At 39.9% G+C, this 72,089-nt stretch overlaps 3 protein-coding genes across 7 annotated transcripts in view; 1 reads left to right on the top strand and 2 right to left on the bottom strand.

Annotated features, from left to right (window-relative positions):
* The window catches only part of prmt9 (protein arginine methyltransferase 9), a 16,063-nt gene extending 4,304 nt beyond the window's left edge, over positions 1-11,759 (top strand). Inside the window, exons 4-14 of the mRNA XM_061770936.1 lie at positions 761-997; positions 1,090-1,257; positions 1,627-1,729; positions 2,097-2,206; positions 3,161-3,353; positions 5,526-5,709; positions 8,341-8,696; positions 9,651-9,973; positions 10,339-10,492; positions 10,610-10,732; positions 11,397-11,759. Coding sequence (XP_061626920.1) covers positions 761-997; positions 1,090-1,257; positions 1,627-1,729; positions 2,097-2,206; positions 3,161-3,353; positions 5,526-5,709; positions 8,341-8,696; positions 9,651-9,973; positions 10,339-10,492; positions 10,610-10,732; positions 11,397-11,618 — 2,173 coding nt within the window. The 3' untranslated portion in view covers positions 11,619-11,759. The remainder of the gene's footprint in view (positions 1-760; positions 998-1,089; positions 1,258-1,626; positions 1,730-2,096; positions 2,207-3,160; positions 3,354-5,525; positions 5,710-8,340; positions 8,697-9,650; positions 9,974-10,338; positions 10,493-10,609; positions 10,733-11,396) is intronic.
* A 3-nt stretch (positions 11,760-11,762) lies between these two features.
* Positions 11,763-19,683, bottom strand: tmem184c (transmembrane protein 184C). Of its 3 annotated transcripts, none has more exons than XM_061770937.1 (10): positions 19,229-19,683; positions 18,401-18,531; positions 17,908-17,944; positions 16,561-16,766; positions 14,930-15,004; positions 14,769-14,862; positions 14,581-14,693; positions 14,392-14,491; positions 13,791-13,962; positions 11,763-13,126 (listed from the first exon to the last, which is right to left on the bottom strand). In XM_061770937.1, the coding sequence occupies exons 1-10, from the start codon at positions 19,343-19,345 to the stop codon at positions 12,849-12,851; spliced, it is 1,323 nt and encodes a 440-aa protein (XP_061626921.1). In that variant the 5' UTR covers positions 19,346-19,683; the 3' UTR covers positions 11,763-12,848. The 3 variants fall into 3 exon arrangements, with proteins under 3 accessions (XP_061626921.1, XP_061626922.1, XP_061626923.1); XM_061770938.1 differs by lacking the exon at positions 19,229-19,683 and adding an exon at positions 18,054-18,151 and having other exon boundaries at positions 18,401-18,533; XM_061770939.1 differs by lacking the exons at positions 18,401-18,531; positions 19,229-19,683 and adding an exon at positions 18,033-18,157.
* Positions 19,684-22,517: 2,834 nt separating this feature from the next.
* Positions 22,518-46,313, bottom strand: ednraa (endothelin receptor type Aa). 3 transcript variants are annotated; one of them, XM_061770933.1, is made up of 8 exons: positions 46,054-46,297; positions 37,994-38,461; positions 32,418-32,545; positions 27,704-27,902; positions 25,576-25,728; positions 24,982-25,115; positions 24,758-24,866; positions 22,518-23,941 (listed from the first exon to the last, which is right to left on the bottom strand). In XM_061770933.1, exons 1-8 carry the CDS (start codon positions 46,090-46,092, stop codon positions 23,804-23,806), a joined length of 1,368 nt encoding a protein of 455 aa, XP_061626917.1. In that variant the 5' UTR covers positions 46,093-46,297; the 3' UTR covers positions 22,518-23,803. The 3 variants fall into 3 exon arrangements, with proteins under 3 accessions (XP_061626917.1, XP_061626918.1, XP_061626919.1); XM_061770934.1 differs by lacking the exon at positions 46,054-46,297 and adding an exon at positions 40,798-41,055; XM_061770935.1 differs by lacking the exon at positions 22,518-23,941 and having other exon boundaries at positions 24,982-25,146; positions 46,054-46,313.
* Positions 46,314-72,089: the final 25,776 nt, after the last annotated feature.

The raw sequence follows: 72,089 nt of genomic DNA, 5'->3' as shown, positions 1-72,089 counted from the left end.
TGCAGACAGACATGATAATATTATAATTTTCAATATTATATATTTTTCTCATTAAAAAAAAAGCACATTACACAAATTTTTGTTGTTTTTTTTGAGGAGGATGGAACGGATTAATGCTACTTCCTGTCATTTCAATGGCGAAAAGTGATTTTAGATGAGTGTTCTGTGTTAGGCGCGTGGTCAAAACTCTCAAATCTCAAGGCACAACTGTAATATTTGTGGGAGTTTTGGAGTTCCTACTGTATTTTTATTTTAAATTTGTAATCTTCTTTGTTTAGAATTTTAATTATTTATTATTAAATAATTGAATGATTGTTTTATCCATCCATTTTCTGAGCCGCTTCTCCTCACTAGGGTCGCGGGCGTGCTGGGGCCTATCCCAGCTATCATCGGGCAGGAGGCGGGGTACACCCTGAACTGGTTGCCAGCCAATCGCAGGGCACATACAAACAAACAACCATCCACACTCATATTCACAGCTATGGCCAATTTAGAGTCTTCAATCAGCCTACCATGCATGTTTTTGGGATGTGGGAGGAAACCGGAGTGCCCGGAGAAAACCCACGCAGGCACGGGGAGAACATGCAAGCTCCACACAGGCGGGGCCGTGGATTGAACCCCGGTCCTCAGAACTGTGAGGCAGACGCTCTAACCAGTTGACCACCGTGCCGCTGATTGTTTTATTGTCGATAAAAATCTTAGTAAGCTAAACAACTCTGTTACCGTTTAATTATTATGATTATCTTTTTAAACAATTCAGAATGGGTTTCCGTGATGAAGCGGCAGGACATTTCTTCAAAGCCCTGAAGCTGAAGCCGGACTACCCAGAAGCCAGGGAGAACTTCTACCGGGTGGCCAACTGGCTGGTGGAGCGCTGGCACTTCCTCATGCTCAACGACCACGGGCGCAACCGCAAGTACCAGCAGGCCATCCAGAAGGCGGTGCGTGGCGGCTGCACTACCGTACTGGACATAGGTACTGGGACTGGGATCCTAGGGTGAGATACGGTCGCTAGTGTGCGCTTTGTGATCGGGTGTGACGTCTTGGCTTATTGTTAATGTCACGTCGGAAAATTCTCCCCGCTATCAGCATGTGCGCTAAGAAGGCGGGGGCCGCCGAGGTGTACGCCTGCGAGCTTTCCAAGACCATGTACGAGCTGGCCTGCGAGGTGGTGGCGGCCAACGGGATGGACGGAGGCATCAAGATCCTCCACATGAAGTCTCTGGAAATGGAAGTGCCAAAGGACATCCCGCACAGGTACACACAGGCTTCTCAGGCAAGGATGGAAAATTATGCTATTTGATTTGATGAATTTCCATGTCTGGAAACAGATAGAAAATGGAAAGATTAGCTATCTAGCTATTTCTATCTCTCTACCTCTCTTTCTCTTTCTCTAGGTCTCGCTGCCTTTCTCTCTTCTCTCTCCCTTTCTCTTTTTCTTTCTTTCATTCTATCTTTCTTTCTCTATCTCTTTCTCTGTCTCTCTAGCTCTCTTTATACCTTTCTATCTCTCTATCACTCATTTTCTGTATATGTCCATTCACCCATCCCTCCCTCTTGGTATCTCTCGTACGTGCCATCCTAGCACGCCATCCTCTATTTACTTTGCGTTTGTTGATATATCAGGGTGTCGCTGGTGGTGACGGAGACGGTAGACGCTGGCTTGTTTGGAGAAGGCATCATCGAGAGCCTCATCCATGCCTGGCACCACCTCTTACTGCCTCCACAGGTAACGACAAAAGCAGTCATGGCAGGAACAGCAGTGTAGAGTAGGTGGCAGTAAAAATACAGTGGCGTAGCATGCCATTGCCTAAATCATCAAAAACGAGGCTGAGGTTTTATTCCTAAAAATTACATTTATTACTATTGTAAGGCACTGTCACAACCTAATACAAGAAAAAAAAACTGTGCTTAATGATTCAATTAAAAAGTATCGCAGAAAATCTTAAATGGGGGGGGGGAGAACCTTTCATGACCAAAAGAGTCTGCACAGTGAGTAATGGTGTAAGGTTTTGCGTTCCAAATAATGAAGCAAAAAGCTGACATGTTGTATTGCTGCATGAATCCTAGAAACTGTTGTTTTATTTTTCAAACAGAGTGCGGAGAGTGCATCCAGGGACCCCTCTGCAACTGGTAGGGTCATCCCCGCCGGAGCCACTGTATTCGCTATGGCTGTGGAGTGCTTGGAGATCCGTCGGCATAACAAGTAAACAAACCACATTGGTACCCGCTGAACTATGTTGGGCATTTGTGTTGACCTCGCTTCCTTTCGATTTTTTTTAATTTCCACATTAAATGTCCCTTTTGGCCCTATCGTGGCCATTTTTAGCCAACTGATGCAAATAAAACTTTTTTTTTTTTTTTACTTCTGTTGATTTACTTGCTTGAATTGTACTATTTTGTTAAAATGGGTTTCATTCTAGACTTAATGCTCAAGAAGTGTAGATTTATAGATTTCATGATTCAGCAATTTTTGGGCGAGGAAGAAATTCCATGCAATATTCTTAGTTTCTAAAAGAGGCATTTAATTACTTACTGCAGTGGTTCTCAAACGTTTGACACTAAGTCCCACTGCAAAAACATACTAAGCTTTGCAAATACCACCATTGTGCTATGTGTTAATCAAAAAACAGGTTTTATTTGTAAAAGGTACAGTATATTTATAACTATTGTAAGCCACTAACATTTTGCACAGTTTGAACATTAACACTGTGCTCAAATGACACACTAACACACACACACACACACACACATGAAATGATTAAATTAAAATGTGTTACCCAAAAGAAGTTAAATTAAAATCGTGTCTGAATTAAAGTTCCAAAACTCTTAAAAATGTTTCGCGAATGTATTATACTAAAAAGTTAAATACAACGAAGCGGCTCAGAAAATGGATGGATGGATGGATGAACTGTTCTGCGGCAATGTTTTTTTGTTTTTGTTTTCTTACACCACTAGAGGGAGCCTGTAAAGAAGTAGAAAAAGAATTACATTACATTTTCTTCTGCTGGCTGTATAGGTTGAAAATTACATACTCTCTGTGCGTGGCCAAAAACGGCCACAAAGAAGCTGAAAAAGTGCTGTAAAATCAAACAAGGCTTAAAGGTTATGGGAGCTAGTGTTTTTTTAAATGTTTAAATTTTTTATTTTTTTTATTCAGGCTTTGTGTGTCCGAGGTGGGCGGTCTGTCAGTGGCGACGGCCGAGCAGCTGCGCAGTCCGGTGAGCTGCAGCACCGAGCCGGATGACTCCATGGAGCCGTACACCACCGAGAGACTCAGCAGGCTGCCCGGAGGCTACACGGCCCTCACTGAGCCGCTCACCGTACTCCACATCGACTTTAACAACGTGCAGGTGAGCTGAGATTTTAAAACTTCTCGATGATCATCCCCAAGGAGACTTTTTTTTTTTTTTTTTTTTTGTGTGTGTGTAAGAGATTGTCTGTAGTTTTTAAAACATAAATCTTGATTTTTATGAGGGGCTAAGTATTCTTACAAAAGGAAGAAGCCACAAAAGTATCTCATGGCACCACTGTACATGACAAATTATTTTTAAAAATGATCAAAAGTGGGTACAGAATAGAAAAAATAATTATTTACCTGATCAGGATGGAACCTGACATCCTTTAAACTATCAAGATCCTAAATTCGCTTCTTCATTTTACAACCCCAATTCCAATAAAGTTGGGACGTTGTGTTAAACATAAATAAAAACAGAATAGAATGATTTGCAAATCATGTTCAATCTATATTTAATGAATACACTACAAAGACAAGATGTTCAACCTGATAAACGTTATTGTTTTCACCAAATAATGATTAACTTAGAATTTTATGGCTGCAACACGTTCCAAAAAAGACTGAGAAAGTTGAGGAATGTTCCTCAATGTACAATTGCAAGGAATTTAGGGATTTCATCATCTACGGTCCATAATATAATCAAAAGGTTCAGAGAACCTGGAGAAGTCACTGCATGGAAGCGGCAAGGCCGAAAACCAACATTGAATGCCCGTGACCTTCGATCCCTCAGGTGGCACTGCATCAAAAACCAACATCAATGTTTAAAGGATATCAACACATGGCTTCGTAGTAAAAGAGTGCGGGTACCATACTGGCCTGCCTGCAGTCCAGACCTGTCTCCCATTGAAAATGTGTGGCGCATTATGAAGCGTAAAATACGACAACGCAGACCCCAGACTGTTGAACAGCTGAAGCTGTACATCAAGCAAGAATGGGAAAGAATTCCACCTACAAAGCTTCAACATTTAGTGTCCTCAGTTCCCAAACGTTTATTGAATGTTGTTAAAAGAAAAGGTGATGTAACACAGTGGTAAAGATGACCCTGTACCCGCTTTTTTGGAACGTGTTGCAGCCATAAAATTCAAAATTAATGATTATTTTCTAAAAACAATAGTTTATCAGTTTGAACATGAAATATCTTGTCTTTGTAGTGTATTCAATTAAATATAGGTCGAACGTGATTTGCAAATCATTGTATTCTGTTTTTATTTATGTCTAACACAACATCCCGACTTCATTGGAATCGGGGTTGTTCAAGTGACACTGACAATGTTTAGTAAGTCCCTGTGTGCTGCTTTGTTTTCTCTCCCTGAGCTGGGGATCGAATAACTACGAATAATAATCAAACGCATAATTCATTCACTCGCTTTGGTCTCCTGGAACCAAAACATTTTGCATCATCGGTGGCCTGCAGGGATTGCTTCATTCATTAGCTCCTACCAGACTTTATTATTAACAACTTTATCGTGCAAGCAGACAAGCACAGATGCTGTGTAGCTGGGCAATTGGACTACAGACAAGCCAAATTTATTTATTTATCCCCATCACAGACTTGTTCGAGGGAGAACATAGTATGAATAAATAATAGTGACGGTTAGTTTTGAAAATAAGAACCACACATGGCTTACTTCATCGGTAGAATATAAGCAATACATTTTAACTGCACAAATTGCATTAAATATTACACTAAATAAAAGAATACATTTTACCAAGTATGTGTATAAATGTACTTTATATGTGTACATTGCCGTGAAAAAGCATTGGTCCCCTTCTCAAATTCTTATATTCTTGCAGTTTCCCCACTTTAATGTTTAAGATCATCAAACAAATGTAAAAATATCAGACAAATATAACCCAAGTGAACTTAATATGCTGCTTTTAACTGGTGATTTCATTTATTAAGGAAAAAGATTATTCAAAGTTGTGGTAAAAGTAATGCTTCCCTTAAACCTAATAACTGGTTGGGCCATCTTCAGCAGCAACAACTAAAATCAAGTATTCTATAACCGGCAATGAGTCTTTAACGTCTCTATGGAGATATTTTGGCCCACTCTTCCTTCCAGAATTGTTTGAATTCAGCAAAAACAGAGGGTTTTCGAGCATGAACAGCCTTTTTAAGGTCATGCCACTGCATTTCAATCGGATTCAAATCTTGACTTTGACTAGGCCACTCCAAAACCTTCTTAAAAGCCAAGTCAAAAATCTGAATATTGTATGTTCTCCTCAGGAGTTGGAGGGTCTGAGCTCCAGGCCGGTGCAGCGGGTGCGCCTGCCGGTGGTGCGGGAGGGCGAGCTGGACGCCCTGGCCTTGTGGTTCCAGCTGCACCTGGACGAAGAGAGCAGCTTGTCTACTGGACCCCATGAGGACACCTGCTGGGAGCAAGCCATCTACCCCGAGCACACCAGCAAGGGTAAAACAGGAATTTGTTCGTTGCACAGCACCAAATTACAACACCAATAACCTTGAGGTAAAGTAAGAAGTCAAAGGGGCAGAGGATTGCGCCAAATGGTGTCTCACATCAGTTCATTTAAATTTAAGTTCATTTTAATTTGAATATCAATATACATTTTTTTATTAAGAACATTTTAATTCAGGTTCATTCTAACTTGATTTGCAGTGCATTTTAATTGAAGGTCATTTTAACTTTAAGTTCCTTTTCATTTAAATTTAAATGTATTCTACTTTGAGTTAATTTAAATGTAATTAAGTTCACTTTATTTCAAGTACATATTTTTAGGTAACTTACTGGTACTTTGTCTAATTACATTTTAACCTATTATTTTAACTGAATTAAAAAAAAAATATTTTGATTGTATTCTAGACCATTTTAAGTTTGCTTTCATTTAAGTTTCTTTTAATGTCATGATAAATAGATTTTAACTTGATGTAAATTTTTAGCTGTTTCATTTTAAGTACATTTATTTGAAGTGTTTTTTTTATTTTAGGTTAAACACATTTTATTTAAAGTTCATTTAAGCTCGAGAATATCTAATGAAATGTTGTTTAATATAGAAAATAAAAATACATTTGCACACTCTCACTTATTCTGGCTTTGCGCCCAATAGACGCCTGGTAGCCGCTGCAGTTGATTAAATAAACACGCCCTGAACATTTTATAAGGAACTGTAATAATTGTTGTCTGAACTAAACATTTTTGGTGGTTTTTCTGATTTAAAAAAAAAAAAAAAAGAATAAATCAATAAAATAAAACAGCAAAACAAGAAAGCTCATGACATTTTGATATATTCTGCTTTTCATTAGTTCAGATTGGGTCTTTTTTAAACCTGACTGACTGATTTTAATTGTAAATAATGACATGATTCCATTTAAGGCGGCACGCTGTACGACTGGTTAGAGCGTCTGCCTCACAGTTCTGAGGACCTGGGGTTCAATCCCCGGCCCCACCTGTGTGGAGTTTGCATCTTCTCCCCGTTCCTGTGTGGGTTTTCTCTGGGCACTCCGGTTTCCTCCCACATCCCAAACACATGCATGCTAGGTTAATTGACAACTCTAAATGACCCGAAATGTGAATGTGAGTGCAAATGGTTGTTTGTTTGTATGTGCCCTGCGATTGGCTGGCAACCAGTTCAGGGTGTACCCCGCCTCCTGCCCGATGATAGCTGGGATAGGCTCCAGCACGGCCGTGACCCTAGTGAGGAGAAGTGGCTCAGAAAATGGATGGATGGATGGATTCCATTTAATCAAACATTTCTACACGCAATCAGAAGGGAACACTTTTTTTCCTCGCATTTAACAGAGTGCGCTCATGTTGCTAATAGTCAGACTTGCAGCGCGTCACCCTCCAGACGGCAGCTGACGTGCCTGTCTTCGTCGTCATGAGAATCCGTCGACATCCACGTCCATCAACTCCATGCGCTTCTTTCCGTCCGCTGTTATTTGTGCGCTGTGATCAGCTGTGACACTCTTTAACGATCATGAAATATGCATATCGCTCTCGTCTTGACATGAAGACGTGAACAGATGTTATTCCTGAAGGAATTCCCCCCTGCAGCCTCACCCCGCCCCTTCTTCATTTCACGTCGCGTCGTTTTGAATCTCATTGCTCTCCTCCCGCTCCCACTTGTCCTGATCTCCGATTCCATTTAATTTACAATTCTATCATCACAATGCCTCAGTCAACGCTTCAGCATGATGGCTAAAAAATGCTAAACTTTTTATTATTATTATTATTATTATTATTATACTTTTCATCGTTCAACTTTTGCAGTATTTTGGTGTTTGTGACAGTGACATAATTATAATATTAAGTATGTTATCCTAGTATTATGATGATGATAATATATTTACTTTTGAATATATAACTACATAGTGGATATATCCACCACCATAACACATTTTCCCACGTTTGGTAGATTTTGTCATGGTCCGATGAAACCAAGGTTGAACGTTTTGGCTATAATTCCAAAAGGTTATGTTTAGTGCAAAACAAGCAAACAAAGTAGGGCTGTCACGATCTAATCTTTTTAGAATCGATTATCCTATAGATATTTCGTCGCGTAATCACGTAATATTTAAACTGGACACATTGGTACTGAGTGTATAGTATAAACTGTACAGAATTTGACGTATATTTGAAGTACGGTAGATTTAGCTGAGTTATTAGATTTTTATTTATTTATTAATTATTATTATTTTATATTATTTTATTTTTAAACACTGCTCATCACCCAAGACCACACCTACAGTGAAGCATGGTGACGGCAGCATCATGCTTTGGGGCTTTTTAAAATGTTTTCTTTATTTATTTTCATTTGGAACTGGGCCCTCAGTCAAGGTGGAGGGAATTAGGAACAGTTCTGATTTTCAGTCATAATAATATTAATTAATAATAATAGTGTTAATAATATCTAAAATTTTTTATTTAATAACAAGTACAGAACTATAAACATAATTGTATCACGGATTATATTTGCATCATATTAAAGATAGAAAATTATGGATTTATGTGAATTGTTTTTATTAATTTGTTCAAATCTATGTGAGTCAGCAATTGAATCTGTACTATTTTCACCCCCATCAGGTTTTCTCCTAAAAGGCGGCGACGAGCTGATCGTGGAAGTGTCCTGCCGGGATGCCTACTTGAGGCTGTGCAGCGTCGCCGTGCTGCGAGCCGGCCGGGAGATCGGTCTTGGCGCACGACCGGACCCTCGCGACTCCAGCGGCTTCGTTCCCAACCCGGAAGCGGAGTTGTGCAGCGCCCTGGCGTCGCTCCAAACGCGCCGACGCCCAGACGTCTGCGTACTGGAGTGCTCGGAAATGGCGCTCTTGAACAACTCGGACTACCATCGGAGTTTTGCCGCCACCTTGTCCAAACTCATTAGCCAGTTGAAGGCCGAATCCAGAATCCTGGAGGACCCTGCCGGAGTGCCGACGAAAGTATGTAATTTGATTTTAGAAATTGAAGGAATTTGTTATTGTAACGCTTAGGGCTGCAACGATTATTTGAAGAGCTTGCGTTTTAAAGCCACACACACACAAAGTTACAGATACTACTGTAAAACGTGAGGATGGTGGCCCTAAGTGGACAAAAATAATACCTGCACAACACATTCCCCACATCATTTCATAATTCTAAATCAACTTTTTCGATCAAAGATCACTCTATTATCGATGGGATAACTGTTCTAATGCTCTATTCTAAAAAATATTTGATAGCGGCAGGCTTATTGAAGTTAATTTTTTTTTTTTTTAAAAACAGGCAACCTTTTAATTTAAATATAAATCCCTTTGGCATTTAGAGATACACATGGTAGTTATGTTTAATTGCTGTTAGGATTATTGGGTGGGGGCAAAATGGCATACACTATTTAAAGAACAATGAAAACTATTTATTGAGCGCATGATTGGATGATTTAAATCAGTGGATGTCAAACGTTCTACACCAACTACCTACTAAAAAATACTCTCCAAGTACCACGAGCATGTCCAAAATTAAAATATCGTAGAATAGTAGTCCCAAGTGGTACTCAAAAGTGTTTTATTCTTAAAAAGTATATTTCATTGTAACAGTATAAACAGTTTGAATATGAATATAGGAAAATAGAACAAAATAAAGTACTTGATTCAATTAAAATGTCTTGGACATAAAAGCAAAATACAAATTGGATCTATATACATTTGAAAATTCAAATAGTTCTAAAAGATTAAATGCAAATGTATTGAAATTATAAGTTAAATAGAACTGACCTATACTAGGCATTAATTCTTTAATGTAGACAGCTATGAACTAAAATGTCACAAATTATTAGATTTTTATACAAAATTCTAAGTGAGAAGTCTGGTAATTAGGATCTGGAAAACATATGCACTGTTGTCATTTCCAATGTGTAGGAACCCTTCCCCGTGGACCCTCTGTACGTTCTGGACGTGTCGGAGGGCTTCTCCCTGCTCTCTCTCATCGCCGCCAGCTACGGCGGGGTGAAGGCCTACAGCTCGGTGGAGAAGAGCAAGCAACAGGAAGCGCTCCAACGCATGGCGCACGCCAACGGCGTACCGGAGGGGAGCTTGGCGTTCTGGCTCAACCACAGCGAGGACGAGCAAGGGGTGCTGCAGAGGCCCTCGCGGGAGAAACTGTGGAGCGCCATCTTCCTGGACTGCGTGGAGACGTGCGGACTCGTCAGGCAGAAGCTGATGGAGAAGGCGTCTCTGGCCAGGTGAGGCAACTCAGTCATGCAGTGCATGCTGCGCTTAAATCTACCAAAAAGTTGTATACAAATTGGAACTAAGTTGCTGAATGTTTGAAATCAAACTGTTCTAAGAGATGAAATGCAATTTTACTTAAAATCTTCTAAGTATAACTGGATTCTACTGAGCAAATGTACTGCAGTTGATGGGGAAAACAAGGTTTAAGCCACTGTATGGATAATTTGGACATTTAATTTGGTGATTCGTCGCATACCACTAGAGGGAGCCCGCGTACCACACTTTGAGAACCAGTGTTATAGAACATCAGACAGGCATATTTTTGGTTGAATTTCCATATTTTCCAACCTTTCTGGACCATTTTGGGTTTCCTAAGATGTCTGCTGGAGCACGGCGGTCGCGTCTTCCCGTACAAAATGGTGGTGCTCGGCTTGTTGGTGGAGTCGGACACGCTGCTGCTGGAGAGTGCCGTCCAAGGCCGCGAGGCCACGCTCGATTTCAACATTGCGCCTTTCATCAACCAGTTCACTGCAAGTACTCGTATTTGCCATAAAACGCCACCCTCAAATAAACGTCATCCATTTTCTGTAGCATTTGTACTCAACTCTGTACAATCTCATCAATCAATAAATTCATTTGTGTTTCAGGTTCCGGTCCACGTGTTCCTGGACTTCTCCACGTTGGCATGTCGACACCTCAGCAAGCCGGTCGAGCTCTTCGTTCTGGACCTCATGGACGCTAACGCTAACTACGATAACAGGGAGGTCCAGGTAGGTTCTGTTCTGGAGCTTGACGAGGTTCTAGAACATATTGTCTTTCAAATGTATGCATGGAACAAAAGGTAGTATAGAAACAACAACAACAACAAAAAAATCTACTCTGAAAAATATAATTTAGGGAAAAAGAGTCAGCAGCTTACTCGCTAGCAGTTAGTGCTATCAAAGTGTAATGGAAACAAAAAGAGGAAATATAAAATTAGGAACAGTACCAAAAAATCTGAGGTAAAAGAATTCAACTTCACAAAAAAAAAATATATTTTTTTGATTAAAAAAACAAAACAAAACAAAAACAGTTGGCAGCTTGCTAGCCAGTTTGCAGCAAGATGCTAACATAGCAGTCAGGGTTTAACGGGAACAAAAAGGGGCACTAGAAACTTTGCAATAGCATAGAACAATTGAATTGGTAAAAAATAATATACTACAAGAATGAAGTCCAGCCACAGATCTAAATCAAACATTTTGTTTCCAAAAGTTTGGTCAATAGAGCCTCCTATCAAATAACATGAATGTGGACAAAAACAGGATGGATAGCTAGAAACCTACCAGAATATAATTAGCAATAGTATGAGATAAAATGATGCCGAGTCCAGTTGAAGAAAATCCAAATCAGTGTTTTTGTTTACAAAAACTTTGTCAATATGACCACTCTTCTTAGGTCCAGACGACATTGTCGGGCAGAATCACAGCGGTACCCTTCTGGTACGACATCCACCTGGATGAGAACATTCGCGTCAGCACACTGGCCCCAAACTCGCACTGGAAGCAGGCCGCCGTGGTCCTGCAGCGCCCCCTAGAGGTGACGGCCGGAGAGTGGGTCCGGCTGGCCGTCAAGCTCCACAACAGCAGCATCTCCATAGAGGTGCGAAGAGACGGGTGATGTTGGAACAGTGTGGACTAGTTCATTATAAATTTGTAGCATGAATGGCTTTAAACCGTGCCATAAGGTCTTTTGTTACGTCCTTGTCTAAAACTTGCAACAAAAAGCTGCATTTTATCAATAAATGCAAGAGGGAAATAATAGTAATTATAAAAAAAACCATCATTTGTTCTGATGTTGTCAGTTTTATTGGAAAAAATAAAGATGTGGAAGGCATTAGAATGGTGTATTAGGCCCACACTGAAAGGAGGGTGGACTTGTATTTTTTTTTTTTCAAACAGTCCATCTTATGAGAACAAAGTTGTATTTTTGACTAAAAAGTACAGCATTTGTATTTTTGATTTTTTTTAAATTATTTAAGGGGAAAACATTGGTAAAGAAAAAGTACTTTTAAAAACCATTGTTTAAGGGGGAACATTTTTTTTTTTAAAGAAAAACAATCTTACAAAAACAGTCCTAAATTAAAAAAGAAATTAATACTTTTAGAAATTTGTATTTTCCAAGGAAAGTCTTTCACTGAAAAGCTTGCATTTTTCTAAGTAAAAAAAAATATATTTTTTTAACAGAAAAACTTTTTTTTCCCTCTAAACTAAGAAAAAGACTGCCTATTTCTGGAATTTTTCACTTTAAAAATACCTTTTCTACATTGAATTTTATTTTTTCTTAAATTGTGACTAATTTCTCAAATGTATTTTAATTTCTTGTCCCATCGAAAAAAACGTTTTCCCCAGCTATTCGTGGGGCACGGGGGGGGGGACCGAGTTGTGCCACAATTTTGACATTTTTTTTAACGTGACTTTTCTACTTGGAAAATATAATTCTTTATTTTCTCCAACAAGGAGAGAAACTGACTTAATGTTTATTTATTTTTTAATTACAAAATACAACTTTCTTCTCATAACATTGTCTTCATTTTCATAGTGTAATTATTAGTCTTTTCAGTTTGGCCCTAAAATACTCCTTAGTACATGAGACACAAAAACCAAGGGGTAATTTATTTGACGTGCAGCTCCCTGCCAATAATTAACAAATGAGGTTGAATGGCTAAGGCTCTCTAGCTTTAAAATGTTACTTTAAATCCTATTCATGAGAGTTGTCAGTTTTGTGATCCAACATAAAACGGAGTTAGGTGTAATTTCCTCATTGAACATTCTTGGAGCTGTCACGTTATTGATTGGTGTGCCACAGTTAGCAAAGTCACTGGGTCCCGCCCATTCATTAGCAATTACACTAAGTGACCACGATCAGATCTGCTTGGGCCGCTTCGTCGTCCCCCCCGCCACTTGCGTCACTTCTGACTTCTTGTCCTTGGCCCAGGCCGGCGGGGGCCGACAAGGAGCGGGGTGTCTGTCCCATGCCCTGGTAGCGACCCCCGGGCGACGGCGGATCGGATGCCGCCTCGCCAACGGCGTCCTGGGAGCCCGGTGACGCGAGGAGGCCGGAGCGCTCGCCGGAGCTCTGCGCTTCGCCAAAGTACGGCTTCCGGGGACGACCCAGCACTGTTCGGCCTGTCAAATAAGAAAAAAAAAATAAATAAGAATAATACAAAAAAAAACAAATGTAAGTAAAATTTGTTTTCCAACTGATAGGCTTTTGCATAGGCAGCTTTATTTATATAGCGCATTTCATACACAAGGTAACTCAATGTGCTTTACATGATTAAAAAGTTTTAAAAAAAAAACAGCAAAAGACGTTTAAAAAGTACAGCAATAAAAGACAGCTTTTAGACAGTATAGAGAGTGGCATCTGTAAAGCCGAATACCCCAAATTCAGAACTGTTTGACTCCTTGAATTTTAAACAGCAAGCTTCAAAGGATTAACTCGGTACTTGTTGCGCTTTGACTTTTTGGTACGCTGAATAACCTGCAATCAATTAAACTGACCTTTGACAAACTAATGGCCAAGTTGACTAATAACAAACACTAAGTGACTAACCAAATTGACCAGCGGCCAACTAACCGACTATATAAGACGTAAACTAACTCGTAGTAGTACTTTGCCGCCATCTTGTGGTTTGTTGTTGCCAAGGAATTATGCTGAAGAGAGGTGAGGAGTTTTTGGTGGTATCTGTAGGCAGTTTATCTATCTGTAGCCCACCGATTCCAATTGTGTTGTACCTTCAAGGTTCCACTCATAGTACGCAAATCTCAAAGTAAATGTGTGGTCACTGACCAACGTTGCGGACTTGCTCCGAGATGTCGGCCCTGACGTCGGAGACGTCCCACATGGCCATGAAGGAGTCAAAACAGGATCCCTCCTCGGCCTCCTGGATGTAAGGCTTGTAAGTGAAGCTCACGTGATGAGCAATGGCCGCCAGGAACATCTCCACACAGATCACAAAGTCCTGAGTCGGCCGGCGGGAGACAAACAATCATGACAGATGCGAGATCACGTTTCGTCACGTGAGATTTCGGTATTGGCGAACTAGATCGGTGGTGGAACAGAATCGTTATTTATACCTGTGGTGGTGTTGCGTGGAGATTATCGGAGCACACCACAGACAGTACGACCAAAACTTTTAAACGCCTGATTATTTTTAGCTTCGTGTGGGTTCTGTAGCAAATAAAAAATAATAATCTTTTAAGATTTTAATCCTTGTGTGTGTACCAGGCCTTAACTTCAACAAACAATAAGCTAACGATCAACGAGCAAGTGAACTATTAAGCTGAATAACCAACAAAAGCAACGAACAAGCTGACTAACTAATAAAAAGATGCTAAGTGACTACTAAAGGGCTGTGAATTTCATGAATGTGTGCGCTTGATTTGATCACCTGTAGTCCGGTGGCTACGGCCTCCACGCTTTGCCAGTCCCATGTGCGTTTCTCTGAGATGATGCCCACCTTTACCAGCAAGGCAATGAGCACCGCTTGCCTGCAAAACAAGCAACAACACTGAGTTGCGACAACTCCCCCAAAAAATGATGAAATGAAGTTAAGTCGAATAACGTTAATAATGTTTACCAAAATGAGACGAACACCACCATTTTGACACACAGGAACTTGCCCACCGGCTTGATGGGACTCAGCTCCTCTCGCAGAGCCCTGTAGAACAGCACCAGGCAGTACATGGCAAACTAGACAGACACATGACATTAACATTAGATACAAACGGCATGATACAAATGATACAAATGGGGAATTCAAAGTACCAGCTGTGACATGTTGTTGACAATAACCAGGTAGGTCCAAGCATTGGTGGAGCTGAAGTTGCCTTCGTCGTACACTTTGCACAGCTGACAGATGCTACGGAGCAGAAAAAGAAGCGTCAAAACAAACAATATATTAAAAATATGTATGACGGGTGACTTACAGAGCGATGACTGTTGTGACTGGTCGAACCACTGTGTACTGCAGCACTCCCAGCTTGCACCTTAATAGCAAAACCCTTTGGAGGAAACACATCTCACTCAATTTAAAGTGTCTGTGTTCGCAGTGCATGCAACAATTACGGCCTCCTCTAATGCTTATTGGACAAAATAGTATACACAAAGGAAACGCCTGCACTCAAATAAACGCTGTGCATCAATTACATCGCTGGGCGGCAGCACAACATGGCAGGTTGATCACTGCAATACTGTCTACCAGTATCTATTAAATATGCTGTGGTGCCTTGCGATATGAACTGGATTCAGTTCCGTGACCACAGTCGTAACTCAAAACGTGTATCTCAAATCATCGTTCCCCATTAAAATGAATGGAAATGCCATTAATCCATTCCAGCCCCCCCCCCCCCAAAAGCGAATTTTTTTTGCACGTTTTTAGTAAGGAAAAATAGCACTATAATATTGTACTTTATAAAAAGAGTGTAAGAACAATTAAACAATGTAAAAAATTAAACAGTTTACGTATCATTTAATGCCGCAATCTGATTAATTGTGGGGGTCCTTCTGGTGTGCCCGTCTTGACCACCAGGAGGCAGTAAAATACAGTCATGCAGACATACTGTAAATGAAGAATAGCACTTCTACTACTGTAAGTGACTCAGTAAAATGCTGTAATAATTGTCATTTTTCATAGAGAATAAACTATATATGCCTCTGAGTATTGATAAAAAGTTAGATATGATCTTCCAGACCTTTGCTTCAAGACATTTTCTAGAAATAGAGCTGTTTAAATTTTACTTGAATACCCCTGGCATATAGTAATCTTTTGTTTTTCACAGGGCTTAACGTTCCACACCAACTGGCGAGATACGAAATCCGTGAAGTTGCAACCATTTATTTATTTTTATTATTTAGATAACTTTTAATGCTTTATGCGTAATACCATTACAAATTGCATGTGAGGTGCTCATATTTTTTTTTTTGTCCACTTGGGGTCACCATCGTTACGTTTTAAAGTACGGTATTTATGCCTGTGACTGAATGTGTGTAACTTTAAAAGGTGGGGTCTGGACAGTTGTGTGAGTGACATCGCAGTCAACGAATGAAAGTGTAGCATTGGCTAACTGGCTATTAGTTAGCCACTCTTTCATTCGGCATCAGTTGTGGCAAACAGCAGGTCGCGTGTGAAAATGTGCTTATGTTTATTTTGTAAAAATTTTTAATAAAGCGACAAAGTACATCGGTATATCCTTGACCAGGGGTGGCGGGATTACAATTTATTCTATCTAGCGGTGGTAGGCTATATTAAATTAGCTAACAATATTTACTTTAGCATAAAAGTGCTGTTGTGCTTTGTAATAGGCACATTGAAAATCAGCTTCTTTTATGAAGAGTGAAAATATCCCAAACCTTGGACATTTTCTGTCCTTTATCCACCCTTTCGTCCTGCCTTGCACTTATTGCTCTGCAGTAACAGACAATGTGAAAAAAAAAAAATCACTGCAAAATATCACAATATCAAATTTGAGATGTACGCTAGATGAAGCTGCAACCCAGAACTCAGTGGAGAAGTAATATCGTTCTAAGGGAAATGTTGGCTAACACAAAGTACACTCACTCTCCCATGGGCCACGGCGGGCAGCAGCAGAGGGGTGGGAGGTGTTTCTGCTGCTCCTGGACCTCCAGCATCATGACCAGGCTGGGGTACTGGTTCTCCAGGTAGTTGAGAAGGAAAGTCATGAAGTTGTAGATCACGTAGGCCTCGTAGCACTCCCTGCACGTGTCCACGTAAATGGCGATGTGGGGATATTTCAGGGCAATCCACTGCAAGATTTTATTTTTTTTTTTTAAAGAGAAAAATGTCATGGATGGAGACACGTGTTTGTGGAGTTAGTGTTATGCAAATCAGTCTACTTGTGATGTCACAATTTAACAACAGCGCACTCACAGACGCATTTAGGGAAATCATTTTGTTGTGTAGTTTCACACTTGAGGGGTGGTCAGACACTCAAGAGACCCAACTATTTGAACACAAGCCAAAGTAGATTTTTCATAATACAGTGGCAATGAAAAGTCTACACACCCCAGTTAAAATGTCAGATTTTTGTGATACAAATAAAAAAATGAGACCAAATCATTTCAAAACTTTTTCAACCATTAACCTATAACCTGTACAACTTCATTGAAAAGAAAAAGTTCCCTGCACAAAGTAAAAATAAAACAATTTTACCATTTCCTTTCTCGCCGTCAAGCCATCTCCATTCCAACCACAGTCAAAGTGTGCACACCCTTTAATAACTGGGGATGTGACTGAGTTCAGAATTAACCAATCACATTCAAACGCATCTTAAATGGGAGTCAGCACAAACTTGCCACCATTTAAAGAGCCACCCCCCCCAAATAAACTTCAGCTGTTCTCACAGACTTCTATACATTACCAGTTTAAAATGTTTTGAAGTGATTTCTCTTAGTCTCATTTCTTTACATCAAAAATAAAACCTAGCATTTAAACAATGGTGTGTAGACTTCTTATGTCCACTGTATGTCCCAATTTTCTTCTTTTTGTTCCCATTCTCAGTGATATCAGCCAGTATTAACCAACAGGTTTTAGATTTTGAATCTTGTGTGACCGGTGTTGTGCATTTGAATCTCATTTGTCTTATTTTTTTGATCATTTTCACAAATTAGCATCACACACTATGGCTAGCTACCGACTAGTGCCAGTTAGTTAAAGTTAGCGTGCTGTCTGAGTGATACACTTTAACATTTTACATTACCTTAGTGGTTGATTTCATTGTACACTTGTGTGACATCAAAAATGTCATTACATGGCTCCTTATGCGTCATTCAAGTTAGACGACTGTTTTATTATGATAGAATGCTTTAACTGCTACTAATATGGCACATGTACTGCAACATAGACAGTAATAAAGGTTTCATGATTATGGAAAAAAAAAAAACTCACACTGTCCAAACTGTAGATTGGCACCATCCACAATATTCTAGAAAGAAAACAGAAAAATAAAAGTTGCTAAATAATAAAAACATGATTTTCCAGGACAATATTGAAATGGCGGCACGGTGACGGACTGGTTAGAGCGTCTGCCTCACAGTTCTGAGGACCGGCGTTCGATCCCCGGGTCCCTCCTGTGTGGAGTTTGCATGTTCTTCCCGTGCCTGTGTGGGTTTTCTCCGGGCACTACGGTTTCCTCCCACATCCCAAAAACATGCATGGTAGGTTAATTTAAGTCTCTAAATTGCCCCTCGGTGTGAATGTGAGTGCGAATGGTTGTTTGTTTGTATGTGCCCTGCGATTGGCTGGCAACCAGTTCAGGGTGTACCCCGCCTCCTGCCCGATGATGGCTGGGATAGGCTCCAGCACTCCCGCGACCCTTATGAGGATAAGCGGCTCAGAAAATGGATGGATGGATGGATGGAATATTGAAATGTTTCTTTACCTGATGATAGGTTTCTGAAGCTCAGGCTGAGTGTAGTGAACCAGATGCTGCAGGATGCCCCATAGTGATATGGGTATGGTCATGAAGACAAATATCCCAGCTATGAACCATGCCTTGTTATGAGTGCCAACCTGTCATGAAAAGAAAAGAACAACAACAAAAACTTTAGATGAAGTCTTACACGGTAAACAAATGGCCACCATATTACTGTTGGGGTCAATATTGCTCTTAAAGCCACAAAGTTCCCTGATACTGAAATTATCCATGTTATGGTAATGCTCAAAGGTGGATTTAAAGGCAGTTAGTGTGTCTTTTTTTGCATCTTTGATTGAAATTCGCCTGAGAGCAGAGATAAATATATACAGCTCACTAGTGAACTGCTAAAACAGTACCCAGTACCAACATGCCACTTTAAAACATCCTGAAAGTGTGGTAAAAACAAGATAGTCAATACTATTTAGAATAATCATGAGAGGGGGGGGGGGGGGCTTTTGTGCAAAAATGCCATTTTGCCCAAAACTAATATGGCAGCTCTTATATATGCCAAGATTTTTTTTAAACCCCTGTAAAACACACTATAATTATGGTAATATATATATGTATATATAATAAATAAATAATATTCTAATAAATAAATTATATATTTAGAACAAGTGACATATAATGATAGAGTTCAAATAAAAATGTAAATTACATGTTTGCCCTTTAAAATGCTGTTTTTACGGGGTGAAAACAAGATATTTGTCATTAATACTCCAAACAACTATGCTTTTGCCCAATACCAATATTGTATAAATTACGAAAACAAGCTTTGTTACTTTTGTTTACCTCCGACTTCTGAAGTTCCCACACGCACAGCGGCAGGACAACGAGCAACAATAGAATATACAACAGGACCACCAGAGGCCGAATCCATCTTCTCCAGTTCCCGCACGAACAAGGCATTGTGACATCAAGAAGTGAGTAAAAGTCGTCGCTGTTGTTAACAAGCCATGTTCATTGTCAGCTCATGTGACTCCAATTTCCCCGAGCCCAGTGGCTAGGCTAGTGTTAGCTCGCCAGTTGTTTCGCCATGTAAACAAACGACGTACGTGGCCGCATTCAAAGCCTCATAATCTCTAGCGCATTGTTAAAACACTATACTTATACGCAGTATAGCCAAATTGTCCCAGTTTTCGGCAATTCAAATTAGCTAAAGTCGTTTTCATTGGTGGTAAGCCCCAAAGTTTCCAAAATACTTCCTTCACTCGGTCGGCTACTTCCTTTTTCCGGGTTTAGCACCGCCTACAAGCTAAGGTGTGATTTGTGGCATTGTTCCTTTTAGGCCAATCAGTGAAGAGGATTTTATAGGGGGTGGGTATAAATGAGCTTTCACGTGTAAATGTTTTTTTAAACATGATAGTTGGTAGTCGTGACGCATGCTGTCCACCAGATGGCAATGTTCAACAACAATTGCTAAACTGCTGAAAGTGATTAGATTTATTAGTTGCTTTTGGTTTGGAAATGAACATGCAGTATTTGAAGTAAACATAAAAAAAACTATCATGTAGTCCTGTGTACTTTATAACCACAAGCTTTTATTTGTTTTATTTTTTATTTTTGTTAATTAACTGTTAGGTGCAGATTTGCAAGTTGTTGATAATGCAAGGATCTGCTTTCCAATGAGATTTTTCATTAAATCTTAACTTAAATAAAGTATCCAAAACGTTTATGAAAGTATACTTATTGTATGACGATAAAGGTGTACTATTCCAAGCAATGCAAGAGCAAAATCACAGAATTATGAGAACAAAGTCCACATTTTCTAAATTCTTAATACTCCATTCTATGCACATTAAATTGTAATTTTATGGGGGGGGGAGGAATCATACTTTTAAGCAAAATAAATTTGTGGCGCTGTAATCCTTGCAAGAGTAAAGTCACAGACTAAAGTTGTAGTTATCTGAATAAAGCCTTTCCAAACCATCTTAAAATATATTTGTGATGAGATTTTTCTTCATAGTTTAACTGAACTAAATACAGCATCCAAAATGTTTTTTCCCCATCAGAAATAATGGGACTAAAAAAAAAAGAAAATCTTTTCAAACAGTTTCTGTCATAAAACGTTTCAATAACCGCACAGGCAATGTTTTAAGTTAGTGATTTTCAAATTGTGGTACGTACCACTACAGTTCGGTTGCATTTAACTTTTAAGTTCAATACATTTGCATGTAATCTTTAAAAACTGTTTATTTTTGAACATTTATGCAAGTACAATTTTTATTTACCGCAATCCTAATTAGTACGAGCAAGATAGCAGATGGATGGATTAATTTTTAGTTTAACTCTTATGTGCAATATATTTCAATAACATTTTTATTTAAGTAAATGTGTTCTTATTTTCCTATATTTTAGTGGTGTGCTTATGTTCAAATTGCATCATGTACAGTGGCTTACAGTAATGTTAAATATTTAGAAAAAAAACTAACTGTCTCGTTCCTGTATTTTAATTTTGGTCATTATGCTGGTACTTGAAGAGCTACTGTACGTATTTTTTTAGGTGGTACTTGATGTAAAAACTTTGACTTTCTTTTACGTAATACTTTGACACCGCTGCCTGCAAAACCAGACTAATAAAAATAAGTCCTCCATTGTATCACATGACTAAATAAACTAAAATAAAGTAAAACCACTCACCCATTGCGGCAAAGTGAAAATCCTGCTATCTTGCATAGTGCTTTTTTTAACATCTTTTCCACTCTGCCACCACATTTTTTTTGCAACCTTCGTAGCATATTTTCCACCAAAAATGTCATCAAATTACAAATTGTACGACTTTCGAGGTTCTTACTGCATGTTCGTCTGCACGAGAGGCAGAACTTTTCCTTCCCGTCGCACCCCCCGTCGTTGTTTCCAGACAGATTGTTCATGAATGTTTGAATTTCTCCTTTTGGCTTTATATGAATAAGACATAGGCTTTGCCACGAGTCACACAAGCGAATGGATGCCTCCAAGGGACGGTAGGGCAGGGTAAAGCCACAAGGGTTAGGGTGGATAAACATATGTCGCGTTTAATCACAGCCGAGAGGTGTTTTAGCTTAAAGGATGTGGCGTGCGTCCTGATTTTTAATTATTATTTTTTTTCAATGCTGAATATGCCTCACAGTGGGGAATACAGCACCAATAATAAGAATGCACAACAAAGACTTATTGCATAGATGGTGTATCACCCAAAGTGCACCTGTTTTGTTTGAGCAGTACACTAAGTCAACACTGACTTATTCATCCTAGTATGTTCGCTTCATTCCTTTTTTTTGGAGGAAATATGCAATCTTACTACATTTCATCTCTTCACAAGCAACAATACAATTTTGGGGGAGTAAGAAAAAAAAAACACACTCATTTGTCTTAATTTTGCACTTCCCAGAAAAGTGTGATTTTTATGAGAAACACTAGTTATTTTACGAGAATAAATTCTAAATACTGCATCAACAAATAATGTCATCATTTTACATAAATTTGAAACTTGTTGTTATGAGATAATTTTGCAATTTTTGGGGGAGAAAAACTACATAAATTAAGGTGGCGTTTTACAGGAAAAAATATTGTAATTTGACAATCACAAACATATGAGCATTCTAAAATAATTCTCATAATATTATGATTAAAAATAAACGTAATGTAGTGTATGCACAAGAAAAAAAAGCAATATTCTGGAACATCATAATATGAATTTGCCATCATTTTAAAATTGTTCTTTTTTGTATGCAACGCTAATAGTCTTTTCTGTTACTGACTTTTTCCTTGAGATTTTCTTAAGTTTGTATTTCACCCTTCCGACCATAAAGGTAATGTTTACGAAGAAAACAGGCGCGTTCCTGCCACGCTGAGCCGAGAATCGAGAAAATCCCAAGCTCCCTATTGATCCCGTTTTTGGCAACACTTGACAATGGAGTTATGCGTCTCAAATTCCCAACTCCTCTGCGAACGGAGATCAGGAAGCCTTAGGGCCTCGCTCGGTCACAGCGGGTCACCGTGTGCTCACAATCACTCCCAGACGTCTTTTTCTCACAGATGCCGAGTGGAGAAACGAGCTCCCCCTGAGGAGCTTATATTAGCACGGGCTGGACAAATAAACTTGCACTGGTCATTGATTTATTGGGATAAGAAGTGATGCTAACAATGTTAGCAATGGCGACATCTGTACATATTTGGACGGTGCTTCTGTACACAGTGTGCAAAACGCTCCAACTAAAGATACACTCATCACTCTTAAAACACATCAAAATACATACAATGTTCACAAAAACGTTTTGTATCCGGCTTTCGGGTGAAATTTCAGGATGAACCTAAAATGCAATATAACCTTTAGAGGGTGAATCTAATTTGACCTTAGCAAAAAAGTACTGAAACATTGAACAGTTAGTTGGACATGTGCATTTGAAAGTTTAGATTTGTGTGACTAGTGTAGATTATCACTACAAACGTATATGGAAGAATAGCTCTTTGGAAGAAATAGACATGTCTGACTTAGCTTTCTGTTTGTTGCAGCTAAGTAGCTGCTAACTTAGCGTACCAGATAGTTAGCAGGGTAGTTAGCCTGGCTAGCGTAGCAAAATCCACCTGGCAACAGAGACAGACCATCAAATAAAATGATTTTTCAATTCAATTCAATTCCTTTTTTTTTTATTTATTTTTTTTTCCCTCCCCCCCCTTTTGGCAGGGATCGGAAAGTCGGACAAAGCCAGGCTAGCTGTTCCAGTACAGGGAATATGTGGGGTTTCGCTGTATTACTGGTTACCTGCCTTTGTCATCAATTAATACTTGCTAATACTGCCAAATAAAACACTTTATAAAAGTGCACATACAGGTAAATGTCTTGTGGATAACATGAGCATAAATATCCTGAATATAGTGTCACCGTCACATTGTTCTGTGAGGAAATCTTTCCTATGTACTCAATGTGACCATTCGTTTGTGAAATATTCACGATGTCGGGCGACTTTAAGCGCAGAAGTTGGTGACACAATGAGGCTAAATGAATAATGAGTACATCCACGGGCGTGTTCAATGGAGAATAAGTCGTCGCTAACACGCGTTCCTGATTTCCGACTCCTGGGATGGACGCGCGCGCTCATCTCCCATCATTTTCTCTGACAGACGGTTGTCTTCTTTTCCGTTGCGTCGCGCCATCCTGCCCTTTTTACTGGAATTGTGACGGTAATTCACAGTTTAAATGCATCCCCTGACTTAGAAGTCCTCCAGGCAACTTGTCTGCTCCTTTGAAACCTTTTTTCCTAGGTGCCTCTGCCACTTTCATGCAAGGCGGTATCATGAGTCCTAGTATATTTCTGAAAAAGTGTCATAATAATGCATATATTTCGGAGGGCTAACTGTTTATAATAGTGCCTGAGTGCCAAGTGTTCAGTCGCTGTCTTTCCGCAGGCTGCGGTCGGTGAGAAGGTTGTTGGGCTCGGGACTTTTGCACTGGACGCTGGTGCCGTTCATTGCTCCGAAGCTGCTCAGCTGGCTTTCCGAGTAGCACCAGCAACACAAACACGACTGCAGGAAACATGTGGAGAGAGTATAGAGAGCGTTTCAGCAACGGGGAGTATTTGCAAAGAGGTCTTTCCGTGCATTCGGTTAGGCTTGCCTCGAGGCATGTTTTGTCTCAAGACAGGCTCCCCGCAAGGCTCAAGACAGTTCTCAACAGTTTGAAAACAATTTCAATTTATAAATCATCGTACGTATCGCACAAGACACGTCATTACCTCAGTGTCAGACTTGATTAGCCTGAGAGTCGCGAGCAAAACACATGGTGAATGTTTGCCTCTTAGGGACTGTTTATGTTTACACCATTGAAAATGCCAAAAAGTGGTGTTATTTGGGACATTTGCTTACAAGGTGTTCATTTTTTAAAAATGTTAGTAGGATTTTGCCAATGGATGGGCCCTCAATCAAAATTAAATTTGACCAAAATGATGCCTTTCATCCAAAAGGCCGACTTCCTGTTCAATTTCTGGCATAATAGACCCATGTCCACGACATTTCATGTCCATCACCAAAACTGGTGTTGGGTGCCCAGTTTTTTTCTAACTTTCCACGGGGTGAGTTTGGGACCCTTAAAATACATACCGTACATATTTCCACCAAGACACACGCGCTAGTAAAAGCGAATTTGGTGAATTTTCGGCTATTTTGAGGCCCTCAAAAAAGAAATCAATTCATCAGAAGAAGAATAAATAGTGATTCCAATTCATCAGTTTGCCCGTTCGGTAAAGCAGTTGCAGCTCTGGTAAAATCTAGACAAAATTAATAGGGGTTTGTTGTTTCCAGTTTACTGTGCACCTCTCTTATCAGTTGGAGGAAATACTTTACCTTAAAGCAATTTTTGAACTTTTTGCTGACAAAGTAGAGAATGATGGGGTTGATACAGGAGTTGATTGTTGCGAGGTTGATGCTTAGGTAGTCCATGACCAGAAGGAAGCTGGAGATATAGTAAAGCACCATATACATAAGCTTCAGCTGCAAGTATACCAAGTCAAATGAAAAACCGTCGCATGGCTTCAGGGCCATGGTGCATTGTGGTCTCCAAGACTCACTTGAACAGCTCGCAGCGTGTCTCGTCATTCGGGTAGTAAACCATCTTCTTTAGGATCCTGCTGAGATGCAACGGGAACCAGCAGAGGGCGAATATGAGGACCAGACAGAAGACAGCCTTGGCCACTTCCCTTCTCTGCAATGAGGGGGGAAAACATGACGTTTTCCTATTAGAACAGAGAGGTCTCTTAATAACAAAGGAAGCTAGAGACAGACAAGCAAACGGTCCATTGAGTTCTATCCAACTTGCTAACTATCTACTATATCTACTATACCACTGTTTACATTCTACTATCCCTTGATCTATTCTGGTTTTCTTGGACTTTTTTTTTTACTTTACCTTGTGTGAAAAAAACAAACCACCGGACCTAGTTTACAAAGCCTTTAAACACAGAAAGCCAACAATAAGTTTGAAAACACCCTTAGATATTTTTACCAAATTCTAGCCTCTGGATACTTTTAAGGGGAGGTATAGGGGGGATCAAGGTAGGGTTAAGGGTGTCGGTGATCAAGAGGTGTGAGGGGCGCAAAATTCTAAATGGGTCAGAAGTGGCTTCTTGAATGAATAAATGACGTTTGGAATGATTCCGTCCAACCTGTTTGAGGTGCTCGGTCAGGGCGATCCGCAGGCTGCCGTTCCTGTTGTTGAGCATTTCGCAGGTCATCAGGGTATAGAAGATGGCGGTGCAGGTTAGCGGTACGCAGAAGTAGAAACCGAACAGCCACCAGTCCTTCGCATCCTTGTAGAACTAGGAAGAGACATGGGTTGGAGGAAATGGAGGAATAATTACTCTGGGGTAATTATTTATTCATGGGACATACTACCAACGGTGGCAAAAGTACTCAAAGTCTGTACAAGTACAGATACTTATGTTAACAAATATTCTGGTACTGATTCTACTCCAGTACTCAGGGGTGGGGCGTGCATTTGTTACCAGGGCCATCGGTGGGCATTTAGCCAACTTAATCCACCTTTTAAGACCACCACTATCATGTCACAATTATAGAAAGCATCACTGACATTGAGAAACCCAATATAACAGCATGCGACTGTGCCATGTACATCATCTGGAGTAGTTCAGAATCAATATGTATCTAATAACATGACAAAAACATAAGAAAATGTCAATAAAATACATCCTACTCACTATAAATGCTGATTATTTAATTATTAATGTGTCCAGATTGCTACAGATGTGTTTTTCTTGACGAGCTTGGTTTGATCTGACCAACCAATCAGAGGATGGAAAAATGCTGACGTTATTTTTGGACCAGCTGAAATCTGGTTGGCTAAAGAAACAATCCCATTGATAATATAGTTTGAGTTTCATGGACCAGCACTACTGATTATGCAGGCCCTAGGTAGATTAAATGGACATGGCAACACAATACATTTTTTGCTGTAAATGTAGGTCAGTGCTTTTGATAGTATTTAGACAAGCAGAGAAGACCCTGCTGGTCCTGACAATCCACCACGGCTCGTACGTAAGTAAACATAAAAAAAGTACATCCTCGCATGATATGTACTTACTGTAAGTACAAAAGTAAAGCAAATATTTTTTTACTGTCAATTATATACAATACCCATTTTGATGACATTGCCTGTTAACTATTAACTTACATAGTGCTCAAACTGAGATAATGAAAAAAACTTTTCGTATGCTAACAAAACGTGTTCCCATTGCTTTGCTAATGCTATGATCTGAGTAACCAAAATGCCAAATTAGCCAATGATTGTAATTGAAAAAATACACTTAACTCGTATCCGTTTTTTTTTTTTTTGTTGTTGTTTTTTTTTCTTCAGATTAGACGGTTTTTAGACTGGCACAAGACACAATGCAAACACCACGAATCATTCTCGGTAGCCAACATGAAACAATTCTTTTAAATAAGGCCATGGATAAGGAATATCTTTCGTCTCCAAATCTGTTGCAGTCTTCGTTAATGCTCTCTTGATTCACGTTCCGCCATGTCACTGAAGTCCCGTTTTTTCCCCGTCATTCCCCAAGATCTCAACCGGTCAATCAGTCAAGATCTCAACCAGGGTTGACTTTACCTCTCTCTATTTACATCTTTTCTACGGCGTGTAGTTGTCTGTGGAGATTTAAAAAAACAACAAGCCTAGTTTGACAGTGGAAAGAACAGAAAGTACAGATCAGACACAGTTTTAAAATGTAGGGAGTAAAAGTAAAAAGTAAATAATCGTAATAATTATAAATATTTAAGGATAGATGTCCTCACTGTCCCTGCTTAAGTACAGTAATTAAGTATTTTTACTTAGTTACTTCGCACCGCTGCATACTGCACCAGTCTATAGCCTCATAATCTGCCGTAAGACTCATTTTTATTTTTTTAATAAGACGCCGGTATGTTGTTTCTACTGTCTGAGAGTGATTACTCCATTAGGCTGCATATGGATTCAATCTGCACATGTGGCCTCAGGTTTTTGTGGCTTCAGGTTTCAGGTCTCGGTAATTGTACTCAGCCTGTAATCAATTATGTCCTTGGGGGGAGGGGAACAACACCCTACAATCAACTCAGAAAATGAACACAGTAGAGTCAGTGGATTTCTTGCTTTTTGCATCCAAACAGTCAATACATGCAAGCAGGTGTGTCTCGTATCTCCTTTTAAAATGCTTTGTCTAGTCAAAACACGACAAAACACATCTTGGCCCTGAGTCAACACCAAACAGTGGAAATGATAAAAGCGTGATGGCAACCTACCACCATGAAGTCCGATTTGGGCTGCAGCATGCAGGTGTGGAGGGTTTCGTTCCGGTACTTAAAGCTGATTATGTCGAAGCCGACGGCTTCGGGGATGGCCAGCACCATCGACAGGACCCAAATGGTGAGGATTTCCATGACGGTGAGGAGCGGAATCCCGACGCCCTGCACTCGACTCCAGGACGCGACGGCTCTGTACCTGCCACAGGGGAAGAAACGGAGCTCTGATTTAATTCTTGATCCACACCTTGATCCAAATATGCACTGAAGCCAGTCTGCGTGTTTTAGTAGACACTAAACTAGTCACTTTTGTATACAGTAATCCCCCGCTACCGAGCCCTGCCGCTAATTGCAAAAAACTGCTAGCAATTGACGCCTCCACTAAAAATGTACTGTATATAATTGCCTATATTAATAGTGTAAACTGTAACTATACCACAAACAATAATCCCAAAACAGTTGAATAAAATTTCAAACTCATCAAACAGCATCACGTTACAAATAAATGGCTTACAAATGATTTGATTTTGAAAAACTGCAGCCGAAGTGTATGTGTACATGCAGCCAAGACTCCCATAACTTCTTCCACTAACAACTTAGCTCCTTTCCAACATACAATGCTGTCTCTCAGTTGAATTGGGTACCTTCAACATACTTCCTTGACACCAATGTACAGTGGACCCCCACTATGCAAATAATTGATGCCTATTATAATTGCACTGGGAGGCAATCATTTTTAGGATAAAACAATATTGATATTTCAGTCAGAAAATTATTGAATAAGCGAGCATACACTGCCAGTAAACGTTTTTCACACAAAAAAAAAAAGGAAAATCAAAATCAAAATCTGTCAGTATGTGAATCTGCCTGTGGCGAAACGCAAGTATGTGGGGTTCCACTGTACTACTTTCTTAACAGACAGGACTTTGGCGCCATCTTGCGGCATCTTCGGGCATCAGAAAGTTGTCTGAAAAGCGTCTGTCCGTCTCCCTCCATATCATTTCCATATCTACCAAGTGTATATCCATATCTAGAGGATATCCATATCTTTAGCCATATCTATTCGTATCTATTTTCATATACTATCGATCCTTTCATATCTCTCCATCAATCCATACCCATCCATCTACTGATTTAGGTAACCATCCATTATCCGAAAACAGTCATTCATTGTTTCCATAGTCTTGACAAAGCTAACAGATTGTCGTCTCTCTCTCTCTCTCTCTCTCTCTCTCTCTCTCTCTCTCTCTCTCTCTCTCTCTCTCTCTCTCCCTTTCTCTGTATAAATGACAGCGCACCAAGCAGCAGCATAAACTGTTGAGTCAGCACGGACCCATCAAACTTTCAAGAATCCATGTGGAGAGATGATCAATTGTTTATTTAAAATATCTAATATTTAGTTACGTGACGCCGCCAAACAGACCCTGGCCTCTGTCGTTGTTGGTGGTGGTGGTGGTGGGGGGGTCCGCCCGTCGGCGTGTTTGCTTGTTTGTTTCATTAATAGAAAAGCGCTCGTCGACAATGTTTTAGTAAAATTACGCATCAAGATTTCATGGACAAAACAATATATTTTTCATGGCGTATTTGAATCTCTCTGTTCGACAACATGGCGGCATGTATATTTCACGAAGCGCTAAACGAAACCGCCCTTTTTTCTGTCATCCTCTAATATGGAAACATTGAAGTACATATACTTGTGTAAAACAAAACATGGGTAAAAGAAGTAGTATTGACTCAAGTCCTTTTGGCCTATTTGAGTAAAAGTACAAATTAGAGAGAGAATGAGCTTGAGTACAAAAGTATAAATGCTGTCAATTATACACAGTGCCTGTTTTGATAACTTAGCCCCTTCCAGAAAAGCTAGAACAGATGAATGTGAGTGTGCATGGTTGTCCGTGTCTATATGTGCCCTGCCGACTGACTGGCGACCAGTTCAGGGTGTAGTCTGCCTTTCACCCTAAGTCAGCTAGGATAGGCTCCAGCGCCCTGCGACCCTAACCAGGATAAGCGGTGTTGAAAATGGATGGATGGATGGAAAAACGACCATCTGGATTGTTATCAGCGCAAAGTTCAAAAGCCAGAATCTGTGATGGTATGGAGGTGTTAGTCCCCATGGCATGGGTAACTTGCACATCTGTGAAGGCAACATTAATACTGAAAATGACATACAAGTTTTGGAGCAACATATGCCGCCATCCAAGCAGCGATTTAAAAAAATTTTTCCAGGGATGCCCCTGCTTATTTCTGCAAGACAATGCCAAGTCACATCCTGCACGTGTTACAACAATGTGGCTTCGTAGTAAAAGCAGTCCAGGCCTCTCTCTCATTGAAAATGTATGGCTCAAATACAACAACGGAAACCTCGGACTGTTAAGCAACTGAAGTTGAAGAATGGGAAAAAATTCCACTACAAAGCTTCAACAATAAGTGTCATCAGTTCCCAAATGCTTGTTGAGTGTTGTTAAAAGGAAAAGTGATGTAACACAGTGGTAAAAATGCCCCTGTCCCAGCTATTTTGGAATGTGTTACAGGCATCAAATTCAAAATGAGTGAATATTTGCTAAAAAAAAAAAAATACCGGACTGGCGGTGGGGTTGTCCAACTCGTCACCGCCTTGCCCCATGCAGCGTGCTTGAATCCACGCAACAGAGACACAACAGACCGAATAACACAAAACACTTAGGGAAAGATGCATTTATCTGGTTAGAGGCATAACCTGCTAGCTAACTACATGCTGTAGTGTTAGAAATGGTTATTATAACTATGGAAATGGATGAAGGCGCTCAGTAGTTATATAGTGGTAGAGGGCCAACTATTGCCAGAAAACTCAAGAGTGGACTGGGGCTTTTAGCCACGCCCAACAAATTCAGACAACTACAATGGTGAAATAGAGTTTAAAGCTATTTCTCAACAATTCGGTATTGTTCTCAGGCTTTGCACGTTTTCATCACTTATCTTCAAACATATTTAATGTATTTAGAAACAAATCACTGAAATCACTGTACAGGGTCTATGTTGCAGGGTATTTAAGTTTTTTTTTGCTTTTAAACCTGCTTTGGACAAGCGTTGATCATTAGCACTAGCACTAGCAGTGCATCTAGTTTGTCCGGAACGAAAGTTGTGTCATCATCCGCACAGGTTGAAAAAAGTAATGAGAATATTTTGACAAAATAAGTAGAAATCACAGAAATCTCTTCTCGAACATAGAGAATAAAAGTAAAACGTCATTAGAAAAATAAATACTCAAGGATAGATAACCTGAAAAATCTACTCAAGTACAGTACAATACTCTGTGTGTGTGTGTGTGTGTGTGTCACATCACATTACAGAGTTCATCTTTAATTTCCTGGGGACTTACAATAAACCTGACTTTAAACAACCCTACCCCCCCATCTTTTTTTTATCGAACCAACTTTTGCAAAAACAAGCTCTCAAGCGCATCATCTCTGTTTCCCATAATAGAAGGTCATTACACTCTTATCTTTCCGGTTGTGTCTGCCGCACTTGGCATCATTATTTTTTCCATCAGGGGAGAATTCCTATTAACGGCCACAGGACGAGAGGAACTTGACCGCACCGCATGGGCTCTTAAGACTGTTTTCGACGCTTATACATTATATCCGCGAGGCACATTTCATGTACTTAATAGTGCAAAAATAGCAGACCATTAAACGCTAATGGAAGTTTCCAACTAAAGCAAAAAATTATGAATCATCCCCCTCCATGATAATGCGCAATAAGTCCAAGGTTCCTAAAAAGTCATGACATCATAATATCATAAAATAACACAATCTCTCTTTAATCCTCCTGTGACGTATTGTGGGTCAAATTGACTCATTGAAGTTTAAAAATCAAAGAAAATAATGTTAAATGTAAAAAAAATAAAACTTAGGATAAAACTTTTTTTCTGCTGACCCTATTTGTTATTTTCTTCCTTTTTAAATTTATTCCATCTGAGGCATTTTTATCATCAAGAACACAATTAGTGTTAAGTTTCTTAAAAGTGATGATGTCATCAAATAATACTTTAATAGTATCATAGGCTTAAAAATTGATTGACAATTCCATCTTTAACCCTCGTCAGTGTGCATAGACAATGACCCGAAGCATACTGCGGAAGCAGGCAAGCAGTTTTTTTTTTAAGGAAAAGAAATAGAATGTTACGCAATTACTAACGCAAATACCTGACCTGAATCCAATTGAGCATGCATTTCACTTGCTGCACACAAAACTAAAGGGAAAATGCCCAAAGAAAATGTAGATTTGTGTAGATGTCCCAATTTCTACGGACCTGACTGGACCTGATTCAAAATGTGAAACTTTTCTCAATTGTCTTACCCAGATAAATAAAAGTACAATAAATAAGTGAATATCTTTTTTGCCCGTTGTTTTGGCTGTTCATCTCAAACGACAACAGCATTTTGCAGACAAAAAAAGTGGAAAAGAAAAACAATCACATTTTCATTTGTTCTTCTGCGAAAATGGTTGACGCCTAGTAGAGTGTTAAAAATACACTTTTAGAAAAGACCTGGCGGACAAGTAGTTGGCAGGCCTTGGTGTGGTACTTGCCTGGCATGTACTGTATAGAACTGTCTCTTCAGTCATTTCTGCAGCTGGTCTGTACACGGAAATACAAAAACCTCCCGTTCTTACGATCCCATTTTCGTTTTAAATGTGCACATCTGAGTTAAACTTTGACTGTCTAAGCACTGACCTGTCAACGCTGAGGGCGCACAGGTTCAGGACGGTGATGCCCACTGAGGCTTTCTGCAGGAAGGGAACCAGCTTGCAGAGGAACAGGCCGAAGGGGCTGTCGTAAAATGGCCACCGTGATGCCAGTAGCTGGAGGAGGGGAAAAAGACAAATCACAATGAAATAAGTGACTGCAGATTTGTGGCATTCACGGACCTAAAAAAAAAAAAAGTTTGGAACAACCCTTGTAGTCAAAAAATTAACTGATAAGGGTTTGGATTAGATACTTGAATCTTAATTGTTCATCTTAGCAAGCCATTATGGACAATTGTGTCACCATTTGGAAAGGCCCTTTCATGTTCTGTATGTGTAATGACTGGCTGTAGGCTGACCAATGAAGAGAGATGGCTGCCGAAGCGCTCGGTCTGACTACGTGCTTTCGCACAGCGCAAGCAAAGACTTAATAAAACATGTCTGTTTCACACTAAACAACTGTCACACAGAGAAAGACATTACCGACATTTTAATCTTATCTACAATCATGTTAAGTATCTTAAACGAGAGCGAAAAGTGATGTTTACATTCTTCTGTATTGAGTAAGCACGACCACACTAAATCAGCATAAGGGTAAGCTATTAACCAATCTTAGCAAACTTCACTTCAAAATTACGATGAGACATAAAACTTGAAATAAATAAATAGTCATTCCAGCAGTGAATTCTGACGAGCTTGACTCGACTGGACGTTGACATGCCTCTGACCTGGAAACACACTAACGCCAAAGTGCTGTGTGCATAGACTGAGCCAGTATGTGACATAGTAGGTCACCTCAGGGCACTGGAGAATTGCACCCCACCTTGGTCCGATCGCATTGAAAAGGAGCTACTGCGCATGTCAAACCTTTCACGAAAGTCAATGGGTCAAGATTTCTGCGCCCCAGACTGGAAATGCGTCATGATTTCAGACAACAGAGATGAACAAAACAACTTTACTCATCATTAACTATATTGTAGTATTTATCCTGTACATCTAAAAATAGCAATGCATTTTATATTTCAAAATAGTTTCATTTTTTGTCAATATTTTTTCATTTCATTTTTTTGTCTTTAAGAAAATGAATGTGGTGGTGACCACCCCTAGTGGTGGGTCAGCGCCCTAGAGCCCTCTACTGGCCAGCCACCACTGAGACGGGCCAATGTCTGAATAATGTTTACGGGTAACTTTGCCCCAGCACTGTTACTGCATCTAATGACTGACATGTTGACCAGCCAATCAATGACAGTGCAGCACAGACGTCAATAACACCTGGCAACTGTGTGTTATTTATATTTTTTGGTTTGTTGTTCGCTGATAAAGGGTCAGCTGTCGAGTGGAGATATTATAGATAATTTTGCCGTACGGGACGTGCGGTGTGGTAGGTTTGAATCTCTGTGTTCTCCCCATGCTTATGTGGGATTTGTCCGTGTACTCCAGCTTCCTCCCACATTCCAAAAACATGCATGTTAATTGAAGAGATTTTCAACGACACCATCAACCTATTACTGGTAATGGCTGACATATTGACCGGCCAATGATATTGCAGCATCTCTCAGGTCCAACACCAATGATCTCTTTCCAAACATCTTTTCCAAAGTGTTCCCATAAGAATGTGACATGATCAACCAACTACACGTTTCCCTCTATTTCCCTCTTCCTGTAAGCATAATGGCTTCCCATTGCGTTTGCCCTTTACCGAGCTGACTTTGAAGCTGCTTTTTGAGCTGTCTCATTTGATACCCAACGCATCCCGTTTCATAGTTCAAAATCACATGGAGCTCTTAAAGCCTAGCATGGCTTACTTGTCGGGCTTGCGAGTCAAGGCTGTGGAGATGCATACTGTATGTCGTCTTAGCACTTTTGCTTCAAGAGGATACGAGATGCATTAGGGTTAAGATAAAGAGCACCGCGTTGTAGCTTCCTGGATCCTCCTATTGTTTACGCCAGCTGTTTAAGTTTTCCCACAGGGGAAAGGAAAGGCGCCCGCATCACTGTTTTTACTTTACAAGTGCCTTGATTTATTTTGGGCTTCACCCTTACAGATCCGAGGAAGAGGACATAGAAGATGTTTCAAAGTGGTCCCGGCGTCATTGTTTGAGCATCGTCCGCTTCCTTTTTTGTTCCGCGCTAAAGAGTCAACGTGACACCGCGTTGTGCTTTTATCAACCCGAAACCCTCTGAGCGCTATGCTGGTCATTTGTGTTCCTTTTTTAGCTGTGTTAATGGAAATGTAAGGACATTTCCGAAGGGAGTGGATTTTTGTCTGATTTTGTTATTGCCAACGTCCGCTCAATGAATTTATCAGTCATGTACTGTTTACATCAAATTGTTCCTTTTGGCCCTATCATGGCTACTTTTGGCCAACTGAACCCCGTAAAAGTGATTAAAAAAAAAAATCCTTGTTAAATACTGGATTGAATTATATAATTTAGGTAAAATAGGGTTCATTTGAGACTCAACACTCTGAACTGGTCTGCTCTGTTCTCCCTGCTCCTGCGTGGGTTTGTCTAGGTACGCCGGTTTCCTTCCATATTCCAAAAATATGGATGGTAGATTATTTAAAATGAATACCACTAATCATCCAACCACATTAATTCCAAGGCAATGTGGATTGAGTGTCTTGCCCAGGGGACACAACAACAACATGTGCTTGGGTGACCCTCCGGTTGCAGGGCGTACACTTACCCTTTGCACCACAACGGCTCAAAATAAATTGTAGGTGTGAATCTTTTTTTGCCTATATGTGCCCTGCGATTGGCTAGCGACCAGTTTAATGTGTACCTCGCCTCTCGTCCAAAGTCACCTGGGTTAGGCTCTAGGACACCCATGACCCGAGTGAGGATAAGCGCTACAGAGACAGGGATGGATGGATTCTTAGTTCCCGAAAGATGCGTTTAATGGCACCTCAATGGAGCAAATGAATGATGCAATTTTGAGTTTAAGAAGTGGAGCTATCCTGTGCTGACCATGAGGAAGTATTACATTTTAATGAAAAGCGGAAGCTTATCTGCTAGCTGTAGAAATACTCTACTACTACTCTACTAGCAATGTAATTTTATAATATACAAGTTTTTTGAGATATGAGATGTCGCTCAGATGATTTTTTTGTATTGAGTTTTAAGCAAAAATTTGCTTTGCGTGTGCTAGATGGTGGCAACGAACAGTTTGGCAGATAGGGCACAATTCAACAAAAAGAGGACAAATGCTTGCTCCAAGGTGTTAATTGCCACAAAAAAAACTACTTTTTTTCCAACCTGTGAATTTGAAGGGTTAAAAAATAAATAAATGAATGGACATTTTATACTAATGACAAGAACTGATGTTAGTTAAACACTGTAAAAGTAGCACAAAAAAAATACAAATCATAAATGAATATCAAAAATTATGTGGAGAAAGAGGACCACTAACAGGCTGAAAGGGTAGTACAGTCAAACAAGGACTGAGGGCTCAACAAAGTGCTTTTTCTTTTCTTTTCTTTTTGCTTTAAAAAAAAGTGATTTATCTTTCTGGGGTGGCTATTTTCATAAGGCCTCCAGATAAGGATAGTGACTAACGTCCCAGGTCAGCACAAGGCGACATGCATGTACGGCTGGAGCCCTGATTCCCGTGTTTATTTTAGCCAAGCGTATCCCAGCACCTCTCATCACCCATGTGGCCGCGCGGGATGGGGGGGGGGGTTCGCGGCAGGGAGAGATAACAGCGGCCCGACTGATTGCGCTTTTCCGTCTATTTGCGCCCTACCCTGGCCTTTCCCGTCTGTCACGTTTTAAGCAGCTCGCAAAAGATTTGCTTGGTTGTATAATTTCACCCTTGGTGGGTGGGCAGGCACTCCAGAGACCCGACTTTTTGTATACAATCAATTAAAAAGTTTATCCGCACAGCCGTTACGGCTTCCCGCATTAAGATAATCGCCGGGTGCTGATGTCAGCGCCACAGCGACAGTGGCTTTTGACGTTTGTTGGGAGTTAAACGTCTCACATTTGTCAAGTTTCCCCACGATTTGGTTACACGCCACTTGTTATCCGTCTGGTAAGAGCTCATAAAGCGGCAAATTTGAATTGGTACCTTTACTTAGACATGGGAGAGTGAAAAAGGCATCCAAAACAAAAAAGAAAAAAAGCTCCTCCTGGGAAGATGTTTGCGCCGCCGGAACCAATGTTTCACACGGACATTTATTGCAGACGGACGCAGTGGTAGGCCACTGATAAAGTTTGCCGAAAACGACACGAGCGTCTGTAACTGATTTTTAAGACACTGTTACATGTGTAATGTCCATAAGACATGATTTATGAGTGAGCCGAACGGTAGTTATCATTTTCGAACTAAAATGGTAACCGCTAGCGCGCTAAAGCTAATCGCAGTTGCTAACTGTTTAGCATTTAGCATTGTGCCGTCTCATATTCTGTCCACCAAATTTATACTGTACACTGAGTACCAACATATTCAGTTTAAGCATCAAAGTCCATCTCTGATAAACGAGAATAAAATGCATGTTAGTACTAAAAATAAATAAATACATTAATAATAGTGTGTGTGTGGGGGGGGGGGGGAGGGGGGCGATTATTATTCGTTTATTTGACCAATAAGCAATAGGAGAATACATTCTAAAAAGATTAAATTGCCCTAAAGAACTATTCTGTTCTTTAGTAACACACCTTCTCTTTAAACAGTGCAACTTAGATTCTGGGTTGCAGAAGGTCATTGTTAAACATACGTTTACATTGGGAAAAAAAAGAAAAAAAAAAAGGGAAATTCGGTGTAACCGCAACTACCAGCGGCTAAAAAGACAGCGTAATCATTCATACTGGTACTGTTCCTAGAAAGAAAATAAACTGTTGAGGTTGTGCTTTCCTAAAAATTAAGAAAAAAATTAAAGCTGTTGATGCTTCAATTTCAATACCTTTAAGTATTTTAATGCTTGCACAAAATATAAGCAATTTACTGTTTGTTTTGTGTCTCTTACTGGATTGAATGTGAACCAAACCGTACATACAAACCGTGATACTTGTTTTATTTATTTGTTTTCTGGAGGGGTCGTACGTTAGACCATCGCTTATTTGTTTTAATTGTTTTAAACTTTATTCTATTGTTTTAGTGTAATTATTTCATATTTAATTGTTTTATGTTTGATTTATATTCATGTACAGCACTTTGTTTTAGCTGTGGGTGTTTTGTTGAAGTGCTCTGTAAATAAAGCTGAGTATAGTAATTGTCACTTTCCTGAAAAAGGTTTATAATGCTACTTTTGTGTAAATGATGCTCCTCAACTCACCTTAACATAATTCCTTGCCACCAAAATGCTGCAAGATAGTAGCAAAGCAATCCTGTTATTGCGTTGGCTTGCTAAAAAAAAAAACAGCGAATAGGATTTTCAGCGAATAATGGATGTTGAAACAAAATGCACGAATATGTGAATCACAAATGCTGAATCGCATACTGTATATGCGAAGGTTCATTCTGTACATTTATGCGGTTTCAACGTTATAACTGCGCTCCCTGTGGGCAACCATAACGTCCAAACAAGTTTGACACCCTTGTGGTAGAATTTGACGCCGACTCTACCTTGTATACGTTGATGGGAATGTCGATGACGATGTAGATGAGATCCCCCAGTGCCAGGCTGGCGATGAGGGCATTGGGCCCGTTCCTCATGCACTTGTGCTGGTATATGATCCTCAGCAGAGTGGCGTTGCCCACCAGGCCCACCACAAACACCACCACGGAGATCAGCGTGTTGATGTACTTGAAGTAGATGTTGACGGAGGTCGTCACCAAACACATGGGCGGCGGCACGGGCCTCCTCGCCACCGTGGCGTTGGCCGACACCGCGGCCTCCGGGTGGGCCCCGGGCCCCGTGCTGGGCTCGAGGGTGGAGGAGTGCTGGAGATATCCCGGGTCGGGGTCATCCTCCTCTGCTCCAGTGCTGTTTATCTGGCACATTCCTCTGGCCGCCATACAAGCCATTAGCAGCAGCATACGCAAGGCCGCGTTGCCCATTATGGAACACTGTCTTCCTGCGCTTTGATTCCACTGTCCAGTTTTCATTAGAGCAACAAACAGAAGAGAGAAGGGTGTTGTTATTATAATTTTTTTCAACCTGCAGAATACTGCATCTACATGCTTTTTAATGGCAGAACAATTTTTTTGTGCAACAGAGCAGTTTGATATACTCCTCCTGTCGTTGTTTGTATTGTAATGATATTTATTGGAAATGCAGTCAGACAGAAGAGAAAAACAACAACAACAAAAAAACAGCATGACTGCTATAATTTTATATAAGATTCCTATTTTGTCTACGGTCTACATAGACAAAACATTCGTCACCCCCTGTTCAAATGACAGGCTTCAATAGAATAAAAAAAAAAAAAAAAAACGTTTTCGAGAGGGCATGTAAAAATACACAACTGAGAAAAGTGTGCACACCCTCCTATCACTGGGGATGTGACTATTCAGAATTAACCAACCAACATTAAAACTCATGGAAATGGGAGTCAGCACACACCTGCCACCATTTAAAGTGCATCTGATTAACCCTAAATAGATTTAAGATGTTCTAGTAGGCTTTTCCTGACATTTATCTTTCACAGTAGCCTGAAGGTTTTGTGCTACCAGACTGCTATTTCAGAGTTCAGAATTCCCTTAAATTATTGGTTATTTTATTTATTCTAAATAATAAAAATAGTAAAATATTCTTTTTTTATTGTATTTTTTTTATTTTATTCCACAAGTTATTCTATAATAAACAATTTACATATTCATGTTTTTACATTTGACGTATTTTATTTCAGCATTTCTTTTTCACTGACATTTATGAATCAAACAGCATGTATATTTTGTGTTCATCTCTCATTAAATATTTGGTTAATTTGTTTATTGTAGATAATAAAACAAAGTATGTACATTTAACAATGTTTTATTTATTTTTGTAAATATTAAAATAAACTATTTTACATAGGCATTTTAACTTTTTTGTTTGTTTGTTTTATTTATACCTCACCTACAAATGAACTGGCCCATATCTGTTTAAAAAAATCAAATATGGCTCCTGAGCTCAATTGTTTTCCAACCCCTGGTCTAATATGTTCAAGAAGGACCTATAATAAATAGGTCGAGCAGCGCTACTGTCCCATTCGGAAGCCAACAGGAAGTGAAACAACTTTGCTCAGGGGGCCCAAATGGATGATGTCGAGACCACTTCCAGTCAACATGGGATCTGGATTAAATTTGCTGCTAAGAATGAAGGCAAAGAACCAGTTTCCATCTTTTCAAATGTATGAAGGTTTAGACCAGGGGTGGGCAAACTTTTGTGTTCAAGGGCCACAGATTATATTTAATAGATGGGCCAGGACATTTGCAAATGAGTCAAAAAAGTTAAAATGTGTATGTAAAATGGTTAATTTTAATCATAAAATCTGTATTTTTTTTAGTGTTTCCTCCCATTAAGAAAAAAAATATGAATAAAAAATATGATTTCAAAAATTTATAATTCATCAAATAATATTAGTTATTGTTTTATTTTGTATGATTGATTCAATTGCAATTTGTGAAGTCTAAATAACATCTACAGACCATTTACGTATTGTTAAAACAGTTGTAACAAAAAGGTTTTTTTTTAATGTATTTCTTACAATCTAGAGAGCCAATACAAAAATACAAATAGTACAAATAAATCATATTAAACATTTGACAAAAAAATATTTTCAAATTGATTAAAATGATAAAACTTTTTTTGACAACAATAATTTAAATACTTATTAAAATTAATATAATTTTATTATTATTATTCTAACTTAAGAATAAAATAAAAAAAGTACATAGCTATATATACTTTTTAATACTATTAAAACTATTACAAATGACAAAGTTAAAGTTAGAACATTTATAAAAAAAGTTAGAACATTTATAAAAAATGTAAACTTTATTTTTCTGTTAGATTGATCTCCCATCAACAATCCAAAACAATCACTGAAATTTAAACTATGAAGTCACATTTTCCTGATGGCTATATTTCACGTTAAAATCAATGCAACAGCTCTGCAGGGGGGGGGGGGGGGGGGGGGGGGAAGCGCAAGACTCTACCATTTGTCACGTGAAAAAAAGGAAGGTAAAGTTTTAAAAAGCTGTCAGCGTGACGGTTAAAGCCCTTTGCATCATGTCGCGTCTCCTTCGCCCCCGAGTCATTCCTATTTCAAAGTCCCGCCTGTCACCGAGTACACAAAGAACTATTTAGCAGCCAGCCCTTCAAGTAGCATCACAGTTTAACATCAGCGCCGCGCCCGCCGGGACCCGTGACATCACGCAAACTGATCTGTGCATCAATAATAAATACATTTTTTGCTGTTTTTTTTTTTCCTTCTTCCACCTACCGCTTCTTATAAAATTGTCTGCCGCCCGGCCCCCTCGGAAAGCGTCAGCCAAACTTTCAGCTGAAGCCCCCAGACATCTGTATCACATCACATGAGTAATTAACGCGCTATCAAAGCCACAGCCGGATCCCCTCTTGGATTGAGCAAAGGCGGCCGTCTGCTCCGAGGTGCCGTCACATTATGGCTCACGGTTTCCTGTGGAGAGAATGTGTGTGTATGAGTGTGAGTGAGAGAGCACACCAGCGAGACACTTTGACTGGGTGGGATAGTAAATCTCCACCTCCCTTTGGTAACAGACCGGTCTCCCCTTTGGAAACATCACCCCCCCGCCCCCACCCTCCACCACACACACACACACACACACACACACACACACACACACACTTCCCACTTCACTCCTCTCTGAGGCACCGACTCCCGAGGCACACACACACACACACACAGTCACTTGAAAACACAATAATCATCCTCGGGTTTTTCGTACCTCTTGTCCTCTTCATAAAGGTGGGCCATCAAGGGTTGTGCCATGCAAAGACAGAAAGTTTAAGTTTAAGCAGACACACATTTACGCACACGCTCGCACATCTGGAATAAATCTCGCACGGTGGGCAGCGTAAATCTGTGTGGAGGCGGGTTAAACCGGGTGTTGGTAGTTTCGCTGTGGGATTGAAGTCAGCCAAGTTCAATAATGTCCAATCAAAAGCGGCTCCTCTCATTCCCTTTAAATGCGGCACACTAGTCACACACTGACAGTCTCGACATGGCAGAGGGCAGACAACCCAATTTTTCCCAAGAAGAAAGTGATTTGCTCATTCAGAAGGTCGAAGCGTGCAAAGTACGTTTATATGCAACTGTAAGCAAACCTCCACGGGCGCATGACGTAAAGTTGGCTTTGGAGGAGATCACAAGCATCTTCACCTTGAAGTAGGCACTTGGCGACTGCCCACCACCACCACCCTCCTCGCTTGATGTACAATTTAGGTTGCACAACAGTCTGGGGTCTCTGTTGTCATATTTTGTGCTTCATAATGCTCCACACAATTTCAATGGTGGAAAGTTCTGGACTGCTGACAGGCCCGTCTAGTACTCGCACTCTATTACTACGAAGCCAGGCTGTTGTAACATGCAGAATGTGGCTTGGCATTATCTTGCTGAAATAAACGGTGACATCCCTGAGAAAGATGTTGCTTGGATGGCAGCATATGTTGTTACAAAACCAGTATGTACCTTTCAGCATTAATGGTGCCTTCACAGATGTGGAAGTTACCCATGCCATGAGCACTAACACACCCCGTACCATCGCAGATACTGGCTTTTGAACTTTGCACTGATGACAATTCGGATGGTCCTTTTCCTCTTTGGCCCGGAGGACACGACGTCCATGATTTCCAAAAACAATTTGAAATGTGGACTCATTTCCACTTTGAATCAGTCCATGTCAGCTGCGTTTTTGGGTGTTGTTGATAAACTCGATAGGTTTCACTTTGCATGGTAGAGTTTGAACTTGCATTTGTAGATGTAACGACGAGCAGTGTTAACTGAAAATGGATTTCTGAACTGTTGCTGAGCCCACGTGGAAATATCCTTTACACAATGATGCCAGTTTTTAATGCAGTGCCGCCTGAGGGATCGAAGGTCACGGGCATTCAATGTTGGTTTTTGGTCTTGCCACTGACATGCAGAGATTTTTCCAGATTCTCTAAGTCTTTTGATGATATTATGGCGTGTAGATGATGAAATCCCTAAATTACATGCAATTGTACATTGAGAAACCTTGTTCTTAAGATGTTGGACTATTTTACACGCAATTGTTCACTAAGTGGTGAACCTCACCCCATCCATACTTGTGAATAACTGAGCCTTTCGGGATGCTCGTTTTATACCCAATCACGACAATCACCAATTAGTTTCCATTGAACGTGTTCAGCTGTGGAATGTTCCAAACAGGTGTTTTGGGAGCATTCCTCAACTTTACCAGTCTTTTGTTGCCCCTGTCTCAGCTTTTTGGGAATGTGTTGCAGGCGTCAAATTCAGAATGAGAGATTATTCAAAAGAAGAAAATGTGTAAGACATTTTTCTTAATGCATGTTATTATACTTTGTGTCTTTGTGTGTGTGTGTGTGTGTACTTGCCTATCTATCTTTGCGTGGCTGAAAAAGGGGTAAACGTTTGTAGAAACTTGGTTTATTAAAACAATGTAACGACAATCAGATGTTTTCCTTGTGCTTTATTGTCTTTCTATCTTTGTGTAGCAAAATATGTCACATTCTATCTGTTCAAGTGGACATTTTTCTTTCAGGGGCACATTCAGGCTGGTCTGCAAAAGGAACACTGTAGGATTAGCTTCTGCCAACCCTATAGGACTTTTTTTGTGCATGTCCCCATGAAGAAACGTCCACTTAGATAGGTGGGATGCCAAGGATTGCGCCACACAAAGATAAGAAGACAGGAATACACACGTAGCCTGATAGAGCCAAATAAGCTCATCCTATCATTGTTCTTGTGCGGATCAGAAAAAAAAAGTCCCCACCGTACGAACTTTGAAGTCTGTCTAAAAAGAGGCCAGAAAGACCAAGGACAGGAAGCCGTAGCGCAGCACCATTAACCTGCCATCGCAGTGATGACCACGATAAGCTGTGTGTCTGAATCACAATTTGGAGCCGCTTTCTACACACTTGGACAGCAGATGCAAAAGGAAAATCAACAAATTCATACAACCCCAAAAATAAAAAAAATAAAATAAAAAGTGGAAAATAGTTTGAATGAAAGCATTTTTATTTGATGAAAATAACAATAAAAGAAAAATATACAAATGTGCATTTGGCTGGTATGCTAGCAAAAACACAACATATAATGGAGTGAAGCCCAAAAGGATGCATAGGCCATATTCAGGCCATATTTTCAGTTAGTAGAAAATAGTAAAGTTGAATGGACGTCTTTTAACTAGACATTACATTACATTTGAAGTACTATAGTTGTGGAAATTATTTTTATTTTTAGCAGTGTTACATTGTTTTTATAAGTTTTGAAATTATTCTTACACCTGAATCAATTTTGTTCACAATTTTAAAGGATTCTGTTAAATTTGTACGTAATATAAATATTTTGAATCTTATTTAAAACATTTAATTTGCAGGTATGGTGAGAATCGGAATTATTATTATTATATTATTAAATTAAATACTCTTAACACATTTGACCACTACTTTATTGGTTAATTTCCAGTTAAACTAAACGAAAAAAAAATATATATTATGGGCTTTATCTAACTGTATATAATTTAAAACATAACTTAAATAAAATCTAACACGGTGAAGAATAGCAGGAATTACCCATGCTGCTTTCACTTGTTGTTACGTACATGCCGCCATGAAAAAAAGTTTTTTTTTGCAAACTATTTTTTTTTTACTCACTACTAACTGTGTGTGAAAAGTAGCAGAAAACAACCATGCTTCTTTTACTTAAGATCTATCTATCTAACTATCTATCTATCTATCTATCTATCTATCTATCTATCTATCTATCTATCTATCTATCTATCTATCTATCTATCTATCTATCTATCTATCTATCTATCTATCTATCTATCTATCTATCTATCTATCTATCTATCTACAGCTGGTGACCATTCTCAGGAAAATAAAACCCCAGACAAACAATGGAAAGCCACAATCGAGACTGATGGTGCGCTCAGCCATGACGGATCGTCCGAATGATCGGTAAAGGCAGTTTAACGTAAGGTAGTGCGGGAGGGGAGAAGAGTGCTTGTGTCCATTATGGATTTGGAAATGGACCGTTTATCGTGACGTGTGCTGAGAGCAGGAAGTGGGCAATCGGACCCCCCCCCCCCCCCCACCCCCCCACCCCTCCCATGACCTGTCCCTGCCTTGCATGGTGGTTGCTGAAAAGTGAAAAATCCACTTCTAAAAAACAAACCAGTGGAATAGATGAAACACTCACATAAAACTGGATATGGTGCCTTAATTTTTTAAAGGAATAATGCAGATTAAATGCATACAGTGGATATAAAAAGTCTACACACCCCTTTTCAAATGCTACGTTTTTGTGATACAGTAGAAGAAAAAATTAGACCAAGATAAGACCATTTACGTGGCCTATATCCTGTACGACTAAATTGGAAAAGAAGTGAAACCTTTTCGAAATGCAAACTAAAAATAAACAACCGAGGTAATCTGGTTGCAGAAGTGTGCACACCCTCATAACTGGGGATGTGGCTGTGTTCAGAATTAAACAATCACGTTCAAACTCATGTTAAATGGGAGTTGGCAAACACCTGCCACCATTTAGAGTGCCTCTGATTAAATAAAACAAACGTCAGCTCTTCTAGAACGCTCTTCTTGATAATTTTGTGGTCACATCTTACAGCACAAGCCACGCAAAGCAAAAATATGCGAGTTGTACAGGTTATAGGTCACATCGGCAGGGGTTTACTGAGCAGGGGTACATTGACTTACAATTTGTTCTGTGACCAAGCATGTTAACTGAATTTCCTCGGATATCAAATCAATTTTCCCCATAGAAATGAACTGAAATGCTATGAATCCATTCCAGCCCCCCCCCCCCAAAAAAAATACTGAAAGGTTTTTGTTTTCAATTAAGAAAAATAGCACAGTAATGGATAAAAGCATGATCAAACCTGATAAGAGAATATAAAGAAATAAACTGATCAAGTGTAATTACTGTAGGTACTATAGTACTTGTGTGTTGATATGTGCCTTTAAGGGGTGTGGCCTAGTGAGTGACATCAGGAGCTTGAGTTGTGTTGGTTGTCTTGTCTGTGTGTGAGCGTCTGGGCGTGAGCATCTCCGACTGTGGCTCTCCTTGCCCACGCGTGGGGGCATTCCAGTACCGTTAGCTTAATTGCTCCATTTCTTTTTCACTTCACTTATAACCCCCCACCCCCCATCATTCATGGTTCACTTGCAGGCGCTTTTCCCACCGTCCGATGTGACTTAATTGGGTAATGCCAATATTTACCGGCATTCAAAATTCACGGGATCGTGTCGTCTTTAATTGTACTCATGAATATGCCATGGCTGCTTAATAAGTCATGGTCAACAGCGGCGGATATTTAATTCATCGGGACGTGATTTGCTGACGGCATCTCACCCCCAGTCCTCTACCCGCAACATTTTTTTAATCCTTCAAAGTCCCTCGATTGCTGTGGCATTTCAACTTTTTACGGGAGAGTCTTTGTTAGTAAAGCCATTAATATATAAATGATGAAACCTTTACCTGCTCCCCAGTCGCCGCCGCCGCCACAGCAGCTTTCATGTTGTTGTTGTTGTTTGGATGCTAATAGCGTATTAATGCCATTCCGTGTGAACTCCAAGATGGCAGGCTGCCTGGTAATTCACACGCTTGTTCTCTGATGGCATCTGTCGAAGTGTGCTCGCCTCTCTTTCTCTGCATATCGGTACATGCCCGATGGGAAATTTCAAGCCAGCCCCAGACTGTAGAGGATGTAAGCAATTTCTTAACTGGGACACTTGCGAGAAGGGAGAAGAGAGATGGGGGGGGGGGGGTAGCAGAACAGTGAGCGGTACAGCAAGAGAAAGACAGAAGGGAAGGAGGTTTGAGGCCAATTCTACTGTGACAGTCTGTGACAGAAGGAAGACATTTCAATATACTGCCAGGCGTCATTAATTTGGGGCATAAGAGTGGCACAAACAAAAGTTCAAGCACACAAGAGCGGCGGGTTCTATGTCATCACGGCATCATTTCAGTGTTAGACTTCTTCTGAAAAACATCAATATATTAACAAGCTGTTTTAATTAGGAGGCTGGGAAGCGGCGCGCTAGCAATAATGACGATATCGGATGAAAAACAGCTAGCGGAGAACTCGCTGTGTTCTTTTCCCAAAATTTTGGATAACTTGGATATAAGTCTTTTTTGAAGATTTTTTTTCCTCCTGATCAAGCTTTAAAATGGCCATTTGATTTCAACCTGTAACTCTCTGTTGCGGGGAGCTACGCACGAGAAATAATACCTTGCGCAATTCGTTGCGCAAAATAAAGTTCGCACAATTTTTTGTTGTTTTTCTGTATTGGTCATATAAATGCTTATAAATAGCCATTGGACTTTGTTTTTCGATAATGTAAGATAATGTAGCCTCTGAAAGTTTGCAGTTCACTCTAATTAACTGGACGTTGCTTTTCATATAAAACATGATTGAGATAAAAAAAAAAGTGGGTGTAGCCTACAAAATATATTTGTCGTCGTGTCGTTTTTTGTTTTTGTTTTTTCATCTCAAACAAGCTTTAAACTGATCGTAAATAGCTATGACTTCTTCCGATCAGATTTGCAAGCTCAGTATTATTTTTGTTTTTGATGAAGTTTTGCTGGGAGTGACGAGATAGGAAAAATTACGATATCTCATGAAAAATAGCTAGCAGAAAATTTGCGGTTTTCATACAATAAAGTAGGCTTTACAATATTGAACTCTGAAGCAGCTACACTGTAATGTACGTATCTACTTGCATTTTGGTCTAGGCTGGAAGTTCCGCACAATTTGACTTTGCATAGCTAAGGCTACCTTTATGCGACAGTTACGTAGTAAAATCGGAAAAGATCGCCAATGTGGTTGATGAAAAGGTTTCCGTACAGACGATAATGTTGTCAAAACACCCCGATTTCTTCCATGAACCTACGAAAATGCTTTTATATGTTGTAATAGGAATTTTCCTGGCCACTAGTTGGTGATGTCACTTTGGTACTAAGTACTTTTGATTTAAAAAAATAAAATACTTCAAATAAGAGCCAAAGTTTACCATTCTTGCGTCCTCACTCAGACACATTTTCATTGTTATGATATATACAGTCTTGTGTCATCGACGTGTCCACAGGCTAAACACAGACGTACTGATAGTGAGTCTTTAACATGACTCTTAGAGCCTGGACACATTCCTGTTTATAATCTGGCTCTTGTTGGACAGACCCTTTAAAAGCGCTGATAAATCCAACTCTCTTTGCTTCCCCGCTCCCCTTGTCAGAATGCCTCTGAATACATATTTTGACTATCTGGGACATAATAAGAACATAATGCCATGGAATACTCAGAACTAGGAGTAGCTTTTTTTTCCGACCATATTTGTCGTTGTCAACATAGAAAACGTGCACTAACGACGAGGTCAAGGTCCTTTGGTAATGTCAGCTTCGGAAAAAAAAAAAAACAACAAAAAAAAACATCTGCAGACAATTTGAATGCGGTGTTTTTGTAAACACAGCTGCGAGGACAGAGTGGCCTAAAACTGGCAATAACAGACTCAAGTCAAGAGTGACTAATTGCCACGTAGCAAACCAGCGTTTAGTAAATGCAGGAATCGAAAAAAAAAAAAAACAAGATAAAATATATATATATATATATATTTTTTTTTTTTACGACGGGTTGCTTGCCGATTACAAAGTATATTGTCTTGGTCTTTGGTTGTAAACTCGGTCAGTGATCTTCCATGCTTTCCCTGCAACCTGTTCCCAAATGTCCATCAAACCCAGTTGCTATTTTAATTGGTCCAACCCTCCTGACGGCTCCACCACCGACTCCCTGTAGATCACTTAATCCCTCCGCTTATTCCTTTCGATTGCCAGCGGTGTTGTTTGTCAGCTCCCCTTTTAGCGTCAAGTCATTGTGCTTGAAGGCAGACTCGTTCAGGCCAGCTGGATGAAGTGGCTGGGGAGAGGGAAGTCTGGGCGTCCCTGCTAAAGCTACTGCCCCCGCGACCCGACCTCGGATAAGCGGTAGAAAATGGATGGATGGATGGACGGATGGATGGATGGATCATTCAGGCCATCCATAGTGTTAGACACACTGGACATTACTTCTTCTTTTATTATTGTGTGTCTTTGCCCACATTGTACTGAGTAACCAGGACAGAGACACGTTTACTGTGTAGATATAAATCTGGTTCTGCAGTCATTTTTTTCCTCTTTGCCATCTCTGATACAAAAAACAAAAAAAAAACAAAAGAAAAATCAAACAGATGTTCACTGAGCCAAAGTCACATGCTATTTAGTGAGAGGCCTTCGGTGATTTTGGGGGTTTTTGTGCATATTAGTTCAACTTATTTACAGTGCCATGAAAAATTATTGGGCCCCTTCTCAAATTTTTAGATTTTTGCATGGTTTCCCCACTTTAATGTTTAAGATCATCAAGCAAATGTAAATATCAGACATTTAAAAATCCTGTTTTTAAATGGTGATTTGATTTATTAAGGACAAAAAATAATATTCAAAGTTACCTGGCTCTGTGTGAAAAAGTAAAGGCCCCCCGAAACCCAATAATTTGTTGGACCATCCAAAGCAGCAAAAACTGAAATGACGCGTTTTCTATAATTGGCAATGAGTCTTTCACACCCCTGTGGAGATATTTTGGCCGACTCTTCCTTGAAGAATTCTTGGAATTTAGCAAAAATGGAGGGTTTTCAAGCATGAACGGCCTTTTTAAGATCTTACCACCTCATTTCAATCGGATTCTGCACTTTGACTAGCTCACTCCAAAACCTTAATTTTGTTTCTTTAAGGTATTCAGAAGTTGACTTGCTGGTGTGTTTTGATTCGTTCAGGATTTTCTGTTAACGCACAGAATTCATGCTTCCATCAATCAGAGCAAGTTGTCCAGGTCTTGAAGAAGCGAAGCAGCCCAAGACCATCGCACAACCACCAACATATTTGAATGTTGGTATGATGTTCTTTTTCTGAAATGCTCTGCAACATTTATGCCAGATGTAACGAGACACACACCTTACAAAAAGTTCAACTTTCATCTCGTCAGTCCATATAATTTCTTGATTGAACAGGCCTGGAGGTAATCAGCCTTGGGTGTGGTCAGTGGAAATTATCCAAAAGTTATGATTAGCCACAATTAATTTGTGATTTAACAAGGGGGGTAAATAGTTTTTCATACAGGGCCAGGTAACTTTGAATAATTTGTTTTCCTTAATAAATGACATCTCCATTTAAAAACAGCATTTGAAGTTCACTTGGGTGATATTTGTCTGATATTTAAAAAAAATTTTATCTTAAAAATTGAAGTGGGGAAACTATGCAAAAATATAAGAATTTGAGAAGGGGTGCAATACTTTCTCACAGCACTTTATAAGGGGTCCTCAGTTTATGTTGGTCGCAAAATATGACATTTGACGTTCTTCCATTTATGCTGTTTTTCATACAAATATTTACTGTCAATAATATTTTTCCACTGTATTTGTGTAGGCTAGTGATAGACACATTTGGGTGATGTCGCTGCCATAGGATTAAAATGAATGTGACGCTGGAGTTTTTTTTCATTGTTTGAAAGATGTAAGGTATAACCCACATAAACAAACTTAAAAAAAACAATTTTAAAAACTCAAAACAGAAATTGGCCCGGTGTAAGTATCTTGGTTTTGAGATGACTCTTTGACATTGGGCACCCTAAGGGAAAAAAATGCAGGAACACATTTAATAATGTTTGAAATGAAACAAACAAACAAACAAACAAAAAAACTGCAAAATCCCAGCAGTAAATTCTTCCAAATTGAAACTCTCAAATGAACACAATAATATTCAAAATTATATAGGTAATATCTTTCAACCTCAATCTTATTAGGAAAATGCAACATCAAGAGATAGACTTTTTGGAAACATTTTTCCACTATTTCCTTTCAGTTTTTTTAAAATTAGTTTGACATACTGTAAGCAACATACCTCTCACCATGGCTTGCGCCGGCTAGATGTTGAGCTGCACTGTATTTGTTTACAAAGTATATGTGTGAGATGTGTCACTTCAACATACTTCCTTGAGACCAATTCCTATTTAGACAGCGCTTTGGTGCCATCGTGTGGCATCCCAGTGTGTTATAAAAAGAGCACAAAACTGCACATAGGTGATTTTTTGAGGAAATAATGGATAGGTTAACAAAAAATGCAAAGAGTTGAATTTGTGAATAGCAAACCGGGAATAGGGAGGGATTACTGAATAATGTCACATGTGATACTTTGGTTCAGGTTGGTTTTATCGTAAATATCCGGGATAGAGGAAAATATAAGGAGTACCTTAACTTTAAGTGGTCTCAGTGTCAACAAATCTGGATGTCACAAGCAGTAGAGTCTGGCTCCGTTGAGTAGCCCCAACTGCAGTGGTGCGGTTCCTAAATAGTGTCCCAAGGCACTTGGCGGTCTGTTGAGTGGTTGCCAGAGAATCGTGGTTGTCGTTGCAAAGTAAAAAGCTGAGATTTTATCGCCGGGTGTAAACGTTACTTGATTTCTTCATCGTCTGGTTAGCCGCCGATATCGTGACTCGATTAGTCCCATCTTGGTGTAATTTTGCACAGATATTTTTTTTTGTTTTGGTCCAAAGACGCGTTGATTAAAAGCATAGTTGGGAAAGTTCTCCAAATGTTTATGACGTCTTGTCGAACATCCTCGCGAGCCATCATCAGAACTTCATGCTGGGTTTTGTTTTGTTTATGTTCCATTTGGATTACCAAACGCAAGGACTCATCTGGTTCTTTTGAACTGTAAAAGCTCCTACAGAGATCCACTCGCACCACAAACGAGGCCCCTCGGACCTTATCGTAAGTAAGAAGGAGATGTTAAAGGTTAGGCGAGACAAGACTCGAAAGCATCTGGCGGCGGTTAAGTCTCTGATAAAGAGCTAATTTATCAAATGTGACATGACCCCCATGTGTATTCAGAAATAATACAGTAACATTCTTGCAATCAGTAAATGGAAATTTTGATCTCAGTGGCTTTCCGTGATAAAAACAAAAAAACAAAAAACTTAGCTATCGATTTGACTCGAGTCTAGAGAACATTTAACACAAATCCGTCACACTCAAAAGAAAAGATAAAACCCTTGATGTGTAATGGCGCTGATTAGCCACGATTGGTGGGATATGCATATCTAAGTGCCCCTCCAGTCGGCTGGCCTCAAGCACCAAAGCGACCCTTGACCCTCATAATGGGAAACTTATTCTGGCCCGAGGGCAAAAGGAAACTTAAGGGGCCCACCTGTGTTGACAATTAAATCCAGGAAGCTTGAAGAAACACAACACTAAGAAGCTGTTCACCTCACGGGGGTGGGAGGGATGAGTAGGATCGTAGAGTTGAATGGCAATGACGTAGGAGTCAAATGCTCAGTGAATTGGGGTGATTAAAGCATTTCTTTACCCTTGGGCTCCATTTTCATCAACGCCGCAGCTGTGCTCGAGCGAAGAGCGAGAGATGCGCTTGGCGGAGTGAGAATGTGGTGTCAGACAGTTGGTCTAAACTCACGCCGTAGGTGGTCTTACACAGTTTTGGTGAATTGGATCGGGGCCCACGCAGGCAGACAGGCACGAGCGCTCCACAGATGTATTTTAACAATGGACACTGAACCCTCTAGATTTTTGTAGAAATCAATGAATTGAATGCATTATTACGTTATTCTTTATTTTTATTTTATTTTATTTTATTTATTATCATTTTTTGTCAAGGGCCACGTTGTTGGTACTGTTCCCCTCAGAGGGCCGTTATGACTGTGAAACAATAAAAATGTTTAATCGCCTCACTATATTATTACATATACACAACAACTTGATGGATAACTAGTTTTGAAATCAAAAGTGAAGGATAATAGTTTGTTCAACTGTTCAAGTTACAATAAAAAAGGGGTTTTGTAACCAAAACGTGCTTTCAATATTTCAACATTTACGTAGTTATTAATTATTACATATGACAATTAGAATTTTTGGTAGAGATTTTAGCAAGAATCCTGGAAGTTGACACATCAGATTTGCTTTTGCGGACCAGATAAAATGACAGGGCGGGCCGGATGTGGCTCCCAGACCTACTATTTGATACCTGTGCATTATTAGTATTGTCATCATTATTATATTTTTTAAAATCAATCCCACAGCCGGGGGTGTTGGCGGTTCAGATGCTTATCCTAAACAAATATACAGTCCAATACTTTGCACATCTTAATATTGTATGAAATCAAAGTTCACATCAGTTTCAAAAGAGCAACGTTGCATCCACATTTTTACGCTGTGTTATTGTATTTTGGCAGAGTTTGGCCACTGTCCTATATGGAATCAGCCCGAGTGTGGAAAGAGTGATAGTGAGTCAGCTGCTCTCTGACTGCAGTATCCTGTGTGAGATGATTAAAGCGGAGGAAATGGGAACGGCCGTCCAAAAGGGTGGACGACTAAGTTGTTCACTGCACATTGTATAGTTACGCTTCATTAACTGCCGGCTACGTGGATTTTACAGTGCTGTGTTTCAGTCCAGCTTCCCAAGAGTCTTTACGACTGCTACTTGAGAAAAGACCCCGTTGTGAACGTTCACACAGAGAAGAAAAGTGTCGTGTCAACAGTCGAAAGCGCAGTAAATTTGTTCACATAAAACCTACGAGGTGCCAAATACAAAATAATAATAAAAAAAAAAAAAAAACAGTCCTGGCAGACGACATGATCATTTCCTGTGCTTGTTTACTCTGAGAATTCTTGGAGACGAAGGCCGTCATGTGCGGTGGTGAAAACACAATCAAAATGCTATCTTATATTGGAGGAAAAAAATATTATTATTCTTTATTATTGTCCTTATTAAGAACATGTTTTAGCTGTTCCATGTCATTATTTTCGATATTATTTTAACTGCCTGGCGCTTTAGCCGCCAAACACTCTGCAGCTCAGCCTCAGCCTAGTGTGGACATCATGGCGAGCGATTACGGAGCCAAAGCAATAACAAACGCCACGGATGTTTTCAGAGCATAATAATTCACACTGTTCAACTTGTTACTGTTGAACTTGTCCGCATTGTTCGTTTCCTCCAAAGAAGACAAACTCTTGGATTTGTTGCACTTTCCTAGAATGATCAGATTTAAGCTGTTTTTAACATTTGGGATTTTGTTGCATACGTTAGTTTGTAAAAAAGGTCATCAGTGTCATTCAGTAGTTTAGGAGTATCGCAACAAAACGATGGGGCTGTTTTCCTATTTGTTCTCTGAAGTCTGCTTCATTATGGACCTTCTGTGACCTTACACGCTTTCGAGGAACTTCATCAGTCTCTCATGTTACACGGTCCTACTGAAGACAATTTGGTTACATTGATTCTTGTTGAGGTAACAGCATCAAAAGCGATCCATTGTGCTCTGACTCCATCCACACTTAGCCTTAATGAATATGTGACTCATGGAGAGTCCAAGCAGGATTGGTACTATAGTGCATGTAATGCTGTGTACGACTCACTCGTAGCTAACAGTAGGCCCGGCGCCACTCCAAGGGCGAAATTGGCAGAAGGAGGTCCACTTAACCCCAAAAATGCATTCACTGGTCACTTCATTAGGCACACTGGCACAATTCAATGAACTTCAATACAAGAAGTTATTAAATTAAATTAAATTAAATTAAATTAAATTAAATTAATACTAAGTTCAACACATCTGTAAATTAATATGTTCCTAAATATTGTGTAATTATCAAATATAAATATATGTAAAATTAAATGGGTATTATTGTTGTTATTTTCTTTTCTTTTTTGTTGTTGTTTAAATATAATATCTTGTATGCATTCAAAATTTGGATCAGTTTACTCGAAACAGTTTTTTTCAACACCTCCGTAGACAGAAAACACAAGTATAATATGTATCATTATTATTATTATTATTTAAATATAAAATATTTGTATTCATTTGTTACATCAGAGTACTCAAATGTTTGTTCAACACCTGTAAATAAAAAAGACAAACAATAGTAAACACCATTACTTCTACTACTACTACGACTACTACTAATAATTATTATTATAAGATTTGTTCGTTAAATTCCCCTGTAATTTAACAAACACAAAATAGTACTTATTAATAAATAATTTCTATTAGTGAATACTACGTAGTAATTTTATTAGGATGCCATATTTACCGTCATTGTTTTATTCGTACGCAATGACAACAATGATTCTAATTACATTTCAATATAAAGTATAATATATGTAAATTAGATCAGAGTAGTCAAACTGAACATCAAGTATCTTTTAAAAATACTAATAAATATTTTGAGGTTTTTTTTTTGCCAAATTTTCATTCTTCTCTTTCATAATTCTTTTTTTCTAAGTATCTCATTAATAGTACTGCCTTAGTTGGCATACCTTTATATATATTACCGTCTGTTACCCTTTTGCAAAAGCTGCTTTATACAGTCAATCACATTTAGTGACTGAGCTTTCTCCCATTTAAAAAGCAATAGCTGGCTCTTTCCATCGCTGTTAAAGCAAAGTGTGGTGTTGATCCAAAGCTCACAGTGTCATTAAATAAAACAGCATCAGTGCACACATGAAAGGACCCCTCATATGACCCCAAGCATGTTGTGAACGCGAGGAGGCCACCCACTATGGAGCGCTTATCGTGTTGCTTGTTGGTGTTGGGGTTGGTTTTGGAAGAGTCTGAGCTGGACAACAACTCGGTGCTCCAGAATTGTATAGCGAGAAGTCTCATGACGCATGTCCAAGGGAAACATGCACCCTGCTGACCTGCGGGGGAATGTCAGTGCGGGGCCTCCGCAGCCTCTCCGGGGAGATCCCATAGATGGAGCCTGGGATGATTTCATTACGCTCGGAAAACACACCCAGTTTGTGTGTGCGCGTGTATGTGTTTTCAGTTGACTTTTGCTTCACTGATAGTTATATGCGAGACGTTTCAATGAGGTGGTGCCTTGAGAAATTATACAAAAACGGACACAAAAATACAGAAGGATGAAAATAACACAAAATAATATTATACTTAATGAAAACATGTAAAGCATCAAACATTTGTGCATCATGATTTAATGATGCAATTCAAATCGTTCACCTGCATGAACTGATGAACTCTGCTCGGATGAGAAGCGAAACATCTTCTAAGACAACCAGAACAGTCCAATTGCGATCGATTCAATTCCCTGAGAGCGTTACATGTAAAAGTTAGATGGAAATTGTTGCTAAATAAAGCTTTCAAAACAAACAGTTCTAACAGTTGTACTTCAATAAAGTTGAATGCAACTTAACTGTACTCACCAAATGTACTTTCACCCACTAATATTTTATGCACAGTTTGAACATTTCATTCAATGATTCTTTCACGTACCACTAGAGAGAGCCCGTGTACCAAAAATGGTACTCGCACCACATTTTGAGAACCACTGCTCTAAGACAAGTTCCCCTTAAATGGCCGCTTTGTAGCAAAATTGGCTTACTTCCTGTGTCTTTTTGGGCATGGCTTCTTGAGACTTTTTTTTTTTTTTTTTTTTTTTTTTGTGGGTCTGATACACACGATACACCCAAATTGCAATTGCTGTTTTTTTTCACCCATCGACTGCTCTCTGCCTTCCATGTTAGTTGCAGATCTAACTTGCAATATAATGTCATCTTCATAGGCAATAGCTAAAATCTGATGCGTGGACCTTCCAACATTGTTTTAATAAATACCTGGAAAGAAAAGTTGAAATGTTACTCATATTCATCTTTTGAATATGTTTTCAGTGTAATATAAAGCACTTGGCCTCACTGTCCCAATACATTTGGAAGGGAGTGTAGTGTAGAAATGAAACCAAGAGCCTTTATGCGACAATGCCTTTTTGTGGTTTGCGACCGTCGCACATAATGACAAACATGTGACAGTGTCAATGGAGGCTTTCTCCTCCATGTGGTAACACTTTATTAGTAAATGGCTTCAAAGCTCTAAGATGCTGGACTTTTTTTTTTTTTTTTCCTTTGGCAATCTATAGTGGTTGGTTAAAATCCAGTCATTGTATTCATTCATTGGTTGATTTTTGTCATGAAATTAGATGTTTTTCATTATTTTTCATGCTCCAAAACAACAGTAAAATGGCCACTCTGAACCAAAACAGCTGATTTCTACCATGGCTTTTTAAGACTTTTTTTTTTCGTGGGTCTACTCATAATAGACCACGCTACCAAATTCCAAATAGACAGCTCATTTGGTTACACCCCATCTAAATGTAGTCTTCACAGGCAAACCCAAACCCAAATCACCTTAAAATGTTCACTACTTTGGGGGTTCTACTATTGCTTGGTACACTTACAAAATAGCAATCACTTGTCTGACCCCACTTACGATTTTTTTTCGAGACATGAGCCGTCGATCGTCGATGTTTTTTTTTTTTTTTTTGCACGGCCGGAACAGATTCATGGCATTGCTATTCATTTCAATGGGGAGACGAACAGCTGATGTGTGATGACACTGTGACGGACGTGCGCACACATACACACACACACACACACACACTTAACACACGCCACCATTCAGCCAGTTGTCGCTGCATTAAAACATACAAATGTGTATTCTTAGCGCCACGTCCATCGTCGTGCATCATGTGCATTCTCCTCTGGTCCATGTGTACGGTTATGGGAGTCTTCCAGTCTTGTATATACATGTATAGGCTATAAATGACTTGGAAGCTTAAAAGAAAGCATGAGAAATTTGTGACTGGTGGCAGAGTTCAGCCAGGCCTTCTTGGCTCAGCGCCTAGAATATCTCGATGCTAAAAAAGAGAAAATAAACAGTGAAAGTGATAGGAAGTCATTCGGTATTTAACTTTAGTTCTAAACAAACGCTCAGTGGCGTTCATCTATCTTAGTGTGCATGAAAGTGAGTTTAAAATAAAAAAAAGCTTCGTGGTTTCTTGTGAATCATTCAGTGTGGTAGCATGTAATTTTGTTTAGACAGCAGTCAAAATGAGTCCACAAATATGTAATGTATGTGTGATTCACGGGTCTAATGGACAACAGCTTGCCAGCTTCCAAAATAAATTACATATATAATTCATATTCAGTGACGCTGTAAAATTAAGTGTTCAATTCAATGAGTTAAATAATCTTTAAAAAAAAAATTTGTTAAGATGGAAGAGCAAACAGTACAATAGATTTTTAAATGTTTTTTTTTTTTTTTTTAAATAACTAAATTGTAAACACTACATGCATAATAGGGCGGCGCGGCGCCCGACTGGTGAGCACACCTGCCTCACAGTTCCGAATGAGTTCGAAATTATACGTATTGTAAAACTGTTTTATTTTCGCATCGATGGCTTTTAAATGGTTTCTTTCAGGAATTGAGGAAGTATGAATAGTACACAATATTTTATTTTTAAGTATCGAAAAACAACAGTGAATAAATCAGATTAAAATTCTTTGTTTGTGTTTGGAATAACACAATTTCACTGTGACAATGAGTTTTAAATGATTTCTTTTATGGATTGTAGATGTTAAAAGCGAATGCTACAGTGCATTACTATAAAACATTACGCATAAAACAAATACAATTTAGATAATAAATCCATTGCAACTTAATATTGATTGATTATTTTGTCAAATTTGGTGTGTAATAACAGATTCTACATTAAGCATTGAGAAAATAAACATCCACAATGAGTAAAATGCATAATTTCATATTTTTCAATATTATAATTGGCTATGACATATGAGTACAAAATTAGAGCAATTCCGCATTTTGTTTTTAAATATTTAGAAATGTAAAAACAAAAATACAACACACATAAAAATATGTTTTCAATAACCTAATTGTACGGTGACATAAATTAGTGTTGAATTACAGAATTCCATAATATTTTTGTATTTTGATTACATTTAAAAAAATAATAAATCGATACATATTTGTAATAATTTTCTAATGGCAAATGAGTAAAACAATGGTGGAATTTAGGGTTTAACAGCTAATCAAAATGTAGTATTTGTTATGAACCATATCATTTTGAAATTAATAAAAAAAAAAAGAAAATCTATTTGATAAATAATAGATATATTTATTAATATACTGTAGTAGGACATATGACTTTATTCTTCATATATTTCAATTTAAATATGACGTGCTTGCTTTTCATCGATGCTGTAACTTTCGGAAAGCGCCACTAGATGTCACAATTGTTTCTTTTTTCGTCTAGTTCTGCCTCTTTCTGCTTTTATTTGATTGTGCTGAGATAAACATTGATCCAATCCATATATTCTTTCATATTTGTATGTAATCAAACATTTACACGCTCGCGTAAAGTTTTTAGCTGATGAACTTGACTCCTTGAGCAAAGAAGCAAGCTTTTTCAATCCATTACGGACAACAAAATAGTTGCAAATGAGTCAAAGTCGTAATTATTGCAGGGGAACGAGGATATAAATGAGTTCAGAGTCAGAACAAAAGGAAGCTGTGATGTCCTCCCGGCCCCTCTCCTTGTCTCTTTGGCTCCCACTCGGAGCGAGACAGATGCCTCTCCGTGCAACTTCACAGCCGAGGAGCGCTGAAAGTGATGAAAGCCACGAGCCGGGGTCCCGCTTGCAAAGACCCCCGGCTCCTCGTCTGCCTCACAGCCTGCCAGCCGGTGTGAAGACTCCCCTCATTTAGACGTTCCCCTGGAAAAAAAAAAGAAAGCGGGGCTTTGCCTTTTAATGAAGGCCTTGGTGGATTAGGCCCTCGCTAGCGCTTTAAAGTTGCACTTGACAGGTATACTTAAGTTCACCAAGTTTGACCAGATGGAGCATGTATATTGTATAAAGTCTTTGAATGTGATCCTGTTGCTGCTGGTGGAGAAGAAATGTATCAAACAAGAGATGGAAGTGAGGTTCGGGGGTCCTTGTGGGTAAAAACTGCGCCTGGATCTGGCGTCGGATTAAATAAGACGGGCGGCTAATTGTTAATATTCATCGATATGTTTAATCGCATGTTAAAAAATGCATCGGGGAGCGACCCCGAGAGCTTGCCGACGACGCTTTTATGATTCGCTCGTCTCTCTCGGCGGGCCAAACAAACACGTTCCAGTCGAAGGGATCAAACGCGTGCGAGCAGCCCGCCGCGCACTCTTATTGGACCGCGGCCCGAAGTTGGTTTACTCGCAAAGTTTGCTGTGAGGAGCATCAACAGTTTGGCATCTTTTCGTATTTGCAAGTCAAAATGGATGCCTCGCTATGAGAAGGCTGTGAATCCTTTCAGTCGCTCAGCAAAAGAAGTCCTGAAGCAAAATAAACTTTGCAATTTAGCATCACGCTGTCTAGAATACCTGCTTCCGATCAGGTCACGTTTGGATGAATTCCCTAGCAGCAATTCGTCAAAGTACGAGCCCTGGAATTCGCCCAAAAAATGATTGCTTCAAACCAAAATGGCTGACTACCTGTTTAATTTCGGGCGTGGGTTTTTGAACCTTGTCCTGTCATCATAGACGTACATCAAATTTCATGCTGGTCGGTGAAATGGGTGTCAGAGGCTAGTTTTTTCACACCTTTTTTCTTGGAAATTGCCCCAAAATGCTTACTCCGAACCAAAATCGTCCTCCTTCTGTTCAGTTTCATGCAGAGGTCTTTGAGACTTTTTTTGTGCATTCTGCCATGATAGACATGTCTGCCAAATTTTGTCGATCGGTGAAGCTGGTGTCAGGTTTTTTTTGTTTGTTTATGCTGTCATAATAGGCTTTCCTACCCAGGCTTGTGTTGACTGGCCAAGCTGGTGTCGGGGAATAATTTTGTCTAACTTTAAAGGGGGCGCTACTGAGTGGGTTTTGGGGATTTACCCCTAGAATACATTTATTGACACCAGGATACAGGCGCTTGCAAAATTGGTGCATTTTTGGTCATGATGAGGGCCTCCATAAAAGTGATTCAGAATAGCTCCTTCTGGTGCTCGAGCCCTATTTGAATATTATGAAATAAAATTATACTATACAATATATATTATTATAAATGCATTGCTAGAAATAAACAATTAGAAAAAGGTGATTACATTTAGTAAAAAAAAAAAAAATCTATTTATGAAATATAATGATTTACTTGGGTTCAAAATATTCCACCAAGTGACCAAAAAGTGTCACATGGTCATCTCAATATGCTGTATTGTAATTTGACTTTTGCCACTTGCTCCCTCTAGTGACCAAATGTGGAAGTGACATTCACTGACCACAACATTAGGTACACCTGCACCCTCTAATGAGATCCAAGGAATGAGCTGAATGCAAAATTCTGATTGACACTCTCAGAGGGGGCTTCATTTAACAATGTTTGTTTACCCTAAAGAAACGGCATCGAAACATGCTAAGAACAACTCTCAATGTCACACAGTGCCAAAAAAAGTAAGTAGGTAGATGTGCTAGCATTTTATAACAGCGCCATTTAAAACCTTTTTTGCGTTTCCGCCCCATCTGTTATGATGAGAGAAAAAAAGTAAAAAAATAAATAAAATTCCTACGAGTCCAGTTGGTCTGTTTCCTCCCACGTAGCACACATTTTCCTTCCACTTACACTTAGGTTTCATCATCATCCTCATCATATTTCATTTGAATGTTTCAAAGGCAGTGATGCGAACCATTTGAGCACTCCTAATACATATAAATCTATAGGAATATGTATTGTAGTCATCCTAAAGCCATGCCAATGAATTGACGTCCGTGTTGCTAAGCGGCTCGCGCTGGGAGGAAGCGGCGCGACGCCTCCTCCACGCCTCCTGCTGTTAATCGTCGTCGTCTTCCTCTTCTCGTGCTCAGATGGTTCACGAGTGAGCAGTTAGGATTTCAAAGCGATGGCCACTGCTCTTTTGCTTCTGTGAATTAATAATCAAAAGGAGACGAGAGAGCAGGAGGGGCGTAAAGGAAGGAACGAGGCCTTCGGAAATCAATGGCGCCATCCGGGAGACATGAGGAGGAGGATGATGATGATGATGATGATGATGATGCTTTGGGGGCCTTGAGTCATCTGTGTGTGTGTGTGTGTGTGTGTGTTTGGATAGACAACTCACCTTCTGCATTGTCTCCTCCGATCGGCATCACTATTACACCAGGAGGCCCGGGCTTGAATGGTGCACGGGTATATGAAAGAGTCCGTACCAGGGTCAAACTGTGGTCATCATAACCCCTTTATGAACCGTTCAGTTAACATTTTCACGGTTATTAACATCACTGATTATTGTTATTGTGTAAAAAGAAGTTTACCGCTGTTGTGAGCGAAGCATGACAACAAATTTGTGTGTGTGACAATGTGTGTGAGAGTGTTTGTGTATAACCATATATGAGTGTTTGTGTGTGCGTGACAGTGTCTGTCTGATGTGTTTGAGTGTGACACTGTGAAACAATGTGTGTATGTGGCAGTGTCTGACAATGTGAGTGTGTGCGACACTATATGTTACTGTGTGTGTGTGTGTGTGTGTGTGTGTGAGGGGGGGCGGGGGGGTGAGTGAGTGTGTGACAGTGGACAAGTGTGTCTGACAATGTAAGTCTGTGACAGAGTGTGAGCGACATTGTCTTTCAATTTGTACGTGTGTTTGTGTTAGTGTGTGTGTGCATGGCAGTGTTTGTGTGTGCGACACTATATTTTACTGTGTATGTGTGTGTGGGTGAGTGTGTGTATGTGGACAAGTGTGTCATGCAAACTCCACGCAGATTTGAACCCCCGGTTCCCAGAACTGTGAGGCAGATGTGCTAACCAGTCGGTCACCGTGCCGGCTGTTTGAAAAATATATACCCAAAATGTACAGAAGAACATGATTTGAACAAAGTGTGACCATGCAAAAGCTATAAATAATGACAAAACACACACGAGCGAGCAAGTTGAACTTTTTAATATTTGACGTTTGCCGGCAATAATATTTAATGATTCACTCACTCGCCATAAAGAAATTGTGTGTGCGTGTGTGTGTGTGTGTGTGTGTGCACGCACGCGCGGTTTACCTTGATCTAGTTTGATTTATTCCTTCGGCCCTCGGGTCATACCTACGAATTAGGCCTCATCGATGAGGAGAAGAGCATCTCCCTGATCCCAAAAGTGATAATTACCAACATGGTTATTGATCGCGCTATTGATGCATGGCTAATTGTTTTTCTTCTGCTTCTTCTTCTTTGCATTTATGTATTCAATCCATATTATCTTGTGAGCGCTTTGACCTCCAGCAGGAGAGGAGACGAGAGGAAAACTCTCATTAGGACCGTTAAAAAAATCACAGATTTCTTCTATCTATGCATGACTTATGTATGTTTATGAAATTTATTAATTACATATTGTAACCCATACGCAGTGTTTGACCTCAGCGCAACCTTGAAGCGAGTTAGCTGGTCTCTACAGGCCTTCCGCTAAAGGTTCATCGCATCATCCAATTGATCCGTTACATTACGCCTAAGACGCCGAATAACCGTGAATATTATTTTTTTCATCGTTAACACTTATTGGATTTTTTTTTTTTTTTTGCGCATGAAAAATATATTCTTATCTGTTCAATTAGTCGGCCCTTCGCATAATATCAAGATCTTTGTAATCATAATGGGAAATTGTATATTGTATTTGATAAGGGGGAATATGCGCTAATTATGGAGTTCATAAAATAACGTGCAATGATGAAGTTCCACGAAAAAGTATTTGCGCCCCTCTCAAATTCTTTTGCACAGTTGAAGATCATCAAACAAATGTAAATATCAAAGATAATTCAAGTAAACGTAAAATGCAGTTTTTAAATGGTAATTGATTTTATTCAAAGCTACTTGGCCGTGTGTGAAAAAGTAATTGTTCCCTTGTTAAATCATGAATTAACTGTGGTTAATCACATTTTTGGGAAAGCTGAGTTCATTTAAACAGACCACCCCCAAGTGTGATTCCCTCCAGAACTGTTAAATCAAGAATTTTTTGGGGGCGGGTGTCAATTACTCACAGATTTGTGCTATTCGCGACAAGGCTTGGTCACATGAACGTCCATCCATTTACCTTACCGCTTATTTATCCTCACTAGGCTCACGGGCTGCTGGATCCTGTCCTAGCTATCTCCGGGCGGGAGGCCAGGTACACCCTGAACCGGTCGCCAGCCAATCGCAGGGCACATAGAAACAAATAACCATTCGCACTCACGTTCACACCTACGGGCAATTTAGAGTCTTCAATCAACCTACCGTGCTTGTTTTTGGGATGTGGGAGGAAACCGGAGTGCCCGGGCACGGGGAGAACATGCATATTGAATGGATTTGAACCCCGGTCCCCAGAACTGTGAGGCAGATGTGCTAACCAGTCGGTCACCGTGCCGGCGGTCACATGAACACTGTATTTTAATTTTGCCGCATTTGTCCTTTTTTTTTAAGATGTTTTGAATAGCCCACATGTGGTTAGTGCTGGCATGAGGCTAAATGTCGAAACTTGTCGAGCAATCCACATCCACCGTGTTGCATTGCAGATGTTGCTGGAGCACATCTGTGTGTGTGTGCGCGCGCGCACGTGTGCGTGGCAATTGGCCGCGGAGGCAGCCGGCCTCTGCCAGGACATCTGCTACCCGTCACGGCGCTCAGCACACGTCCTGCCCACCCATCCGTCGACCCTAACGAGGACCATGCCAGTGGCACAGAAGACGCAAGCGGGTCGTGTCCTGCTCGACTCGTGACCACCTCTGAAGTCCCACGGGGGGCGGTGTTGAGCATTTGCAAGGCGAGGTAATTAGCAGGTGTTTATTTTCACCCCGTCCCATGTCCAATTCCCGCCCCCTCCTAGTGTTGAAGGTGTGTTTGTGCTGTTATGCCCTCTGGCTTGGCTGCCAGCATACTCCCGCTGATCTGAGCCAGGAGGCAGACTGCCGAGGAATACCGATCACCTCGCCCGGGCGCCCGTGATCCCTTTGAGCTCCTCTCTGGCATCTTTCCCCCTTCTGCCAGTTTCCTCATCTGCCGCTTGTGAAGTTGACAACAAAGACATCCTCGGGGTCCCCCTTGATGCGAGACCCGCTCTTGATCTTTTTTTCCCCGTGTTTTTTGTAGCACTGCGTTGCACTACTTTCATATTCCGCGGGCGCAGTATTTACACGGCGCAAGACAAAGAAGCAGGGCCTGCTTTTTCATGCGTTGAGTACCCCCCGTCTACATGTTAATAGCCTCATAGGGGTGCACTTGACACTAGGGCCTGACTCCACTTGAAGACAGACAGCCATGAAGCATCACTCTGTGCGTCTATCCATCTAACGTCCATTTTATTAGCATAATAGCATAATTGTCATCAAAGTCAGTCGTTTTTTTTTTTAACATTTTCGGAAAACAACAATTCAACAAACAAGAAGAGTCCAGTTTCCTCCATTCAACCTTTGCAGATTAACATGACTGAATAATCTCCAAAGGCAAAGTTTCAATGATATTGTGACATTAAGTTCAAAAATGACTTGGGCAATTACGCTATTAGGCTAACAATTTGTCAAACTATCAATCTCTCTATCATCCACTCATCCATCGTCAACCCATCCCCAATAAAGGAGAAATACATCCATTTGTTGAATATTATTAGAAATCCCACTCCCCCCCCCCCCCCCCCCCCCCCCCGCTCCTATATTACTGGCTGCAGGACATTCGCCGCTGCAATATTATTGGCTGCTGTATCCCAGCAGAAGACGCCATACTGCTTTCAGACAGCAAAAGAAGGGACTTAAAAGAGGTGACGTTAAAATGAATCCCGCAAGCCCATCCTAACCCTAACCCATCCTAAGCCTGCCCAACCCTCGCCCTCCACCCAAACATAGCACATGTTCATCATCCATTTGTCCAGCCAATTTAGATATGTCTGTATGTCCATCTGTTTTGATCATAAATTCTTTTGTCATCCATCCATCTACCTACCAAAGATCCTCGCCGCACTTGTACTGTTTATCACAGATGCATCTATAAAAAAAAATCCATCCATACTGCCTGTATAAATTCTCAGTCTTTCATCCATCGATTTTTTTTCTAACGTCCAATCATCCATCAATCAATCATTCCATGTCTTTATAGCCCATCCCTTCATCCAACTAACAAAGATCCATTACAGCTGTCCAGCTCCTTTTCATCCATCCATCTGTTGTCAACCCATCACTTTCATCTGCGTGCCCATCTATCACTTTAACATCTGTCAATCCATCGATTGCTCATTATCCATCTGTCCATCCTTCAATCAAACATCTATCCAACATCCATCCATCCATCCCTCTTCATCCGTGTGTGCATGCCCCCATTCACCCATCTTTTATTATCATCCACAATCTGGCCAACATCCATCCATCCATCCATCCATCCAAGCATGTCTATCAATTTGTCAATCCCTGCATTTTTCCGTCATCCATCAGTAAATTTTTTCATCCATCTCTACATCTAACCATCATTTGATCATCAGTCCACATTTTTCTGTCATCCATCAGTTCACCCACAAATCCAACCATTAATCGAGGCATCCATCCGCCTCCTCTCTCAAAATGTTTATCATCTATGCAATCTTGCATCCTTTCATCCACATGTATTATCCATACACCGTGCGGTTATCAGTCCATCCGACCATGCATCCGTCAGTCACTAATCAGTGCTTCTGTCCATCCTTCCTCTTGACCTCTCTTTTCTGCCACCCCAGTGATCGCTGAGTGGACTGTCATTGCAGCCACAACATCCAATAATATTCGCTCCCCCACATACATCCCCGCTTTCCTCTTCTCTCCTTACCCCACCCCACAGCGTGCCTCAAGCCCTCGATAACCCCCTACCCACCCACCACCACCACCACCGTACAACCCTCTGCCTCTATGAGGAGAAATCTCTGAAGAGCTAATTAGTGGTGGAATGGAGTCCAGGAACAGCCAGCAGAGCTGAAGAAGGGAGATTGGCACCGGCGTGAGCTTTATCGGTCACGGGCTGACAGGAGGGGTGACAGCGAGCCACGGCAAAGCACCGCCTCTCGGCTGACAGAGACAATAACGTCAGGCTTTGAGGATGTGAGTGACAGCAAGGCAGCCAAAGGCAAGAAAAAAAAAAAAGAAGAAAGAAATCAAATGCCGCTCGCTTCCTCAGGTTGTCCTGCAGGTCATCCACGTAGCCGTCCCAGAGAGGCGTCCTTGTCGGTGGTCACCAAAAGGTCACAAATGTTGATACGGTGAACCCATAGTCATCGTGGGGGAGATGTTCCAGACCCATCCACTATCAGTGAAAAAAACGACAACATTTTTAAAAATTCTATGTGCAATCCACACATCCGTCCCAGAAAGGCATTCACGTCTGTGCCCAGCAAAATGTTGCGAATGTTGGTAATGAACCTTCGTTCATCATGGGGCATACGTTTCAGCCCGTATAATCCAAAGGGTATTTAGTCATATTTTTGTCATTTAGTAGAATTTTGCACAAAAAATATATACGCTGTAATTAGTTGAAGAAATGTTTTCCGTTTATGTCCGTTGAAATTGTCAGTCATCCAAGTTGTGGTGATCCGCAAAAGTTGAGTCAAGGCGACTGGACTCTTCTTGGTTGTTTCACCTTTAATCCAAAAGGCTTCTTCAGTTCTACATTTTTAAGTGTGAACCAAGTTCAGATAGTCTGTAATCATTCAAGTCACTTTGTAGAATTTTGCTCAAAATGTAAAACAGTGTAATCAAAAGGAGTACATTATTGGTTACATCCCCCCCCCCTGCAGTTATATGGTCTTCCGAAAAGATCTTTTCTGTGCACAACCAAAGCGCTGACAAGAAGCAGCAGGCCGGGAACACCCTGGCAGGTATCAGGAACAGTTTAGTATTCAAAGTCAGAACAAACGGTTCCTGCAAACTGCGTTGGGCTTAGCGTAGGGGTGGAACTGTGAAATGACGCTTTCATGAGGATCATTTATTAATTTTGTCAGGTAAAAATCAAATCACGATGCCTGCGAGCAAGCCGGGATAGCAGACCGGGAGTAATTAGCATCGGTGGGAGAGAGGCGACGTCTCCTCGTGTACTTGGTTTGTTTGGATCAGCGCAAACCGGCGGAGAAGCTTGATATTGATTTGGCTGTCTGCACTGAACCTCGCTGTCCACATTTGTTAGCGTCTCTTACACACTGCCCGCTATATTTACAAGCTTATATCCAACAAGCCAAAGTTTCTTGTGTATTGTCGACATTTTTATAACTATAGTGTTTTTGTCTGTAAGAATGACAGGTGGCATTTTAGTAACTTCGCGGTGTGCATGTTGAAAGCACTGTTAATGTTTTTCTGACACATAATCGTCTTTTGGTGGCCTCATCATGCCTGAACACCCCCCAATTTTTGTAGGCACCTCCATCTTATTGAAAATATGTATTTTAGGGTTCCCCAACATCAACCCCTAAAACTCAGTAGCACCCCCTGGAAAGTTATAAAAAAAAAAAAAAAAAAAAGCCCTTGATGCCATTTTCACCGCTCAACACAAAATTTGGTGTCCATGGCGATCATCACAGCCGAAATTGAACATGAAGTTGGCCTTCATGGTTTGAATTATAGTCATTTTTGTGGCCAATTAATCTTCATAATAAAAAAAAAAAATGTACTTTAAAAGTGAAGACAACATGTAAAGCATCCATCCATTTTCTGAGCCGCTTCTCCTCACTAGGGTCGCGGGAGTGCACATACAAACAAACAACCATTCGCACTCACATTAACACCTAGGGGCAATTTAGAGTCTTCAATTAACCTCCCATGCATGTTTTTGGGATGTGGGAGGAAACTGGAGTGCCCCGGAGAAAACCCACACGCACACGGGGGAGAACATGCAAACTCCACACAGGCGGGGACGGTGATTGAGCCCAGGTCCTCAGAACTGTGAGGAAGACGCTCTAACCAGTCGTCCACCGTGCCGCACATGTAAACCAAGCACTTAAAATAGGTAGAACTTTCATGTTTTATTCTGATGAAATGTGTTGTTCAACTATCTATAACCAGGTCACAGTTCTCATTTTCTTTTAGGTACACATCGCTCTGTCATGTAATCCCATTCCCAAAATTGTCTAGGCCGCCTCATCTTCGTTTGTTGGAATTTCACTGTTTTAGCATTGAATTGGGAAAAACAAAAGGGACTCCAGCGCAAACCTTGAGGGACCCCTCAGTTGGGGAGTTTATCTTTTAGATCGGCCTGTATTTGCACAATGACAACATGTTTGTACTTTTAACTGATGCTCATATTGTCGCGTATCCTTTCTCATGGTACCACTTCCTCATGAATGATCATCATCATGTCGAGTTGCCCTTCAGGCCTTTTTTTTTTTTTTTTTTTTTAAATTGAGGTATCGAGAGCAGCAGAATTGATTCGGTCTCGTAAGAGTCTGTCACAGAGGTCATTTTGGACTTCTGAAGTGTGTTTGCAGTATTTAAAGTCTTCAAGTGATAGGAGTGAAAAAAAAATTAGGGATATATGATAAAACGATGATTGATGGTTGTCCAAGTGAGAAGAAACTGGCAACTGGAAACCGAAGCTTCGTTCGGTCTACTGGGAAATGGCATTGTCCTGTTTTTGTGCCTTACTTTGGACTCGAGACAATCTGGGAATACCATGGGGCATGATAAATTATTCATGTCAACCTAATGACAACCACAGTCCTAGATACACAAGTGACCTTAAAAGCATTGATCATATTCCTTATCATTTTAATTTTGAATGTAATTGCTATTCACTTATATTGCTCTCTGAGTTAAAACTGGATTGCAATTGTTTTTTTTTTTTACCCCCGTGTGTCAAATAATCTGTACCTGTGCAAATGTTAAGATAATTACAGACAAACGTTGGATTAGACAGAAATTCAGATATTGAAAAAGAGTTGCTACTCTCCTTTAAAATGCCTTTGTTATGTTGTGGTATGTCAAACTAACACGTTTCACAGGTTAAACATCTAGGAAAAAACATAAAAAGAGGTCAATCTTCTGCTGGCCTAATATTTTATTATTTTCTTTATTTTTATTTGACACCCCAATCCCCAGACAGAACCTATTAGGTTAGGGAAAGGAAGTGTACTTGCCCCGTGCTCTTGTCTTGCGTCTACTCCTTAAACAAACACAGTGCAGTGTGACTAAATCATTAGATTACGACTTTTCATCCTGACAAAATACATCATTGTTCTTGTGAAGATCACTTTGTTTTTTTTTTTATACCTGAAAAGAATACATTAGTTATGTTTAATGGGTTTTTACAATTATGAAGGGCTCCTTGGAAAAATGCCCTGTGAGAACCCCTGTTTTACTGTACCGAACTTTAATGAACCGTGACTTTTCAAACCAAGATATGTACCACACCGTGACTTTTGGCGTACCATAACACTTCCAGTAATTATAATGCTGCCATGTTATCGTCATAGACTGTTCGGCGGGCATAATCCCAGTAGAACAGCATTGAGTCCATCCATCAATCCTCTAGTTTACAGAGCACATGCAATTTAATTTGCCTTCCTATTTGCTCTAGCGGGAATGTTGCTGTCGTGTGTGGTGCATTAGTTTGCGGCTAAGCTAAGTGGAGATGACAGCCTTCAAACGCGGTGACCTTGCGACGAGGCCTCCACATTACCCAGGGAACATTTCTGGAGGCAACCCGCAAGGCTTTTTTTTTTCTTTTTTTTTTTTTTTTCTTAAGCGCGTCATATTAAAAAAAACTTCTTGCATAGGAAATGTATATATCGATGGTATGAAATAGGTTCCATCCCGTATTGATTTTACCAAGCCGAATACATCAAAAGAGTGTGTCCCGGACCCCGGATCGCTGATTATTTGCCGTAAAAAGTCAATAATTCAAATTCATAAAATGCTGAACACACACTCACGTGCCAAGCTTGGGGAGGGGAGCCGTCGATGGTTTTAAAGTTTTACTTAGCACGAGTCATAGATTAAAAATGTCAGTTTCGCAGTTTATTAAAAAAAAAAAAAAAAAAGTGCATGTCCCTCGGGGGGTGCCGTAGCCTCCGGCCATGTTCCCCTTACCTTAGGCGGCGGGTAGAGGGGGAAAAAAAAAGAGCTGATGCTTTGAGTCATTCTGCATCCCTGCATCTGTCTGAAAATAATTGGTCAGAAACCTTCTCCACAAACACACACACACTCACACAAAAAGCGGACCATGAAAGAGTAATAGCTCGCAGCCAAAACACGCGTGCCTGACAGATCACATTTTGAAAGCAGAGAATGTATAGATGCCACGCAATGTGCAAGCTAACACATAGTTTCCCACAGTGCGTAACAGATGAAAGTTTTTGGGAAGAAAAGTAGCATCGACGTGGTTTGGCATCCTTCGCTGGTCAATGAAGCGACATTAGATTTAGGATGTTCAAATTTTAGACAAAATCTTGCTGAATGCTAAGTTCTCACATATTATTACATCATCCCACTAAAATCCTCAAATTAGTTTCTTTTGGAAAGTTTGTGTAAAATCCCACCAAATTTCTTCCAAACAAAAAAACTGACCAGCTAGCATCATAGCCAATAGCGGGTTCAGTTTTAGGGCAAAGACAGGACTCCAACCAAACCTTTTTCTATTAATTCATTTTAAGTTTTAAAATTAAAATTAAAGTAACAAATGAATAAATACAAAGTTGTAATGTGAAAACAAAGTATAGGTTAAGCAAATGTATATTTGCTGACAATGAAATAAATGATTTAGAAAAATAAGAAAAGGGAGGTGACAGGAGTCCAATCTAACACTGTTTTTGTCTTTAGTAGAGAGCAAAATACAATTTAAAAAATGAATACATTTAAAAATAAATAACATGTATAATTAGAATTTGTTTTAATTAGTAAGCCACATTTTTTAATTAACATTTTTTTAAATTAGTAATTAAAAAGAATCAGGCCTTATGCATAGCTACAAGCTTCATTCTAATAGGTTTGATTGTATTTCTTTTTTTTATATTTTACATTTTAGTTGTAATTTAAATTCAGTTCAGTGATTATATCACAAGAGAGAGCCCGTCCACCACTAGTTGTAGTCGTACCACACTTTGAGAATCATATAATAAATACATGAGTACTATACAAATTTTTAAAAAGTTTTTTAAAAAGTATGTAAAAATAATACTTTTTAGCTTCAAGAATGTTTAGAAACTGTTAGTACTCAAACATGGTAAAAAAAAGAATTATACAAAAATGAAAGTACTGTATACCTTTTACAAAAAGAAAACAAGTACATTAAAAAATAAAATTTTAGAAAATTAAAAATAGCTTAACCACATACCCCTTCAAAACATGTGTACCCCTTAAAAATGAAATGTAAAAAGATGTACTTTAAAAAAACATTTTTTATGAATTAATAAAGATGATTTTATAGAAAGTTTAAAAATGGACAGTTTTTCACTTTTTGACATTGTGGGTGCATTGCATTGATTTGTGGTGCCACATCTCCATTTACCATTCTTTTTGCCCACGTCTAATGTGGCAGAAGAAAGGCTGGTGTGTTCTCACGTACTGCGGATTGGGGGGGGGGGGGGGGGGGGGGGGGGAACAATACCACTGGGCTTTGCTCTCCCTCTACCTGTATGCTCGCGGATGAGACGGGAAAGGCGGAAAAAAATTAAGGGCGGAAAATCATTATTCTCCG

Source organism: Phyllopteryx taeniolatus, chromosome 4, assembly GCF_024500385.1.
Source record: "Phyllopteryx taeniolatus isolate TA_2022b chromosome 4, UOR_Ptae_1.2, whole genome shotgun sequence".
Taxonomy (NCBI): domain Eukaryota; kingdom Metazoa; phylum Chordata; class Actinopteri; order Syngnathiformes; family Syngnathidae; genus Phyllopteryx; species Phyllopteryx taeniolatus.
The sequence above is the reverse complement of the archived record's forward strand: the minus strand, read 5'-3'. Positions and strand labels throughout refer to the sequence as shown.

Bases quoted from the DNA above. Each gene is read 5' to 3' on its own strand.
- tmem184c (XM_061770937.1), bottom strand. From the start codon at position 19,345: ATGCCTTGTTCGTGCGGGAACTGGAGAAGATGGATTCGGCCTCTGGTG. The intron at 15,005-16,560 runs GTGAGTGTACTT...TTTCCTCCAAAG, and splicing joins CCGCCGTGGCCCATGGGAGA to GGTTTTGCTATTAAGGTGCA. The intron at 14,863-14,929 runs GTAAGTCACCCG...TCTGCTCCGTAG, and splicing joins GTCACAACAGTCATCGCTCT to CATCTGTCAGCTGTGCAAAG.
- ednraa (XM_061770933.1), bottom strand. From the start codon at position 46,092: ATGAAAGCTGCTGTGGCGGCGGCGGCGACTGGGGAGCAG. The intron at 25,729-27,703 runs GTAGGTTGCCAT...GTCTCTTCCTAG, and splicing joins CCAAATCGGACTTCATGGTG to TTCTACAAGGATGCGAAGGA. The intron at 25,116-25,575 runs GTTGGACGGAAT...CCCTCATTGCAG, and splicing joins TGACCGAGCACCTCAAACAG to AGAAGGGAAGTGGCCAAGGC.